The sequence below is a fragment of the Melitaea cinxia genome, chromosome 6 (genome assembly GCF_905220565.1).
Source record: "Melitaea cinxia chromosome 6, ilMelCinx1.1, whole genome shotgun sequence".
Classification (NCBI taxonomy): domain Eukaryota; kingdom Metazoa; phylum Arthropoda; class Insecta; order Lepidoptera; family Nymphalidae; genus Melitaea; species Melitaea cinxia.
The window spans coordinates 10183119-10240257 of NC_059399.1; the positions used below are offsets into that span (position 1 = coordinate 10183119).

The window sequence follows — 57139 nt, forward strand, 5'->3', positions numbered from 1 at the left end:
CATTATAATAATATAAACATAACATTTTACGTAACAAGTGTCCTTTTATATTAAAATACTGCTTTTTACTAAATGCATACGGATGTATACACGGTCCATATACCAAAATAACATTTTTCCAATTTTTGTCTGTCTGTCTGTCTGTATCTTCCGGCTAATCTCTGAAACGGGTGGACCGATTTTGACGGTTCTTTCACTGGGATATACCTTATGCAATAAGGAGTAACTTAGGCTACTTTTATTTTAGAAATTTATTTATTTTATAACTGCAAACGGAACAATGATGATGATGATGAATGTAAATTTAAAATAAAATAATTTTTAACAAAAAAAAAAAAAACGACTTCAAACAGGAAACTAAAAAGTGAAAAATAAATTTACTTAGTACAAAGTAATTCGTATTTTGATTTAGTTAATCAGAAATGATTTTTCATTGACTATAAATTAGTTTGAATACTGTTATTATTCTGTTATTGTTTTATATCAATATTTAATAATATTTTTTGTACTTGTTTTTTGTGTGTGTTGTTTGTATTTGTTATTGTAGTCAGGTTGTTGTAGTATTTACTTGGCACCGACTTCAATATTATAAAATATTACAATACACAAGCACAAACACCCAGATCATGATAAACATCTTATATGGCCAATACAAATGTCTGTCCTGCGCGGAGATTGAACCCACTAACGCCAGCGCAACAGCCAGTGCTGTGACCGCTGCGCTAACGCGTCGACATACTATGAGTAAAGTTCGCTATCAGGTGTACGTAATAACAACCGGGACTGACAGCCTAGCGTGTTCTCTGAGGCTAGGTTGGTTGGGAGAACCACAAGGATTAACAACTAGACCAAAAATAAATATTAGTATAAACATAAATATCTACTCCGAGCGGGAATTGAACCCGCGACCGTCGGTGTTTAGGCGCCGCCGACACGGTACATGCACCATTATATCAAAACGGTCGTCAAACAGCAAAAGGTAACTGCTGTAAATTGTTGAGAAATTCCCTCGAGTGTTTATGGGCTCCATCATCAAACCTGGTCCTGCGACACAGATGACCACACAGCAGGTAATTGCTATAAATCGTTGAAAAGTTCCCTTTATTATCTTTCGTCTCCATCATCACACTGTAATGGCACTTGTAACTCATAAAGGTGCAAAGTTCTCATCGATAGAAACGAATTAAGTTCAAACACCAGGTAATTGCTATAATTTGTTGAAGAATTCCCTCGACTATCTTTCTTCTCCGTCATCAGATCGACTCCAGACCTTTATTAAATAGTAGTGCTTTATAGTACTTAATGAAAACATGATTAAATTTACTAGTCACCCGTACGATTTTTGAAAGTTTTCCTCGATTTCTCTAGGATCCCATCATCAGATCCTAGTTTCCTTATCATAGTACCAAACTAGGGATATCTCCTTTCCAACAAAAAAAGAATTATCAAAATCGGTTCATAAACGAAAAAGTTATCTCCGAACATACATTAAAAAAAATATATATATACGGTCGAATTGAGTAACCTCCTCCTTTTTTTGGAGTCGGTTGAAAAGAAGACAAATTGCGAAGATTACTTATTACTATTGATTATTATATATAAACCAGATGCATAGCGAAGACAATCGGTTGTGAAGTATCAATTTCGTCCAAGCACAGTACACACAAGGAACTCATTTTTTACGTAATTATTACTTGCGCTGAAGCGATACAGCCGTGCTTCCATGAGCGCGTTTCGGCGCGGAATGACGAACGACGATGGTTCACTTGTAAAAAATGTATGAAGAAATTTGAGAACGTTTCTTATTTTTCTCATAAATGGAAATATTATTTATTTTTATATAAAATATCTAGCGCTACGCATAGAGGACTAAATAAGCAACAATTTCTTAGTGTAGTTATTTTTCTTAGTGCAGTGTATTTAGATATAATGGTTCCTATTCAGACCCGTCTTTTTTTAATTTTTTGCGATTTCTGTGATGGTTAAACTGTATTTGTGTGAAAAGTTTGTATGGGGCTATAGAATTTTTATGGTCTCACTCGGAGATGAATATATTATCTTTCATTTGAAACCAAAATATCCTCTCAGGGTGACTCCTAATTAATTAAAATGGTACGTGAAAAACACTGATATTTGTGGAAAAATGTGATAGCGTCCTTAAGAAAATAAATACTGTGTTGAGGCACAATTACCAAACGTTTTTTCTAATATCTTGAAAATCCAAACAGTTGGTAGCCTGTATTTTATCTTTACGATAATTTCTAAGAATCGCATCATAATATATTCAGTAATAAAATAAGCTAGAAATAAAAAATAATAATACAAAGAACATGTATACATAATATAGTTACCTTTTTGATATAGTAACGTTTGTTACTTTTGTTTATTTGTTTTTACCCTTTCAGGTACATGTGTATATCTGATTCAAAATAAATTCAGTAAACAGTACGAAATATTTTGGGTATATATAAGCAGTCTTCAAAATATTACCCAATCATATGCATACTTAAAATAAAATATATCTAAAGGGATGTGTAAAAATTTGGGAATCTACAAACCAATGAAAATGTTGTATAATGCACTTTTCAATTACATTTCTTTTTTATATTACATTGCAATCAGAAAGCATTTATTGCATAAAAAATGTTAATCACTTCCTTTGGTATTTATAATATCTATTACAAAATAAGGCATATATATATCAAGGTGACAGCTGAGATTTCTGTAAGCAAGTTCATATTTTATTTGTATAATTAACTGAATATTCTTTATTTATTAATTAATTTTGTTAATTTTTTTAAAAACTGTTATTATTTGTTTATTTTTGATGATTGATCTACTTGAGATAAAGGCCGTAATAAGCGACTATAGAGAATTAAATCAACCGGCAATACAATAAAAAAGGGAACCTTTCTTATTAACTGGGTAATATAAGAGCACTAACATATTTTTAACGTAGATAGCTCATTCTTAGAATCTCATAACAATCATTAGCTTAAGCTATTTTTTTAATGTCGATCTACACTATAATATCGATCACGGGTACTCCGTCCATCGCGGGACACATTTCAATTACGATATGACAAAAATAATTGCACGATTCTCGCTATCGTTCAACTGTGGCAAGCTACGACATATATTGTCGAAATGCGACCATCAGTAATAACAATTATTTTGTCTCTAAACTATGAATATTTTGCCAAATCGGGAACGAACCGTGACCGTTATTTTAGCGCGAACCAACCCTAACGTACCGTAACGGCACAGTAATAAAACCGATAAATAAATATAAATACTAGTGCGTCGTTTCGAGGGCGGGCGGCGAGGCGGGGGCGGCGGGGGCGGGGGCGGCGGCGTGGCGCGCCAGCACGGCGGCGGGCTCGCGCAGGAAGCACGCGAAGTCGGCGTCGAGGAACAGCTCGTGCAGCATGCGGCGCGCGCACAGCAGGTAGCCGTCGCGCGCCAGCAGCGCGCACACGTCGGAGTACACGCACGCGCTGCGGAACAGCTCGGGCCGGCGCGCCTTCAGCGCCAGCAGCGCGCCGCGGGCCTGCGCACGCGCACACTCAGCGAGCCGCCACGCGGGCCCCGGCGCGTGACGGGCAGTGGCTTTACGACTCTATTATTTAGCTGTACTCTTTTGTGAGCTCAGGTACTTGTCCAGTCGGGCTGCTCCAGATTTTGAGCAGGACATTTCCCACTGTGCCCTACCTCAGTGAGCTCAGTTAGGTTTGGCAGAGAAATTTTCTCATACCGAGAAGGAGCGTTAGAGCTTAAATATTAGAGTTTCTTTTTAAAAAAAAAACCTTAGGGTCCCAAGCGAGACAATTTTTTAAATATCTAACGTACACTTCACTTAGAGGATAGATTCTAAATTTACAAAGCCTTCTGACTTTACCAAATATTTATTAATATGTTTTTTGTTAAGAAAACTGACGTAAAAATGTTTATTTTAAAAATATTTTAATCTGATATTTTTATTTAATTTAAAAGAAGTAACTAGACGATAGAAGAGAATACAAATTTACGACTTGCTCTCAGCTGGCCACCAGTCGTCTGAAGTATTCAATATCTACGTTCAGTACTCGCCCATAAATATAATGCACATCGATCTTTAAAGAGACAATCGGCTAATTAAATTTCGACCTCGTAGCGCGTTATAGTACAAGATCCCAGACAATAGACCTTCCTTATTTTCTGATTAACAAAATATAAACAGCATATCATTAATTTTTTACAATATTCTATTAATATAATACGTAATATAAAATAGCTAATTCATACGATGTTTACGTACATATTACATATATACAGCGTGACTGGTGAATTACTATCAATATTTACAGAGGATACTCGGTACATGATTCTCATTCGAATTATGTAAAAAAAATAGGTACTTAATTTTTGACAATATTCCCACACATTTCAATTGAAATAAATGAAATGTAGACACATTAATTTTCAGCCATAATGGCGGCGCGTGCGGCCTTGGCCTTGTACCGTGCCGCTTGCCGCCGCCCGCCGCAACCCCCGCCAATTCTAATTCCCCCCTAAATTCGATTAGTAGGTCACTAGGTCAGTTGGGCGAGCGCCGCCATAAGGTTTGTACGCTGAAGTACGTCCATCTTTCAATGCGCGCGCGCCTAGTGATCGATCTTACGCGTATACCTAATATGTCTCGTGTGAATGTGACCTGTCATAAGTAATTAGGTATGGCTTATCAATACACAAATGCAGTGTACTTAAAAGTGACCCGTTCGTGTTATATCATGTAAAAGACATTAAGTATGGTTGGTTCATTTATTACGTAAGACGATTTAGGGGGAGAGGCGGTCGATCATGTCTTTAGTCTCGATAGTTCTTAGGTAAAATTACAAAAATGCGCAAAGTGAAAATACCTTGAAAAATCGCGGACAACCGCGCGAGTGCCGACTAGTTGTCATTTGCTTTCGTAAACAACATTCGTTATTTCGTTGATAAATTTTAATATTGTAGTTGAATATGTAGTTTTTTTTTGTTAAGCTTCTGGACTGAAAATCTTATGTCGGTAAAGATCATAATTAAAACCAAAGTTTATTACTACCAAAAAATAAAAATTATTAGTACCTACCTAAAGTACAAATAAAAATAAACATTGAAACAAATCAAACGTGTATTCATTTTTTCGTTTAGATTCTTACGTAATAAATTAATATTTATCAAATTATCAAGGGGAATATTTATCAAGGGGAAGGGGTCGGCCTAATCTTATTTTGGTATTTTTGCCTGTCCTAAGCTAAAATTAAAGTATGAAGGGGGATTGGATCATACTGGTTTATCAAAAGTAGCCTGCTACCCTGTTAACACTTGGCGGTGTTTGGACGTAGGTAAACGACCGCGCGATAACTAAATGTACCTATACCTACACACCTGCTTCGTGACGACTGCGCAGCTAGGGCGTCCAGACGACGCGTAATTAGCGAGATAACTGTTGGTTAACTTTACTTAGAAGTTTATGAATATTTATTTTATATGTAATTTTTTTTCGTCATATATGATCCTCAAATAACACGTCCTCAAATATTGATACTAATTCACCAGTCACCCTGTATATACATACATATTAACAGCTAATTTAACAAAAAACTACTTTATTATATATATTATGTCCTTTAAATAATTGTGTTTGCTCGCAAACGAAAAAAAGACCGACTTCAATTACATCGACGAGTAATACAACGTAGATCGACGAAAAAATAGTCAAGTAACTACGCGTTATCAAAGATTACTCAAAAAGTAGTTATCAGATCTCGATAAAATTTATATAATTTATGTGACCACATGACAAACATCAGCTTTCGATTAAATTAAAAATTATTAAAATCGGTACACCAGGTAAAAAGTTATGCGGATTTTCGAGTTTCCCTCGATTTCTCTGGGATCCCATCATCAGGTCCTGGTTTCCTTATCATGGTACTAAACTAGGGATATCTCCTTTCCAACAAAAAAAGAATTATCAAAATCGGTACATCCAGTAGAAAGTTATGCGGTATAATACAACGTAGGTCGATCAAAAAAGCGTCAAGTAAAAACGCATTATTAGATATAACTCGAAAAGTAGTTGTTAGATCTCAAATAAATTTAAATGGGACCAATTGAAACACACCATCTTTCCATTAAAAAAAAATTTGTCGAAATCGGTCCACACGATCAAGTTCTGATGTAACATACATAAAAAAAATAAAAATAAAAAAAAAACATCGAATTGATAACCTCCTCCTTTTTTGGAAGTCGGTTAAAAATAAGAAAGGTCTGGTAAGGTTCTGGAATCCTACATCATTAAACATGTCATATGAAATACTGACAGTTCAATGTGCATTATTTATGGTGTAACGTATGCGTAACAGTGACTATCTATGAGTAGTCCATTTGGTGCAATTAGCAGTAACCCTGCTCCAACCTCGATACCAATCCCTAATCTCAGTGTAACATGTGTACGCAACACACACAACGTGTTATGTATTTATTAAAAATAGTGTATTTCAATCTGCTGTTAAAACCAAAACACATATATTAAATTTTTGACCTTAGCGAGGAACTACCGTGTGTGTACGTTAAGTATGTCGATAAGACTGACCTGCTTGAGGTGTATGGGGTTGGCCATGAACAGCACGTGCCGCAGCAGCTGCGCCTGCGCGCCGCCCGCCGCGCCCACCTCGCCCCCCACCTCTTCGGTTGCCGGCTCTGAAGAACGACAAGCGCGTTAAGCAAATGACCTAACGAATGAATTGACTAAGGCACAAGTTTCAGTTCTGTTCGCTATTTTTTGAGACTTTTTTTTGTTGTAAATTATCGTGTTCGTTAGTAAGGTGGTGATTTGTCACTAAGTCTCTAAAATTATTATGTACACGTTTATTAAAAAAGGCCTTATTGTAACAAAACAAACGGACTATGAAAGATTATCTATTTGTAAGGTTAACGGAGCATTACCGGCAAAGAACGCCTCCCTGAGCTCATGCGAGGAGGGCGGGCGCGTGCGCACGCAGGCGAGGCAGTGGTCGCGTGCGTGGCGCCACACGCCGTCGTCCGGGCGCTCCGGTCGTTCCGGTCGCTCCGCCCGGCTACTGTCGCCGTCCGGCCGCCGCGCTGCCCCGTCGCTCTTGTCCCTGGACGGCTTCGCCGGGGTTTCCGTCCGAGCTTTCGGTTCGGGCGTATTCGTAACGGGCGCCGTCGTGACCAGCGTCGAGGTACTCGACGTTGCGGTGCGGACGTTCGTGGCTACCCATGAGAGCGGATGTTTTATAAACCTCTTATCAATTATATATATATATATATATATAAATATATATATATATATATATATATATATATATATATATATATATATATATATATATATATATATAATTATAAAAAACCAACACATAGGCAGTCTTTATATAGGAATATATCATAACTTCGTACAAATTTCATAACCTATTTCACATGCTTAAGAGATACTTATTTTAAATATCGTTTAGTTATTAGCTTATTTTTGTTGTTGTTTCTTTAGATCATCATCATCATTACAGCCTATACAGTCCACTGCTGGACATAGGCCTCCACAAGTTTACGCCAAAAATAACGTGAACTCATGTGTTTTGCCCATAGTCACCACGCTGGGCAGGCGGGTTGGTGACCGCAGTACTGGCTTTGTCGCACCGAAGACGCTGCTGCCCGTCTTCGGCCTGTGTATTTCAAAGCCAGCTGTTGGATGGTTATCCCGCCATCGGTCGGCTTCTTAAGTTCCAAGGTGGTTGTGGAACCTTGTTATCCCTTAGTCGCCTCTTACGACACCCACGGGAAGAGAGGGGGTGGCTAAATTCTTTAGTGCCGTAGCCACACAGCACTTTCACAGTTTTTTTAGATAAATTTCATTAAATAATAATTTACTCACTTTTGTAGAAGTTTATGTTATAGTTATCGGGAGTACGTGAACGATCCTCTAGAGATGTACATTCACCTAAATAGGCCTTAAGCCTATTTCCACTCTTGTCTTCACCTCCGTCTGTTCCTTTTTCTTCAATTTCACTGGAGTAAATATAGGTAAGTCTTATATAGATAAAATTTCGTATTGCGATGTATGTTAGCGATATATTCCGAAACTACTGAACCAATTTTTATCTAATTTTGTAAGCATCTGTAATTTGGTCCAACTTGGGAGATAGGGTAGTTTTTATCTCAATTATTGATCTCAATATTTGTTATTGCAAATTAAATGTGTATTATTTATCATTTAGTTATATAAAAATGGCGGTATAGCATTTAAGTTGCACAGATATCCGGTAGATGGCGCCGTATTTCTATTTCAAGATTATGCATGGCGCGTTTAAATATAGGATTTACATTTATTTTCATCCCACATGAATGAATCTATTTTTAAGTTGGATGGTACTACACATTAAGAACTGATTTAATATGTCTTGTAGCAGATGTAATTTCTCCATTTCTATTTGCATGTTTTTAATATATGTATATAATGTACTTAATTTGTTTGATAAAATTTCCTCTATACTATTAAACTATTAAATTTGACGAAAACGACAAATGTGTCGACAAAGTATTAAAACTTTTTTTGTCATTTTGTCGTAGGCTTAATATTTTCTTGTACCTGTGTTCATAAACGGACAAAAATTCTGAGTATTAATGTTACGTCGAAAATAGAAAAAATAGTTACTATAAAATATTAACTGTTCTGTACAACAGGTAGGTACTTTCTTAGTAAATTCAAAGTAGTTTCAATCACTTCTTATAATAAACTACTTGCTAATCAAAATTCTGTCACGATGCGTTCACTAACAAACAAATAGATAAGCCAAACTATTAAAAATCTATTTTTTACTCGGTTATATCTAATTAGTCATGATGATCTATATATAATCAGCTCACCAGGGGAACAGGTCGACGAGATTCTTTGGCAAGCAGATCCCCATGTAACGCAGAGAGCGGGGCGCGGGCGCGGAGCGGGGCGGCGCGCGGGGCGGGGCGGAGCGCTGGCCGCCCTCGCCCGGCGCCAGCGGCCGCCAGTCGTGCTCCAGCAGGCTGGGTGGACGCACGAATTTAAATAAAGTGCTTCACAAAATTAACACGGGAACACGACACTGCTTGAGGCCAGTATTATTTAGATGTACACTTCTGTAAGGTTGCCCAGTTGGGCTGCTCCAGATTTTGAGCAGAATATATCCTGCTGTGCCATACCTCAGTAATTTAAGTAAAAGCATTTCAGTTATAAGTGAGTATTTTACTGTAATTGTATATACTTGCAGTATTTTTATTGCTTTTTTTTCCACGTTCAGATATTGGCGCACAGCATGGCGTCGACTCAGAAACTTTTGCTTAATCACAAGAGGAACGCAAAACTACTTGAGTGAAGTATTATTTGGCTGCGATATTCTGTAAGGTTCTCTTTTCCAGTCGGGTTGCTCCGAAATTTCTAGCAAGATATATTTGCTGTTCCTATTTCAAATTTAGTGAACTTACCTCATTTTCGTCATCCTCTCTCGGAAAGACTTTGCTCTTTCACGGAGTGACGAGAATGGCTTTGCACGTTGATTGGAGTCATAGGGTAACCAACTTAATACTTCGACATCGCTCGCTCCCATTGCATCGCTTTCCGAAACATGATGCGGCCTATAAATATCATCGAACAAAATTTTACATTAAAATCGGTTAAGATTTACAAAAAAAAAAGGTTTATAAACTACCTTCTATGTCTATTTAGAGTCTGCAGGGTAACGTATCCTCTTAGATCCATCTGAGTCGGCGGTGAACTGGCAACATCGGGAGTCGTAAAACCTGACGACGAAAAAAAGAGAATAATCACTATCATCAAAAATATACATATATTTTCGGAAATGTCTTGTCGGTTTCGCTTGAAATGTAACGTTCTCGATGTTCAACGACTACTATAGGTTAGGTGAGGTCGGCGATACGATTAGGTGGCGAATGCTAGCGTGACCCCTCTCGCCCCACCCAGGCGGATGACTGCTAACACGTGGTGGTTTTTAGTCAGTAGGAGTCTGACATAACCCTCTGGCGCCCCCGCGCTAGAGGGTATCCATGATGGATTTTCCCCACGTAAAAAAAAAAAAAAAAAAAATAAGGGCGGCGATACGATGTGATGTGAAGTGCGATGCGCGATGGGCACTCACTGGAGGCGGAGGGGCGGCGGCGCACGTCGGGGCGCGCGCGCGGCGCGGCGGGCGGGCGCGCGCCGTGCAGGCTGGACGAGCTGGGGATGGGGCTCAGGCGGGCCGCGCGCTCGCTGTGGGCACGTGCAGGTTAGGGCCGCGTGCTGTCGGCTCCCGACATATTTAGACCGTATCCAAATTCAAAAACACGCCTGTTGTTTATACATACACTCACACAAATACTGTTTTTTAAGCAGTATTGTCTTCCTGTCGGTGAGTAAGGTGACCAGAGCTCCTGGGGGGATTGGGTCGGCAACGCGCTTGCGATGCTTCTGGTGTTGCAGGCGTCTATAAGCTACGGTAATCGCTTACCATCAGGTGAGCCGTACGCTTGTTTGCCGATCTACTGACATAAAATAAAAAATAAAAAATACATTCATTAAAAAGCTCCTAGTCTAACCTTTCAACGCATTCCTTCAACGAATTCCGGGAAATTATAAAAAGGAGTAAATTCACAGATTACAAAATATACAGTTTTTGTGCCCTCAATCATAATAAAGCGATAGAATGCTAACAATATAATGTAATAACAACAAGCATTTACTAGTATGTAGGGGTCAAGGGAAATTTTATTTTTTATTACGGAAAAAAATAATCGTATTGTAATGAATAGCATCACAAATACGTAATACTTACGGAATCACATATTTTCCGAGAAATGAATCGCAACTGCTCACCCCACTAGTACTAGATTCACTGGTGTGTCTCTCGCGACCCTCGTGAGAATGGTCGAGCGAGTAATTTCTAACATATCTGTTTTCTACATGCAACCTGTAAGGACCGCGTTCGTAATTCGAACAGTCTCTCAAAATATCCACAGTTCGCGATTCGGTGAGCGAACGTTCGTGCGAACTTGAACCCTGCGTTGGTAAAGTATGAGATTTCCTCTTATCGGTTTCACATCGCTCGAGAACATTTATCTTGTAATCAACCACGTCTTGATCTTTATTTTGTTCTATAGAAATCGAACCGACGGTTTTATTTAATTTTGACGTATCAGAATGTTGGCTTTCGGCGGTACTCTGATCGGTGTGATCGGAGTGTTCGCTTAAATCGATGTCGAAAAATCGTCGATCGGGGGACGTCACATAAACATTACCGGTGTCGTTGAGGTCCATCATTTGAGCAATGTTCTCGTCAGGAATAACTGGGAACTGATCGTGTCTAGTATGTCTCACACAGTACCAACCTTTAATTTAAATAGAAAAAGAAAAGTTATCACATACTTAATGCAAAATAATTTTCACTAATTAACAAAAAAAGAGTAATTTTACCTAAGTCAGCCAGTAAGTTAGCGCCATCGTAGGTGCTCCCTATTAGACCGAGAACGTAGAAAGCAGTAGCTCGTACAGAGTACACGGGACTGTACTTGGCGAGTCTCACGATGTGAACTGGAACCGCATCCTCAAGAAACCCGTTACTCAAGTTCATCAACTGCTGCAGGCCTTGCGGACTGATCGCCGTGTTTCCGACCGCCCACAAAGACGCTTTTAAGTCGGCTATTTCTTGCTCAGTCACGCATTTCTTCTTTTGTAAAATCTATCGTGAATGTACGACAAAAAGGTAACTAAAAGTTTTGACAAGATTATACATACATCGCAAAAACACAACACAGAATGCCGATTATATTATTGCTCATTCGAGTTTATACATTAGAATGAATTTTAAGAATTCATAAGCTACAATCACATTATTTGTTTTACTTAATACACTACAAATTAGCTAACTTTTTATTACTTTCAAGAAAAACTAGCTATAAATTATTTCTTAAACCTACATGCACAAAAATAGGACCGACGTTCAAACTTATGGTTTTTTGTCTACAAAGATCTAAAGTATCGAATGTTATTAAGTAAAACTAGTGTTGTGACGTTAAACGATTACCGTAATATTCAAAAATCGTATAACTAACTAAAATAGTTGCTTCAGCCTATCGAAGTCCACTGCTGGGCATAGCTCTCCACAAGTCTGCGCCAAAAATGGCGTAAACTCATGTGTGTTGCCCATAGTCACCACGCTGGACAGGTGAGTAGATGAAAGCATGGCATGCGTAGCTTTGTCGCACCGAAGAAGCACTAACTAGACTACTAAAATAGTAGAACTGTAAAATTCAAACATAAATTGACGATTCGTATCGGTAAAGTAAGTAAACCTACGCCCGCAAGTGTTATTGAGATAATCGTGTTTGCAGGCAAACGAAGAAAACCCGACTTCAATTATATCGACAAGTAATACAACGTAGGTAGACGAAAAAATAGTCAAGTAAATACGCATTATCAAAGATTACTCCAAAATTTGTCATCAGATCGCTATGAAATTTAAATGTGACCACATGATAAATATCGGCTTTCGATTAAATTAAAAATTATTAAAATCGATACACCCAGTAAAAAGTTATGCGGATTATCGAGTTTCCCTTCGATTTCTCTGGGATTCCATTATCAGATCCTGGTTTCCTTATCATAGTACCAAACTAGGGATATCTTTTTTTCAACAAAAAAAGAATTATTAAAATCGGTTCATAAACGACGGAGTTATTCCCGGACATATATATATATATATATATATATATATATATATATATATGTGTGTGTGTATGACCTTGTATATATAAAGGAAAAAAAAAGGAAAAAAAAGCGATTTTTTTAACCAACTGAACCATGTTAAATGGAAACCTGCTATTGGCTATATTTAATAGTTATGAGCTGTAGGTAAGTAAAGTCGCCGGTGTAGCAAGCGCGAGCGAGCCGCGGTACCTTGTAGTGGTGCGGCAGCGCGGCGGCGAGCAGCGCGCGCGCGAAGGGCGCGGGCGCGCAGGCGGCGAGCGCGGCGAGCGCGTGCGGCGGCGGCCGCGCCGAGCGCCGCGCCGCGCGCCCGCGCCGCCCGCCCTCCGCCAGCGTCAGCGTCTCGTGCGCCACCGCCTCCACCAGCCGCACGTACCTGCGCCGGCGGTAAGGTACAGTGCAGCGCTCGCTGACTACTTACTTAGTGGAAACGACCTAAATATCTAATTAAGGAAACAACCTAATTATCTAATTAATTAATATCTTATTGTATTATTAGATTGTAGGATCTACTTTGTTTTTAATTTTCTGTATAGCCTTTTGATAACCCTACTCTTTTTATTTTAAAATCTCCTCTACCCCAAGGTTGTCTGGAAGAAATCGCTTACCTAGCGATAGCCTAGCCTTTGTGCATAATATTGTTTTGCAAATTTTATTTTTTAAAGATGTATGTTATGTTAGCTTGTAATATGCACAATAAAGTATATTTCTTCTTCTCAAAAGTTCGACAAGTCCTCAGTTTCGTACACTACCACGTTTTATTATTTTTTTTTTTTTTTTGTATTTCTTGTAATAGCAAGCGCGCTTGTTTTTATTCGTTGCTGTTCGACGCTAACGACTGAATTTTACTAAGCGTAGGAGCTAGACAGTATTGGACACAACTAGCACTAAGGACTCGCACTCGCAATTGATAAACAGCTGCACTCGCACAAATCAAAGTGTAATGTAGCCATAGATGAAGTAAAAAAAAGTAGATAATGCGCGGCCTTTGTTGTTAGTGAAGCCACAAAACTCGGCTCCTTCAAGTAAACACACGCGCTCACGCACACATATGCATCAAACTACGCTCATTTTCGTTAGTATCTCACGAGGCCTCGTACAGTAACTTTGCCTATAAAATGCCGTTCTTTTATAATTAAATGGTGCAAAACAATACCAAAGTGAACAAAAAGTCTTAAGAAATATCGTTTCACACGTAAATACATACAAAACTTTATATTTCTTGATATTCCAAAATAATATTGAGGTTATTCGGAACTTATAATTTCGATGTCCCGAAATGACGTACCGAGGGAGTGTTACCAGTAATTTTTATTTCCATTAGCCCAAAATGCGGGTAAGTAAATTGTAGGCAATCATAGAAAAATAATTAAGTAGAAAGTGGACATCATTATTGTGTTTTTTTTTTATCGTGTGATTTTATGTTTTATTTAAATTGAAGTCAATATGAATTTTTAACTGGTTTGTGTCTGTTTAAATTTGTGAATTAACTATTCATATTATACTACTAAATATCATGATTTTAGGTTTCCAACGAATATTTTAATAGGAGATAGATAGAATAGGTAGCTGCTGTGTGACTGAGCTGAAATGAACTACAACGACAGCCATCCTCATCTAGTGTGGTTTGTTCAAACCATTTTGATAAAGCTGACATGTACGGTACAAAACGTGGACTTCGCAGAGTACCATCACGTATATACTACTACTTACTACTAGGTATTTTAATGTTGAATTTTTTGTTCTAGGACCTACCGGATGAGTCTTAAATTAGTCGTTAACCAAGATTCAATCTTTGATACACTTAGAAAACATAAACTAAGAGAAAAGTTAAAAAAACAGGAACTTTATTTAAAAAAAAAAAAAATGTAAAAAAATTAAATCATTACAGCAAAGAGTTAGACGTCTTTAAAACAGGAACTTGCCCTTCAGAGGAATCATCAATTACTTAAAAACGCAATTTTCATTGAAACTGATTTATATAATTCATTAAAGCAAAACATGGCTGCAATAGATTTATTTAACAATTTGAAGCAAAAAAGGAGTAAATATATTTAAAACTATAAACAGATTTTTATTTTCGCATACCCATTTTACCTATATTAAATTAATTGTGTTTAATCCCATTAAATTAAATAATTAAAATTTCAGGGACTTTTTTTATAAAGTGTCAACACTTCACTCACTCACACATATTTAAAAAAGTGGCTTCACTTTTTTGTTCTAAGTGCGTTATCTATTCTTTTTACTTGATCTATGAATGTAGCCTTTAGAGCTCGTTCATTAAACACGTCATGTTTTTAGCAACTTTGTAACCCACTAATTGGTTATATGTGGTGAGGTTTTAGACCCCCATACCCAAAGAATACGTGTTTTTTTTGTGCAAAATATATTGAAATTATCAGAATATTCTTTAAATACAGATATAATCTGATTACATTTTGAAAAATTAACCAATGTGATAAAAAGTCAAGTCAAGGTTGTAGGACTTGTAGGCAGTGGTGTTATTTTTTTACAAAGTAAAAGTTTAAACAATCATTAGCGACCTAGTTAATAACAATTCCAAATCGGGTGCAAAAAATGTAAGATCAAAATACATTAATAATATTGTTAGCGAAACATTGAGCCCATGAATAATGAAATGTATGAAAGATAATGCGTTTCTAGATAGATCAAGTTAATCCTTAAATGAAAAGCTAAAGTAATCCTAGGTAAAGTAAAGCTAAACTCAGTGGCGTATTTTAAGAATCAGCGCCCCAGGCCAGTAAAATTTGCCACCTTTCGGATGACCTTTTCTTAAGCCGCCTATTCCGTATAATTTTTATATAATACTTATATATTTTTCTCGCAGAATGTCGCTCCGGGCCGTGACACTTTTGGCCCTAGGATAAATTCATTCATTCCTAAACTAAACCCGTACATAAAAGATAATCTAAATCTAATCCTGAACTATCCATATAATTTTTCCCAGCTTTATGAAAAGCGTTTGAGAGAATTATTTACGTTTGTCTAAATATTTATGTTAATTATATAAATCTCCCGTTTCAACAGCAATATGGTTTTTGTAAAAATTTAAATACATCATCGGCTACAATTGAATCGTTAATAAGGTAAATAATAATGTTTACTGAACGAAAACAGTTTTAGATGTATGCATAGACTTAAAGCTTCAGACACTGATTTACATACAATTTAACGATTTAATTATAATAGGTAATATTGATACATCTAGCTCGGTTTTTAACTTTGTTTTATGTACCAAAATATTATATACTCTGCGGAATACCACCTCAAGGCTAAATTTTAGTGCCTTTTTTATTGATATCAATGCGTATTTACTGGTTATAATTCGGTTTAAAGATGCTATTGGTAATTTATTAAAAAACTTAAAATATTTTATCTCAATTTACTGACTATAATAGAAAAATTCATTTATCATTTTCTATGCAATATTTGAAAAATACTAGTTTTCATTAAATTTATACACAAAAATAGCTTAAACTCAGTAAGCAATTACGTAGTTAATTCGAAAATTCGAAACACAACAAACTGTACCAGATATTTTATATTACCTGTAATTGTATGATTTGTTCCAGAAGTCTACATGTTTCTTGACGAATGAGATTGAGGTCGCATCCGCGGTTTGCGCGGCAGCGGCTACTTCGAGCCCTAACCACAAAATGTACCCGCGATCGCCGACCGTGGAAAAATCCAACGTCGCGGGGTCAGCCGATCTGTCGATACGACAATTATGACCGAGAGAGTCCTTTATGGTCATTAGCTTCTCAAAGTAGATCTGCAATATACATAAAGTATTTTTTCAATCTTGGAAGAAGATATGAGATTAATAAAAATCCAACGTTATGAAAGTAAACAATAACGTTCACTTGTTACCAGTTGAAACAGTATTTTAATCTGATGATGGTTTTAATGAGATCTTAAGCATTTTGAAAATGACAAATTAAGGAAGAGTACTACTTTATGTATCGACATTCAAGTGAATAACACTCAGTACACTCACAAAAAGGATTGTAATGAATTCGAAGTAGGCAACTTGTCCTAATTTATCACTTAATGGCGCTACTCGTATTATATCACGATCTAATGTTTTCAAGTGAAACGATTTACCAATATTTTCTACAGTTGTCAGTTGCCAGCCTTAACATCGTGAAGAAAACTGTAATTTATACCATGCATCGTTGCCTTCAAGTTTAGCTAAGATAAACAATAATTCATTTAATATAGTCCTCCACGTGCGAATTTATTACTATCTTCATACGACAAACAACACGTTATGTGCATTTATTACTAACAGTACATCAATAAATCATTTTATATCGATGCTCAGCGTTAAAACCATGTTCTATATTAATTTCTTCTTTTAAATGTATTTTTATTGAGATACGTTACTTTTTACGGCTGTTAACGTACATAGGCATTGAAAAAAAACGTCATGTAAACATGAGTGACAATAAGTCTGTTTCTGCCATAAGAAATCGAAGTTACACAACGCAAAGTGACGATAAAAAAACATAATAAAGGTGTGTAATATTAATGAGGATAAGTGTAATGATTAGATACATGTTATAAAAATTAGCTTATGTCAGACTTACTGGTACACTGTAGGCTTCTTCTAAAATGGTCAAGGCGCATTTTACAACTGCTTTAGATTCATCTTTGACTTGTCCAACTAACATTTGAAGAATCCAACTATCCATATCTAATCCATTTGTCATATCTGAATCATCTTTATGATCGAACTTCCATTGCTCATGTACATTATTTTTTAATTTAGCTTTTTTTCTAATTAAGTCTCTTGATTTACGCGAGGCCCGTAGAAGTACATTTAGGAATTGTGTGGCGTATAATCTTGACGCCGATATACTGCATGTTAGGGTTTTGGCAAGAATATCTCGTGGACTGGCATCTAATGTATAATCTAAACTCGAAATAACTAATTTAACATAACAGCTATGATGAGTCTTTGTTGACAGCTCGAGAAGACTGCAATGAAAAATAAGTGTAAAAACAACTTTACCATAGAATAGGAATAAAAAAAAAAAACAAAATAATAATTACTTTTCATATAGTTTTGTCTGTTTAAAAAGCCTTAGTCCTGCATGCGTATGACATAGTTGTCCTATAAACAGAAAGTACATTTGACACATAGTATTGCACATATGTTGTGGACTGAACAGACATTCGTGGGCTTTATGACCGGTTTCAATTGCCTCGATTTGTCGACTCACGTCGATAAATAAATCTTCTAGAAGTCTTAGAGAATCTGCCTGAAAATAAATATTGCAAAATGCTTTAAGTAAAATTTATGTTGAAACATTTATTACAAGAAAAGTACTGGACTCACATCATTTTGACGCAGGAGCTTCCTTATTAATTGACAGCCAGCTCGTGTGGCAGATTGTCCGTTACCAGTAGTAGATAGGTCGGTGTGCGAGTACTTATTCGAAGACGGTTTTAAATAATTAATAATCCGACTAGCCCAAGCTTTATGTCCACTATCGTTTAAGTTCAACAAGGGTTTGCTATCGTTTTCCTAAAAATATAAACTTATATTAATTATTATAATAAAATATTCGATTCAAATCGCAATTGCAGAGCACTCTTTAAACGAACAAACTGTTTATCATTATCTGTTTATCATAGTTTGTTTATTAAATTGTACAGGTTTTTTAGATTTACTTGATAAGTTTTTAAACAAATTATAAAATCATCATGCTCCAAACAAATTTGATGGTCAGATCCTTATGAAGGGGTTAGTTGTCGTTCATTGTAAACGAAATCTTCGCAACACATTAGATCGTTCACCGGGCCCGCAACGGGCCCGAGCGCACCTTGAGTATGGTCCGGATGACCTCCCAGTTCCAAGTGTTGCCGTCCTTGTTCTGCATGACGAAGGATGATCGCAGCATGGCGTCGCTGTCACGTTCGAAGAGGTTGAAGAACTTTGCCGACTTCACCTTGCCCACGACGCCGGCGCGCGAGCTAACACTCTTGCTCTTGACGAGCGCGCTCTCGTTGCGCGATCGCACTTCCGCTCGCGATCCCACGCTGTGACGTTTTGGCTCCGCCTCGTCGTCCGACTCTGGGAGCTTCCCGTCGTCGTCGCACTGGTCGGAACAGGTGTTGGCGATGTCGGCGTTGTCCTTCTCCTTGCGACTCTTGGAGTCCTCCCGTCGCGTCAGGAAGGCGCCGCTGCAGTACTGCACGATGTGGTCCAGGAACAGGCTGTTAGTGGCCGGGCGAGCTTCGAGCGTCGAGTGTAGGCGACGCAAAGCGGCCACCGCGGCTAGAGCTTGCGGCTTGCCGGCCGACGCCTGCGATATTAATGACGGTAGAGCGGGGGTCACGCTGCATATTTGAGGAGGCAGGTACAAGTGTATGAGGTGTAGCAGTTGCCCGAGCAGCACGGTCGCTCGCACCGATATGAACGTATCGCTCGTCACTATCACTTCGGCTAACCCGTCGAGGAGTCCGACCTGAAATTAAGTGCTACAGTTAGATTTATTATTTTTCACAAAAATAAATAAATATGTACGGTGCAAGCTAACCTCCAGAAAACACTGCAGTAAAAGTGCGAGATGATTTTCAATTATGTCCGGACCGGTAGCACCTAGGTGGGGTAAAATTGCAGTACCTTCGGCTGCCACGAAACCTTCATTCAGCCGCCAGGAGTCCTGCATACATTTATCAAGCGTTACGAATACAAATATTAACGCAATAAAAATATTAACGCAATAAAAATAAAACACTTATATAATGCTTACTTGAAAATCGGCTGGATCGACGGCATCCAATGCAACGGATATTTCATCGGTCCAGTCGGGTTGTGGTAGACCGACTAATTCATATAGCAAATCCAATATAGCTTTCTATGATAAAACAGAAAACATTTATATATATTAAAAAACAAACAGACAGAAAGACACAGCTTTGAAAGTTATTTTGCATTTATCAGTCGCATAAATAACGAAAATAACCCGCAAATCGGCGATATTTTAGGCTACTACACGCACAAGAGCGGTCGTATCTCGCAATTATATTGAAAGGCAGCAAATTGAACGCGACCCTCTACCTCCCTTGGGGATTGGCGACGTTTGCTGGACTGCCTACCCGAGCGTCCTGGATATCACTCATAAAATGGGTTCCGCTACGATCCAAAAAAAAACCCTCCCCAAAATAACGGATATATAAATTTTTATCAAAGCAAATTTAAATTTTAAGAACGTTAACTTTAAGTACAGTTAGATTACATTTTTATTTTTAATTAAGCATCCTGATCCCTTTCCAGCTTCGCGTGATTAATGCACATACGCATTCAGCCTGTAACATCCTACAATGTGCATAGGTCTCTTTCTCCATGCAGGAGGAGGATTAGAGCTTAATCTAACACGCTGCTCCACTGCGGGTTGGCGGATATGTTACCTACTATGAGTACTTATCGCTATCAGGTATTTATGATAACAACCGGGATTTAACGTGCTCTCCGAGGTATCGAGGTACCCACAACAACTCGAAGTAAGAAACTCAAACCGGAAAGAAATATATGTACAAATACCAATATCCACCGCGAGCACGAATCGAACCCGCAAAACGCCGGTGTTTATTTTATTTTAGGTTGTGTTATTATTATTATTTCTCGCTTGTTTCTTTTTCTTTTATGTTATTTTTATTGTTTTTGGTTGTACAATAAAGTATATTTGTATTGTATTGTGTTTCAGTCAAGTCAGTCGCACCACTAGAGCGGAGCGGTTGCCTGCGTCCCGTTACCAATGGGCGGCGGGTACTCACTCGGACCTCGAGGCGCGGCAGGTGCAGCGCGGCCACGAGCGCGCGCAGGCCGCCGGCGGCGCGCGGGTGGCAGAAGTGCAGCAGGCCCGGCCAGCTGCGCAGCACGCACAGCAGCGCCAGCTGGCTGCACGTGAACCGCATCTCGCGCTCGTCCCTGCGCCGCGACACACGGTTTTTAATTACTTTAAAAAAAAAAGGTAATTATTTGCTTTTTTTTTAATGATAATATGGCCCCCCATACTTTTATTTACCGAATCAAAAAAAAAAAATATATATATATATATATATATATATATATATATATATATATATATATATATATTTTTTTTTTTTTTTTTTTTTTTGGTTTAAATACGGAGACCACAAACAAATTATTTCGTATTTAATTTTTATATTAAGGAACATGTGGCTAGTATAAGGCTAACCACAAATGTCAACCGTCGAAAAAAAGTCCAGTAAAAATTTATTTTAAATTACCCAACCCAGCGGCATATTTATAACCGATTTCAAAAAAGGGAGGAAGTTTTCAATTCGACGATATTTTTTATGCATGTCACCTAATAACGTTTACTGGTTGCACCGATTTTGATGGTTCTTTTTGATATTCGAAAAAGACTTTCATGTGGTTTCATTTAAATTTGATCGAGATCTGACAAGTATTTTTTGAGTTATTCTTAATAATGCGTATTTATTTTAATATTTTTTCGACTGTTACGTTTGCGAGCAAACACAATTATTTTAAACTACGAAGGTGGCAAAAAAAGCGTACAGTACGCCTGATACCAGAAGTATTGACCTTAGCTCCAACTCTGGAGCTCTAACTACCCTACTAGCCACAGGAACACAATACTTCGATGCTACTTCAATTTACCATCATCTTCAATATATAGGATTAAATCCTATATATTCCTAAAGCATAACAAAATATATCATTATGATATAGCCTATAAAACAAATAATGCTGTGAGGACTGTGCCGGACCGTCTTCAAACACCTGAGACTATCTAAGTAAATTCACCTGCTAGTATCTGTTCCGGCTGGTTTATATTGAAAATCACAGTATGGCGAATTTAGACACGTTAAGTCAATTCTAGCTGCACTGCGTGATTTTGGATCGTTAAGGGTATGTAATAAAACGCCACACAATGCTTCTGCCATACGTGGCGTGGCACATTCTGCCAATTGCCTCGTTACTGCAGTTACCCCACCACATGATATGAAAAGATCTGGGTTTAACACACCTGCAAAAACATAACATCAATATTAATTTTTTAATAAAATAAAATAACAAAAAATATATTTCTTAAATTTCTTAAGAAAACAAACGCAGTTTTACTATTTTTATACTTACATATTTCCGCTAAAGTAGCAATTGCAGGTCTCGATAACCTATTGCTGGTTCCATCGCCCGAACTGCCAGCCCGGGCGACGGCTACGAGGCAACGTAGCAAACCAGGATCTATGTACGCGGCACGATGACGTCTTTGGCTTTGGTCATTAGCACCAACTACAGCAATTACCCGTCGAACAACTTTCAATGCTTGTGCACGTTCTTCTTCATTATGAAGCATCAAATCCATAGATCTATGTAAGAAAAATAAATCTAAATAGAGAATTTCGTTATTCAATTAAGACAAACACACTTTTGAATTGTTAATGACATAGTTGATGCGAAGGTACCTTTTACTCTTTAACTTACGTAACTAAAAGTAAAAAGAAAAAACTCACTAATCTATCTAATAAATCCACTAGACACAACCATCACTCAAATTAATAATAAGATTTTGCAATAGTAAACGATAAATCAGTACTACTATCAGATTACTGGGTGTCTTTAGTATTCATGATTAGGTCAACAACGTGTGTTGCTGAAATGAGAATATGGTATCAAATAAAATGCCAGATTCAGTTATTAACGCAGCATTTGAGATATTTAGTCATTAGGCATAGCACTTTTAATCATAATGTGCAACGGAATTTATTTATTTTTATGAATTTATGTTTCATTCAAAATAATAATTGAAAATCAAAAATCATTTAAAGATTAATTTTATTATTACACTAGCAACCCGCCCCGGCTTCGCACGGGTGAAATGCTGATACTAATAATATACTATAGAATGTCTTTCACAGCTTTTATGTCATTTATCATTTCAGCCTAATACAGTCCACTGCTGGACATAGGCCTCCAAAAGTTCGGACGAAAAATGGCGTGAACTCATCAATTTGGCCCATAAAAGTGTCCTGCTAATTTACACTTAGGGTTACCATCTCAGCTATTTCTATATTGCGACATTATCGATCCTCAGATTGTAGGTGATGTTATGACTCCTTTGTTAAGAGTAATTTCATTAGATCCTTCAAAATACATTTATGGTGAAAATAAAATGCACGTTTTCTCTCCACCTCACTACTTACCTGTTACGCGAAGAGAGTTCGATCGCTGGAAATAGTTATAAGATCGAGCACAGGACAAAAAATACTATTCCAGTTTGGAACCGTGTGTATTAATTACTAGTCACCACGCTGGGCAGACGGGTTTGTGACCGCAGGGCTGGTTTTGTCGCACCGAAAACGCTGCTGCCCGTCTTCGGCCTGTGTATTTCAAAGCCAGCTGTTGGATGGTTATCCCGCCATCAGTCGGCTTATTAAGTTCCAAGGTGGTAGCGGAACTGTGTTATGGAAACCGTTATGTCCCTGCATTTTAAATGTTTAACATCTTCGAAAAGAAAGAGAAAAGACATTTTCAAAAGTAATATGCCAGTCGAACTTAAAACTAAAATCATGTCGAGCTGTCTTATACCGTGTCTAACGTATGCCTGCCAAACTTGGAAATACACAGACACAACAAAAAGAAAAATTAGAACTTGTCACCGTGGTCTAGAACGCAGCATGCTCAAGATCAGAAAAATTGACAAGATAAGACACACTGAGATAAGAAGCATAACAAGAGCTACCGATGCAGTAGAACATGCTCTAAAGCAAAAATGGAAATGGGCGGGGCATGTAGCAAGATTGTCAAATGAGCGTTGGACCCTAAGGGTGACACGGTGGAGAGGCCCAAGTGGCAAACGACACAGAGGAAGACCGCTCACTAGATGGACTGATGACATTACAAAAGTAGCGGGCACAGGATGGTTGCAAACGGTTAAGGACAGGGAAAGCTGGAATTCCTTGGAGGAGGCCTTCACCCGCGGAGGGGTTCTTACAAACTAGCATGTAATATATTTTAGCCTTAGGTTTGATTTATAACTTTAAAATTTTTTTCTTGTAAGAAATAATATAAGGCTTTTATTATTATACTGAATGTCACTCCGCCCGCCTAATACATAATAGATACATATATTATTACAATTGAAAATAAACAAAATATTATATTTGAAGTTGGAATTTGTCATTTTTATTTGATTTTTCTTTGTTTTTTCTCATTTTTGCGCCAGTACATTGTAAAATATTTTGTGATATTAAAATGGATGGGTGGGGTGATAATAAAAACTTAATAATAGCTACTTATTATGTACAATGTAACCTCCTCTGTTTGTGACACTAAAAGATCTGGCCGTCCACGTAGTGTTCGTACGAAAAAGGTGATCAAAGCAGTAAGGGAAAGAATTCGAAGAACGCTTCAGCCTGTAATATCCCACTACTGGTCATAGGCTTCTTTCCCCATGTAGGAGAAGGATCTGAGCTTAATCCACCACGCTGCTCCAATGCGGGTTGGTGGATATATTCCTTACTATGAGTAACGATCGCTATCAGGTGTACATGATACAACCGGGACCGACGGCTTAACGTGCTCTCCGAGGCACGGTGGGGAGACCCACAAGGACTGCACAAACACCCAGACCACGACAAACACCTGTATGGCCAGTAAAAATGTTTGTCATGGTGCTGGGATCGAACCTGCAACCGCCAGCGCAACAGGTACAATCCATGGCTGTAACCGTTGCGCCAACGCGGCGTCAATTCGAAGAAAAATTCGAAGAAATCCTGTCCGAAAGCAAAAGATTTTATCTCGGGAGATGAAAATAGCACATAGAACCATGTCGTCTATTTTAAAAGATGACTTGGAGGCTATAAGAGACGCACTAGTCATTTCTTAACTGATAATTTAAAAAAGAATACTGTGGTAAAATCAAAACAACTACTTAAGGAGTACACAAAGGGAGGTCACAGAAAATTTTGTATACAGATAAAAAAAATTTACAATTGCAATATTTTAACAAACAAGATGACCATATTTATACTCAAAGCTCTAAGGAAGCTTTCCAATTAGTAGAGTACAACGTGGGCATTATCTGACTTCAGTCATGGTTTGGTGGGGTGTTAGTTATAAAGGAGTTACTGAGCCATATTTTTGAGAAAAAGGTATCAAAACATCAGTAGTTAAGCCCCTTAACAACACCATGTTCAATAAGCAAGAAGTCCTTTCAGCAAGACTCGGCGCCGGGTCATAAAGCTCGATCCACCCAATCTTGGTAAGAAAGCAATGTTCCGGACTTCACCAGAGCTAAAGACTGGCCGTCATCTAGTCTCGACCTCAATTCCCTGGATTATGATTTATGGTAAGTTTTAGAGATTATAAATTGCCCTAAATTCCATGATAATTTGGAATCCTTAGACTCAAAATTATAATGGCATTTCAACATTTAAAGGCAGTTCTTTAGGAACGATGAGTGTTTTACATACACATCAAAACAATCGTTGTGCGTTTAGTAAAAAAAAATTTCTATATAATCTGTTCCGATGAATGCTGTGACAATGCAAGATCGAAACATAAGTTTCAATTAGAACAATTAGAAATATCTTGCGGAAGAATGTATTTCACGACTGGGTCATGAGGAAATAAGTTTTTCATCAACAAGACTAATTGCAAAAACGACTCGAATTTGCTAAAAAATATGTGGATACGTAAATAAAGACAGCAATTTTTTGAACAGTGTCGTATTTTCGGAAGTAGATTCAATATTTTTGAAGGAAAAACTGTTAACTGAATCCAAATAATTTGATTCTGTGACTGTGAAATACAATGGTGGCTTAGTCATGTTTTGGAATGCTGGAGATGTCGGAAAATTACAGGTCATTAGAGGCAAACTCCTTAGCATTCCATGAATTCACCGTCCGCGTGCCGGGTCCATCTGTGGCAGATGTAGAAACTAAGAGCAATACAGTAAATAGTAGTACGGGATTTAAAGGCCATTTCAAAAAAAAAAAAGCAATTATCAGTGAATGTGGAAAAACTTGGGCATGGAAATGGATTATGTGTTTTAACAGGACCCAAAGCACACGGCTTATAATACTAAAAATTGGCCGTTGTGCAGAGTACCTGGCAAATTGCACTCTCCCCCAATTAACGGACCTGAATCCTATCAAACATTGTGGTATTTAAGAAAATTCAATCAGGGATATACAGGGTTCAAAATACACTGAATTCATCATTATTTTCATGAAAAAATGAGAAGATATTTCATCTGCCGACACGAAAAATCTTATCGATTCGATCCCACAAAGACTACAGGCAGTAATCAATGCGAAAGAATATTCCACAAAATATTAGCCAATTTTATTCAGGAACAATGTCTGTGTATGAATACTTTTTATAGTTTCCCAAATCTTTTTCTTTTCTTATTTTTGGTATTGCAAATCGAAATATTTACATTTATTACATTTTTTTGTGCTGTGTGGCTACGGCACTAAAGAACTTAGACCACCCCCTCTCTTCCCGTGGGGGTCGTAAGAGGCGACTAAGGGATAACAAGGTTCCACAACCACCTTGGAACTTAAGAAGCCGACCGATGGCGGGATAACCATCCAACTGCTGGCTTTGAAATACACAGGCCGAAGACGGGCAGCAGCGTCTTCGGTGCGACAAAGCCAGCCCTGCGGTCACCAACCCGCCTGCCCAGCGTGGTGACTATGGGCAAAACACATGAGTTCACGTTATTTTTGGCGTCAACTTGTGGAGGCCTATGTCCAGCAGTGGACTGTATAGGCTGTAATGATGAAATCGAAATATTTACATTTATTACAGTGCAACCTCGATATAACAAATCGGAGGGGAACAAGGAAATATTCGTTATATCAAGTAATTCGTTGAACTGAGGTTTGTTATGTTGAGGTTAGGTTGGTCTAAAATTCGCTATAAAGAGGTAAAAAAATAGTTTTATTCATCTCAACATTACATACTCTTGTTATAGCGAACAGCTTCTACTAATAAATGATAACTTATTTTTATTAAATTATTGCATGTATTTTCTATTTAAAAACAGTTAGGTAGGTAACGAAATTTTTTTCCTGCATTAATAATCAAAATTAAATGCAAAAAATCTGTAAATGTAAAAAAAATCTGTAAATTAATGATGTTTTGCTTTTCTGCGACCGATAAGGAACACTTTTTTCGTTTCTGAGCCATTTTAACTTAAATCTTTTACAATAGTGACGAGCAGAAGTGTTTACATTACTTTCCATCAAACAACAATGATTGTTTTATGAACAAAAGCGTGTTGAAACATGTTGAGACAAGAATCACATATTATGAGATTAAGAGTCATACATTCGTGGGAACTTAATATAAAAGTTTTGGGTTGACAAAATTCGTTAACCCATTCCCTGCGGCGATAAAAATTACGCTTATTAGCCAGGTGCGGGAAGGTTTTCGTCGCGAACGCCGATGGGCGTCCTCCGCACCTCATTAGGATAATATGTGACGCCGATCGGCGTTTTCAGCATTGTGCAATAAAAATGATCATTTTAGCGCTAAAATCTTAGAAAAAAACTACAAATACGCCAAACGTGTGGTACATTAACGATCGTGTTTGATGTAAAAAATAAATTAACATTAATTAGGATTTTTTTGTGAAGTTTTTGTTGTTTATGAGATGGATTGTGAAATTTTGGAGACTATGGCGATAAATAGTAATTATAATATTTTAATTATATAATTATACTTCACTTTTAAACTACAGTCTAATATATTTTAGTTTCAACTGATAACAACGGCTAAATTATCATTATAAATTAATATCAGAGGTTGCAAACCTTTTAATTACTTTTATAATTTTATTATTATTTATTTACAGACCTTTTTTATAGAGATCTTCGTTAACATGAAAATTAGTATAAAACCAATTTTTGTTGAAATAATTGATCCAATTCGTCGACATTATATAGAACGGACAAGTTTCAACTCGTTAAAATTTTAACTTCGTAAATATTTATAATAATTTATATAAAAATGAGTAGATGAATTCATACATGTTTATTTGTTTCCAAACACGTTAAATTTTGTTGACTAGTGTTGTCAAAGGATAACTAATTAAGTGATTGATACAATAGACTGAGTAATTTATTCTCATTAAAACAGGACTGATTCTATAATTGATCTAATTTATCCTTTATATTGTAAAATAAGCTTTAACTTATCTAAATATGTGTAAGTTAAATTAATAAAGTTCATAATTAGTTAAGTTAATAAATAAAACGTCCAAGGATTTCGGCTTATAGTAAAATCGCGAATAAAGTAAGACTCACGGTCTTCACGAATGTTCGAAGTTTCGAATTGACTCTAAAATCATTTTTATCGTTATTACTTCTTTTGCCAGGTCTCTTTTCATTTCGTTAAAGAATGTCACAATATGAATAACCGTACGCGTTTGGGCGCGTAAGCGGCGGAGGAGAAGCAGTACTTATAACTACCTCTATTACAGAAAAAATAATATTAACTAAATACATTTAGGAAATATTGCAAAAAAAACATAATAGGTATTTATTTAGAATCAAAGGTTGTTAACTCCTGGAAGACGCCGTTAGGCGTCTTACGCACCTAGGATGGAATACGCATGTTTCAAAAAGTTATTTTTCAAACAAATATTCGGAAACGGCGAGCAGTACCTTGTTGTATTTTTTAAAAAATGTGCCTATATTGCAAGTATAATTTTTTGTGACTTGTTTTCGCCAAGATAAAAGGAATTGAAAAAAAACGCCGATGGGCGTCCTTCGCACCTCAATGTCAAATCAAAAAACGCCGATAGGCGTCCGCCGCAGCGAATGGGTTAATTAGAGGTATTTATACTTTTTCTTGATAGTTGAAAATTCGTTATAAAGAGGTTGTTTGCAAAAAATGTTCGCAATGTAAAGGTATATTTTATATTGATTCTTATGGAGAATTCAAGGGGATTACGAAGAATTAGTGAAATCGAGAATGTCGTTATATTGAGGTACGTTATATTAAGGTTGCACTGTATTATTTTTTGTTTCAGGTTAGTCATAAAAAAGATAATCATTTTTTTTAAATTTTGGACTATTCCATAAATACTCCATTTTTATTTTGTTAAAAGCCTCCATGTAGGAATACTTTTTAAACCCACTGTATATAACATAGTAGCCAAAACGATATAAAACAATGTAGTGAAAAATTAAAAAACTCAATTAATAGGCTTAATGGCTTTTTTGCCAGTGAAGCACAGGTGATTTCACCAATGTTATGTTGATAGAAAAGATGCAAAGGAGATTGATTGGTGTGATTGAGATAAAAGCTAAATTGAATAATATTAGAGAAATAATACAAAAAGTACCTCATAACCAGATACGGCAGTTTCAAATTGTTGAAGGTAGCAACATCACTCTCTGTCTTTATTAAATATCGTAAAACTCTTAGAGCTGCAGCTCTTATGACCATTGATTCATCGACAAGACTTATACGGATGCTAAAATAAAAAAATACAAGCACGTATAAACATTATATATAATTAAACTCCATAAGGCATAAGTAAAATTACTTATATATGTATTCATTTTATTGACATTATTAATATTATTAAAATAACTTATTTATTTGAGAAAAAGTAGAATTTAAGCAAAAAGCGAAAGCACTTTTTTTGGTAAAGTTTGAACTTACAATTTAATATACACCTATACTTATACTACTACTTAACAAACATATATGTAATGTGTTCTTACCATGTCATTAATTCGTCAGACGTAAATCCAAGTTTACTCCTGTCTTCCTTATTAAGTAAGGTGACTAATGCATCTAGGTATGACCATCTATAACTGTCAGAACTACTTTTTTGTGTCAGCCTGCCCAGTCTAAACTCTGAAGGGAAACTTTTGTTGGTGGGTGAAGTATCATTGTGGAATGGTTTTTTTAAATACAGACCTTGTATAATTTCTATTATATTTTGTTCAGGTGTTTTATTTTTAGTGTCTAACCTATACGTATTGCCACCATGTTTACCTGCAATGTTATTGATTCTTCATATACATTTACATTCATCATTGTTGTAAATCGCACATCCATATACAATAGGATACACTTTTATTTTATCACAATATGTAGACGTAAGCGAACTCAAAAAAAAACCCTATAAAAAAATATTTACCTTTTCTACGACTCAACCTATTTTCAAAAGTAGCCATTATAACATTTTTTTATAACGAAATACTAATGACTGCGACAGGTAAAGACGTGATGATATTGAAGTAAAAACAATAAAAACATCTATAACATCTAAATTACATTAAAAAGAATCTTGAGTCAAATGAAAAATGCGTTTCTTATTACTGTTATCATGAGACGCATTGTAATTTTGACAATTGAAGTTTTTAAGTCTGTGGTTTTCATGTTGTCATTTTTTTTTTTGCAATCCGATGCGTTCATTATCTGCTTTCATTAATGAATTGGTAACTACAATACTTACTTTACTATTACAACTAGAGAAATCTCGGTTTCTTAAACAAAAAATAAGTTACATCGATAATATAGTCATCACAATATAATAAGCCCGTTTTGACATTTGAGAAAGACCCTAGAATGTAACTTGGAACGAAACTGTTAGAAACAATAAATGAATTATTAATTAAATTAAGTGTTTTATAATAAACATACAGTTTTTTGGCGGGTTGAATAATATGATAGAATATATCAGGAGTATAAGACTATTGCTTTTGCGCTTATTTTATAGTAGTATGCAATTTTTACTTATTACGAAACATCTCAAAAACAGTTATTTGTAAGTATTTTTTTTTTCTAATACTAGTGATATAACTAATTAATTACTGAATTTCACCTGCTTCCTTTGGAATCATGCCGCGGGCGCTACTCACAAAGGGGTGCCAAATGGTGAGCAAAACAAAAAATTGCTGCATAATTTTTATTTTTATTTAGATTTCTGGAAAATATATTTCAAATTTAGTGCCAGTGTGATATAATTAATGTTAATTCGTAAATAAAAAGGAAAAAAGAAACACTAATAGTTTAAACCAAACTGTAATTATATATGAAATGAATAATAAAAACGGCACATCTTTTTACCGGCAGGGCTGACGTACCAAACTGGGGAGAGATTTTATTTTACTTTATTTATATATTAATTTGCGAGTCATCATCATTTCAGCCTATCGCAGTCCACAGCTGGACATAGGCCTCCATAAGTTCGTGCCAAAAATGGCACGGAGTCATGTATTTTGCCCATAGTCACCACGCTGGGCAGGCGGGTTTGTGACCGCAGGACTGACTTTGTTTTACCGAAGACTCTGCTGCCCGTCTTCGGCCTGAGTATTTCAAAACCAGCAGTTGGATGGTTATCCTGCCATCGGTCGGCTTCTTAAGTTCCAAGCTGGTTGTGGAACCTTGTTATCCCTTAGTCGCCTCTTACGACACCCACAGAAAGAGAGGGTGTGGCTATATTCTTAATGCCGTAGCCACACAGCAAAGCAAAAGCAATTTTCATATATATGGGAAAGAAAGATAAAAATGCATTAAACGCAAAAAAATTATAGTATATCTATGTATTTATTACAATGTATTCGATAAATTGTTTGTGTATGGTACAGTCTCTGGTTGAGTGAGAGGGAAGGTTATGAGGGAAAATAAACTCAGTGAAAGTCGATCTAACACTAAGTTTATTAAGATTATTTTGAGTATATATAGGCATAAGCACAGACGTCATTCGTAGCAAACAAATAACAATTTCATTAGAAATCTGCATCAGTCAAATAACAATTTCGTAATAAATAAGCTAAATTAAGGAGGTTATTAGTTTGCAAGACAATCATATTGCTCAATATGCGTTAACCCGTACAATTAGCATAATTGTAATAAGTATTTCATGTTTGTTAAACATGTTTTCAAGATCTGGACGTTAAAGCACAGAAAGGTAACTACTACTTTATAAATTACAAAACATTTGTTACTGTAGAAAAGTACAAATTAGATGTAATGCATAAACATATGGAAACTAAAGAATGTGACGCCACAAGTCGAGCTAGTTTTAAGTGTCCTTCATGCGGCAAAACTTTTACAGATCTAGAGGCAAGCGAAACTTTATTCCAATAAAATATGATGTATATGTAAAGTCATATATTCAGCGGCCCGGGCCATTTTAATGTGCCTCTCGCTACGCCTTGGATAGCTGTGCTGTTACCTATAAATGCAGTAAATCAGAAAATCAATTGATCAGCATCATTTTTTACTTTAATAAATTTTCTATATTGTATGTATAATTGACTATTTCCTTTTCAGCCTGTTTATTTTTAGTATTATGATAAAAATAATAAAATATATTCTCGCACAAAAAGATTTATAACCAATTATAGGTTGTCCCCATTCGTACTTAAACCGGGGTGAGCTGGAACCAATAAGGCCAAAATAGCGAAAAATACATAGGGTTTTAGGGGTATAAGGTTTTATTGTTGGTTTGGTTTACTTCTTGCATCAACATCTTGAAATGTAATATTTTAGGCCTATTGGTTATGTGTTTATGGAAAAGCACATTAAAAGAAAGTAAAAATAAGGCAGTCAAAATAAAACCTTTAATAGATAGTAAATTATTAATAAAAGTGATAGATATATTCTAATCTTAACTTTACCATATCAAGTAAACCCTTACGCGTTCCTATTTATTTGCTATGGCGTACTTATTTAAACGCAAGTATTCCCTATCCATTCTCTTACTGTACCTTTTAATCTCGTATCAAATCAAAATCAGTAAGTTTTTAAATATTTTAAAATTTGTCTTATAAATTGCTTATATTAATGCTTGCCTTTCAAAGAGCAACACAGAGGGAAATAGCCATAGCGTATTTTACCGTTACAAAAGTGTCTGTCATTTGGGGGGGGATCACACACACACACACACTATCTGATTCCCACACAAAAATAATTGTCTGCCACTACGAAACTCACACATACTAAATTAAAAACACACTTACATTTTTCACACACACACACACACACACACACACACAGATAGATACATTCTGTGTCATTACTGTATTATGACATGCCGCAACTACACTGACAAGTCGCTTATAAACGTGGTTGTAACAACTGTCGATACGCATTATCGATAAATTCAAGTACTCGCTTAGGGAAATTAGGTTTTAAAAGTGATACAATGGTAAGGTGTTATTATAAAGATGGACTTTATATATTATGTACTATAATAATTATCATGTCAAAAATAAACTAAATGCTTATATAATCTTAATAACTAGTGACAGTTGTGTCTATTACTGGTTTATAAAATGGATTAGTTTTCTATAAATATGACGAATACATTTTTGTGGGGTTTCTTTTTTTTTTCATTAATAAAGAAATGTTTGTGCCGGTATATTTTTCCATGCTTTTCTGGGCTGAAAGTCTCTTGATTTTGTGTTAGTTTGTATTAAGTCTTTTGCACGAGAATTACGTATCAAAATGATGTTCATATACCTACACCTATGACAGACATGGAAAAAAAAACCTACCGATTCAATATCACTCTCCATTGAATTGCCACTACCACAAATAGCATTGTTTGATTTCTCAAATAGATCTCACTTTAAGTGAATGTTAAGTTCTTTAAACCTATATTTATTAGTTCTTCGTCATCGTATAACATCATCGACAACTACTAGACACTATCAAAGAACTAATCATAAAGTGTGAACGTGTTATCACGGCGACGGCGCTAGCGCAACCGAGGTTTATTCAAATAATGAGTTGATCTTGAGCCGCACGTAAAATTACGGTGATGGCGTTCTCGGATCGTCTGCACTAGTGACGTTCTGTTATAAGTCGGTAATTTATATTTCTTTGTTGATTTCTGTATATAATTTCATTTTAGCTTATTGTATTTTGAATAAAAAAAAATTAGTCTTTAAAGAACTATGAAATTTTAATGAATATTTAGTTGATGGTTTGATAAAAAACAGGATATTTTTTACAAATTACTTACCTACTACTGTATTATACTATATGAAAATATCCAACATTTTTTGTGAGCAAATAAAACATCGATCGATTTATTAGTATGTATTTAATTAAATGAAGTATTCTTATATTGAACTATAACTATACTGAATGAACCTCGCCTTTTCATTTCTCAGTAGTACCTTATCAGTCTAACAATTACAAGTAACATTTTTCAATAATAGGAAGTAGGTTTAAACGATTTCGTCTAATTTTATAATTCATACACCTATTACAATCAAACATTCACAAATCACATGTCTGTAGGTACCTATCACTTCACTGACGGTGCGGCGTCGGAGCATGCATATCATGAGATGATTAAACTCGAGTAACGTAGGTATAACTCGTATTCACACCGTTTGTGTGAAGATAGAATAGAAAAGATTATCGTTTCTCACTGCACAATAAATTTAAATAAAACAATTTAATAAAAGATATAATTACCTTTTCATCAATATTAAATTCTTCGTCTGGCATAAATTCGTCATCGTCATCGCCTTCTAGGATTCGTATTAATTCTTCAGCAGTCGTCATGGTAAATTTCAATTTTAAAAACACGAACGTAAAACTTACTAACTCACTACTTTATCACAAAAATACGCGCAACACTAATGGGAAATTCCATACGGTTGTGACGTCATGAACGGTCGTGTTTATTCGACACAGGCGCTGGCTATGTACTGGCTATACTGGCGTAAAGGACTCAGTCTAGGGATGTGAATTAGCATTTATAGTTGTCCGTAGAAAAATAACTAAATCGCTTATTTCTTACAAAATATAGATTTACACAGAGCAAAAACAACACGTTAACGTTATTAAATAACAATTAAATACTAAATGTACTTTTTTTTATTCAATAACTTGGTATTTAATATAATAGTTTTGTTTATGAATATTCCATATCTTATAAATTCTAACATTATGTCTCATCACTACTGTCGGATAAATATGACACAGGCGTTGGAAGTCAATACACTTTCTCCGGGATAATATTAGTATACTTACCTTAATTGAAATAGTATTTTATTTTGTTTCTTGATATAGTAAATCTGAATTGTAACACTAATTAAAAGGTTGAATAGATAAACTTTCGAGAAAAAAATGTATTTTAGGCTAAAACATCATAATACGTTTGGAAATTAAATATATAGTACACAGGGTTTTCTGTCGGATAAATCCGACTCAGGCGGAATAAGCCCGAAATCGTTTGTCGGATAAATCCGACTCAGGCGGTGAAAGGGTTAATAAATTATTTGTTATTTGATTATTATTTTTTTGTTAAACTAAAATTAAGACTTTTGTAGACATCAAACATATTTTGAGACATACTAAAAACACTAATTCGAGTACGTATGTTTATATTTTTGTTATAACTATTAAACGCCAAAGCATTTCTAAAGTCAAAATGAGATTTTCTGTTATACGGTAAAATCAATCATATCAATTTAAAATTTGAAATTTTAATGAAAATCGTCGTCAAATTTCTTTTCCAATTTCGTCCACTTTATCTTGCAATTCCTATTCACCCCGTTTTATAGCAACTAGGCTTGTAATATTTTTTTAGCAACTGTAAGTTCGATTTGTCAAGTGCGCGTCAAACGTCCCTAGCTTTCTGATAGAGTTGGGCTGAGAATAAAATATTTCGAAATCAAATATTTGTGTTGGACTCTGGTTTTTAATCGACGTTTAGTAGATTCACTGGCTTTGATAAAGTTACGGATTTTGTGCATCACTTAAAGCGTAGAAGTTTATTTTCAAAATGATCGAACCGAACAACATTAATTTGTCATCCTGTCGAATATGTTTGACTATTAAGAGACCTTTGTGTCCATTATTTAAGTACAAACTTTCTGGGAACTATGCAGAAATGTTAACAGCAATAGCAGATGTTAAGGCAAGTATTTGTATATAGTTATAGTCTGTTCGTATTTTTAAATAAACGGCATCGAAGGTAACAAAAAATATCTCACTATAATAATACAAAATTATGATATTTGTTTTCATTTATGTAGTTATTCTAATACAACTTAACGTGTACTACTTTTTTAAGATATTGCTGTTATGATAAATATTAAATAAACTAATTAATTCACTTGCTTTAATAATTTTAAATAAGAAGTTTGTAAAGAACTGTTTGATTTGATATAATGTGTACAAACTCAGTTGTATGTAATATATTATTATTGTGTTTGCTTGCATCAGGTGAGCCGTACGCTTGTTTGCGGACCTGGTTTTATGTATATTTAAAAAATCTCCATGAAATTTAAAATTGACCACATGATAAGCACCACCTTTCGATTAAAAAAATAACCATCTAAATCAGACTACTGAGTAAAAAGATATGACTTACAGCACGTAAAAAAAATACAGTTGAATTGAGAACCTCTTCCTTTTTTAAGTTGGTTAAAAACAAAATGCTTTGATTAAGAATTTGAACAAATTGATCTTTTTTGTATAGGTTTCCTCAAATGATGGTTTACCAGAGAAGATTTGTAACAAATGTTGTACATCATTAGAGAAAGCTTTCCTCCTTAAAAGTGTTGCAGAGAGGTATGATTTATATTTTGATTGTAATTATGTTTGTTGACTAATCTAATTAAATCTTAAGTGTGTGTAGAAATTTATTATATCACTTATTGCAGGTCAGATCGTGAGTTAAGAAAATTAATCGCAAAAGCGAATAAAGATATGCCAACTAAAAAAATTGCATTTGATTCTTTTACTGACATAAAAAGTGAGATTGGGCCCTTAGCTGTGAAACATGAACCGAAATGGGAAATGGAAATAGACTTAATGAATAACCCTAATGACATCGTAAAGGTTGAAACTATTGATGGAAAAGACATAATTATTGCTGACACAGTCATAAGAAAAGTGGAATCAGGAAATGGATATAATTTATCTAATGATAATTCACAGAACTTTAATATTGATGTAAGTTGTAAAATTATTCCTCATTTTGAAGTTACAATTTTTTTTTTTTAATAATCAGATTATAAAATGTTATGGTTGACAATAATAACAACAACTTTATTTTACCCCAAGAATATATAATAATAAGGAAAAAAAAAAACAATTTGGCTAAGATCTAGACTAGGAAAACCGAATTAGAAAAACCAAATTATGGGGTTTTTGGGTGTGGAGGACGGAGGGTGTAGGGGAATCTATACAAGGTAACACTGTCACACCTCAAAACCCCATTGTTATGGAGATTTCCATGGTTAAAGTTTTGAGGTCAGAAGAAGAATTTAAAGCTATTATAATACCTTTGAGCTCATACTGTTTGCATTGTGTGACAAATCGACACTTTTAAACAAAATAACACGCCAGACAATATTCTAATAAAATTAGTAACATTGCGTGCTAGAATATAGGTTTAGAAATTCGAAAAATACCCAAAACCGAATCGGAGCACCCCACTGTCCACGTGGTCTTGGTCTGTCCTACCCCTAGAGTGTTTTTTTATGCCGCGGAGGCGCCATAAAATTTCGCCCGCCAAGCGTTCCTCTAACTATAAAGGTGGTAGATTAATTTGAAAAAACGCGTGTGAAATGTGAAAATAATGTGTGAAAGCTACGAAATTCTTCTTCTAACCTCAAAACTTTAACCATGGATATCTCCATAACCATGGGGTTCTGAGGTGTGACAGTGGTACAAGGGGTAGTGTTCCCCACCCTCCCTCCCTTCCCCCCCACGGTCCCGAAATTCGGTTTTTCCTAATCTAAAGCTTTACCCATTAAAAGTAATAATTATATATTACAACTTTTTCTCAGTAATAAAACAATAATATTTATTATTTACGATTTTATTTTTGTGTTACCCACATATTAGGAATTCTAAACATTTTTGAATATCATATCAAAAATTGACCGCTCCAGCGGGGTTCGAACCCACGTCTCCGACTGACCATGTCGGCCCTCTAGCCAATTACGCTATGGAATGATGTACCCGCTGGATCGAAATTTTTGATATGATAATTTTTATATTCAGTTTAAGCGAACCGTGGCGCCGTCTATAGTGAGCTCTTTACAGAAACCTGTAACTATTCAAAGTTTCATATTACAATATAAAATATACAGGGTTACAGGAAAAGTCGACCTAGATCCGTTAAGGGCGTATAGTACACACCATTTCTGAATGATTTCACTATGGAACCCCCCATCCTAAACTTAACCGTTTTCGAGATATTCGAGTTTTAATTTTTTTTATGAAAATGCCCAATTTTTCGGCTATTGAATTGAATATTTTGAATTTTTTTGACTCTTATGATTATTTTTTTGGTTTTTTACATGAAGAATGAGATGCTTAATGACCTTAATGACTAAAATTGCACGTAGGTTAACTAAATAGGTCGTTGTAGACGATCGAAACTTAAGAAAATAAGTACAAATTAAAAAAATATATTTTTCTTTTCTGGATATCTCAAAAAATTATTATGGCACTTGCTCTGCAGATGTGCTTAAGAACATCTACATTTTATCAGCTATCCAATGAAGTATAACAACCTAGGGTTGTATTTAAACTCATAGAAAAAAATATAGTTGAAAAGGTTCAGGTAGTAGGTCTAACGTAGGTCGGCTATTGTCCTTCAAGTTAATCCGGTGCGTGTGAGCGAGACAACTTAAGATTTATGCAGGTGAGAGTGAGAAAAATAATGTGCAAAAACAAGATCTGAATGGTGATACTTATGAAATTTTCTTAAGAGGTGACTTAGGTGACCTTCTAGATGATCTCCCATTAAAATTACTGCGGGACATGTGGTTTCAACATGATGGCTGCCCTGCTCATTTCAGAAGAAGCGTTAGGGAATGGTTGGACACTAACTATCCTAACAAATAGATTGGACGAGGTGGGCCTTTACCCTGGCCAGCCAGATGTCCCGACCTGACCCCCATGGATTTTTATGTATGTGGGCACATGAAGAGCCTCGTTTACAGTGGGCCCAACCCCATATCGTCAGTGGGAGTTCTCATAAGACGACATAAGAAGAACATTAACCATTGGTGTAGTGAAAAGTGGACTACGTGAAAGAATGAGAAAATGTGTGCGAAATAGAGGTGGACACGTGGAACATGAACTTCAAAAACATTAGGTGAATAAATGTTATTTTGAACTGATTTATTGTTTCATTTAGCTTACTACAATCACCGATGATCTTGTAATGATGATGATGCTGAACTTAAGTCAAATTAATTAAATAAGCGCTATTTATTCTGACTGCCATGTAGCCTTAGAAACTAAGTTTCACCTTTGAGGTTAATAAATAACCTAGAGTGTTATACTTCGTTGGATAGCTGATAAAATGTAGATATTTTTAAGCACATCTGCAGAGCAAGTGCCATAATAATTTTTTGAGATATCCAGAAAAGAAAAATATTTTTTTATAATTTGTATTTATTTTCTTAAGTTTCGATCGTCTACAACGACCTATTTAGTTAACTTACGTGCAAATTTAGTCATTGAGGTCATTAAGCATCTCATTCTTCATGTAAAAAACCAAAAAAAATAATCATAAGAGTCAAAAAAATTCAAAAAATTCAGTTCAATAGCCGAAAAATTGGGCATTTTCATAAAAAAAATTAAAACTCGAATATCTCGAAAACGGTTAACTTTAGGATGGGGGGTTCCATAGTGAAATCATTCAGAAATGGTGTGTACTACACGCCCTTAACGGATCTAGGTCGACTTTTTCTGTAACCCTGTATATATTATTCAAAAATGTTTATAATAATATTTATAGTAAAGGTAAATGGTTTGTAGGCTGAATATTTAGATGATGATATTTACCAAGATGATGATGATGAAGATTATGTGCCAACAACAGAGAAGTGCAAAGCTAAATTCAAAAAGCCAAAGCTGTCAGAAATCAAGGTTTTCAAAGCAAAAAAACAAATTGTAAAAAAAGTGAAAGTCGTAAGACACTTTAAACATGAAACGGAAGAATCCTCCAATAATGGTGATGAAAAGAAGTCTACGACTATTACTTGTTGTAAGACTTTTATTTCTTATAACTTTCAAAAGTTAAATAATAAAAAATAGCAATACATTTTATATTTTTGCTAAACAACATTTAGTTTTATGTTTTTTTATAGACCCAATAATGAAAAATGGTGCAAAGGGCCCTCCGATACTTTTGAAAAGACCAAAAGATGCTACATTGTTAAAAATACATCCTAACTACAGATCTAGGGCGACAGACAGGAAATCTGATGCTAGGATGATGAGACGAGATATTTCTATGAGAAAGGTGAAGAGTGTAAAACCTATGCCAAAAGAGAGAGAAAAACTTGTATGTCCAGTCTGTGGAATACTGACCTACACACTTACTAATCATATAGCAACACATGAAGGTAATTTACTGTTTAATTTATTTTAATTAGCTAATTAATAGCTTTACTACCAAAAAAATATTTCATTGTAATAGATATTTTTCTCTTTTTAATTGAATTATTATCTATACATCTATTCTATATAAATAAATAAAATTGGAGTGTCTGTTTGTAATAAACTAACCACTTTTTACTAAATTCTTGTGTATGTGCATAGTACATATACCAAAATAACATTTTTTATAATTTTGGCTGTCTGTCTGTCTTTCTGTCTGTTTGTTCCGGCTAATCTCTACTACGGCTGGACCGATTTTGACGGGACTTCTCACTGGTAGATAGCGATGTAATAAGGAGTAACTTAGGCGACTTTTATTTTAGATTTTTTATAACTCTGCGAACTAAACAATAACTACTTTGTTAAATTCCACGCAAAAGAAGTTGCAGAAACAGCTAGTAAACATATAATGTTAGAACAATTAACAATGTATAAATAATTGCAAGTTAAAGGAAAAGTACGACTAAGTTGATATAAAAATTTACAATATAAATTAAATCAGTAAAATCATAGTTACAATAATTTGAAATGTTCTTGAATTGAATGTATAGTTTATTCTAATATTCAATATCAATCAATCATTACTATATGTATGTTTAATAATATAATTATTTCTTAGTTTTAGTTTTAATTTTGCAATTAAATTATAGCACATAGTTGGTATTTTGTAATTGTAAACATACTTACAATAATTTAATTTGATTTAATTTTGATTTTTTAGAGAAAAAGAAATATACTTGTAATGAATGCCCGAGATCTTTTGTGCAAAAAAGTAATTTGTTAGTACATCTTAAGCAACATACTGGGATTAAAGATCACATTTGTGAAATTTGCGGTGCTGGATTCTACACACAAAAATCATTAATAAGGTAAAATGCAGTTATGTGATATTGCAGAGATACATTTTTTTTTAAATGGAGGTACTATATAATGAAAAAAAAAACATTAAATTCAAAATATTAATTTTAACTTCAATCATGCAGTAAATTTTTTATTGTTTTTTTTTTTCAGACATAATCTTATTCACAAAGGAGAAAGACCATATCAATGCAATTTATGTTCAAAGAAATTTATTGCGGTGGGTATTGGTATTAATTTATTAGTATATATAATTATAATTTACATTTGGATAAATAACTTTCAATAATGCACATAACATAGACATAGCTGTATCTACCAGTTTACTTTAAGACACAAAAGTAGCATACAAAATAAAAAATAAAAAAACAATAAATTGAGAGAAATGTTTGTATCATATTGCTAGTACTTAAAGAAACATAAATATATACGCGTTACGCTTTAGCCTGTAATAACCCACTGCTGGGCGTAGGCCTCTTTTTCCATCTAAGATAAGGAAGAGCTTAATAATAATAATAATAATTTAATTCAGACATGTCCATATTTTTGTTAGTTACATTTTTTTTTTTTTCTAAACCACAGATTTATAAACAAAAGGCAGATGGAGCGTGTGTAACAAAAAGTATGAAGCCACTTTTTATTCATGTGTGCGTGGCGACTAGAAATGGCACTGTAGGAACACGTGCATCTATGTGTGTATAATGATACCATAAAAAGAAAAAAACTCCCTGTATTTTTTAAAATGTCCTTTTACGACAATAGGTTCTAAAGTTTTATTTGGATACATGAATTTATAACTAAATAAATACTTTAATAATAATAATAATATTAATAAAGGTTTCGTTAAAAATAACGAAAGAAATAGGTAATATGTCAAGATTTATATAACTAGCGGTCCGTCCACACTTTGCTTCGGGTATTAATTTTGTTTTTGTTTAATAAGGTTTAAATGGACTTTACAATGTTTACAACTCTAGATAATAAAACTTTTGGCGATGCGTGTGAAACGTAGTGTGAAGAATCGCGTCCGCCATCGAAAAGGGAGGATCCTCCACCAGACGGAAGTTGTGTCTGGCGGGCTAACGCCCCAACGGTTGTTGTCGGGATCTTGTATATATACTTAATCACTTTGAAAACTTTGATAGCGCGATGTAGCATACGTCAGTTTTCTCTAATTACGTAGTTTGTAGTCGTTCGTATTTCGCGCGGTAGATGTCGCCACATCACTCCCCTCCGAGACCGGAGGTCGATAGTAGGTTAAGTCGTCCATTCATCTTGTGATGCTTGCCGGGCCAGTGGAATGTTCCAGTGAGTCGGAACCAGATGCCGCATAGTTCACGGTGAGTCGGAACTGTCTGCAGTGATGCTGCATATGCTCCAGTGAGTCGGAGTGGTGCAGTACTGCGTAGTGGCTGCTGCTGCGTCGACCAGGAGAGAAGTGCGTCTCTGCTTGCTGACCGGCCGAAGTGCAGTGTGCTGTGCCAAAGTCGCTGAGAAGGCTGTGGGCGATGACCAGGAATGCGCGTCCGCTGCATGCTGGTGGTCAGGATACCCGTAGTAGCCGTAGATGCTGGCTGGCTGAAGTCGTAGATGCTGGATGCTACTCGCTGCTCGAAAGCTTGAGGAAGTGATGATGACGATGAAGGTTGCGTTGATGTTCATGCTCGGGGTCAAGTGATGATGACGTCATGATGACGTGGCTTTTGCGAAGACTGCGCTGACGTTCATGCTCGGGGTCACCAGTTTAGGAGTTTGTGTGAGAAACGTAGTGTGAAGAATCACCTCCGCCATCGAAAAGGGAGGATTCTCCGACCAGACGTGATGTTGTGTCTGGCGGGCTAACGCCCCCAACGGTTGTTGTCGGGATCTTGTATATATACCTAATCACTTTGAAAACTTTGATAGCGCGATGTAGCATACGTCAGTTTTCTCTAATTACGTAGTTTGTAGTCGTTCGTATTTCGCGCGGTAGATGTCGCCACAAACTTTAGTGTTTTTCAGTAGTATCATATTTATTTCATTAGACAAATTAAAAAAAATATACATAATTTAAAATATTTATTAATAATAATAATAATAATCATCATCATCATTTATTCACACACACATACATCGATATACAGACAACTTAAAGACTAGACCAAAAGATTAGATAGTATTTACAAATAATTACATTGGAATTTTTTTTATCAACCTACGACATTTTTCGGTAAAGCATAAGCCATCCTCTTTAAAATGTAATGAACACACAACGCAAAATTTTGAAGCCTGCCAATTATTGTCTTGCCTGCTTTGGCGAATAATAGAAACCCATTCCTCGCGTAGAACAACATCTGTCGGCAATCTGCAAAAATCATTAAATAATAAAACTTGACACTGATTACAATATGTATTCTTTAAATATATCTAGCATCTTCCATTAATTCCACTAATATTATAATCTGGCTATTGCCCACAACTTAACAAAATATACCATATATGTAAATAACTTCATCATTATCATATATATGTATATATATATATATATATATATATAGGAACTAAATTGATAACCATATACATTTTTATTTAAGCTCCTGCATTAGATATTAATGACCGAATCACAGTAAATGGTAATAACAAATAAAAATACATCTAAATTCGGAATAACTATTTAGGCGTGATATTACGTGTGGAAATCGAATACACGTCCGTACATTTAAAAGTCAGTCTCACTAACGCCTAGACCATCAGGTAGTTTCCCCAATTGAAGGGGAAAACATTTCGCCGAACACTGGCAACACAGTTGAATTAATGTCGAGGTTTTGTGTTCCGAGATAACCATATAATTTATTGAGTGAATAAATAATAAAATCAATTAAATAATTTATAATTACCTGTAAAATGAAATTCCATCCTCTTTTTTTATTTTTGGGAACAACTTTCACAATGTTTAATAACACAAGACGGCATTTCTTGACACAAAATAATGAATCACTCGAGACGTTTAAACAATACGACGCTATCTTTAGCACTGGTGCGACTTTGTATTCGCTTTTGATTTTGTATTCGCTTTGGTGGCTTCACACACATGTTCGGTGCGCTCCATCTGCCTTTTGTTTATTAATCTTAGTTCTAAACTATGTAAGTTTCAACAATTATCATCAAATATTATACCAAATAAAAAATCAATAAAAATAACACTAAAATCAATATACTAAAATTCAATCAAACCCAAAATTAAAATGAACACCAAATTCAATACTAAAATTCAATCAATATTACAATAATTAAAATTAAAAATAAAATAAATACTATACTAAAATTCAAAATTGGAATAATTAAAAAAAAAAACAAAATTCAATATTAAAATTCAATCAAAATTAAAATAAAAACTCAAATCAAAATTCAATCAATTAAAAGCTTAAAAAATAATGACTTATTCAAATTAATCCACCAAGCTGCACCACTGCAGGTTGAAATAAAAATGCTACTTGCATACCTATGAACATCGATACAAAGATGCACACAAATGTATCATATTAATACAACTAAATATATTATAATTTGGAAAAACATTTGTAATAATCTCTATTTTTTGGCAATATTTCAGCGTTGCGATCTAAACCGACATCTACGCATTCACGCCGGTTATAAGCCGTTCAAGTGCGCGACTTGCGCAATGTCCTTTAACGCGAAGCACCAGCTGCAGAACCACGAGCGCATGCACACAGGGGAACGGCCTTACTCATGTCAAGTTAGTATTAGTTAAAAAAAAAAAAAAAAAAAAACTATTGAAACTAGCATTCTAAAGGCTGCAGTACTATACTAAATTTATAGGATTAAAAAAAAGCTGGAAAAACCTTATCTCTTATTTGAATAATCTAATCTTTAATACTTGTTTTACTCATCATCATTGGCTTTAGTCCATCTATTGCAAACGATTTAGACAGTGTCAGACAGACACTGTGTCGCCTAGGACACTCGTCAGGAAAACGCAGAGTTGGGTTTGTTGTGTAGAGTTTGGGTTGTTTTACTATTACACAACTTACTCTAGTGCTATTCTATATTTATGGAGGTGTGGAACTAGAAAAATCTGGTTCATGTGTTGTATAGCAGAAGATAACTAAACGACTCCTCACTTTCGAATGTTTACTTGAAAATTTTATCTTTATTTGATGATCGCAAAATATCTCTTAATTTATTAAGTTACCTAGAGATTTGTACATTTTAGAAAAAAAAAAAAACAGAGAAATATTAATTATTCATCTCTCATTCGATTAGCATAATTGATTCAGCTCCTTTAGTATGTAGTTGAATATGTTCTGGTATTAGGAAAAAGTCTGTCTTTACATACACATTACAGTTTTGATTTGTGATATATATGTTAAAGAATCATAGAACACAACACATTCTCAGAGATATAATTATCATTGTTAGTTTTAAAATTAATATTAACAAAATACTCAAGATTATAATTAGTGAAGATTTGGTACAAGAGAGAGTTTTGAGCTTTAGACAAATTGTGCACATAAACCATAACAAATATGATAACGTTAAATGAGATTATTTTCCAGGTATGCAACGTAGCATTTAGTTACAAGGTGAACCTGAATAACCACGTGTTAAAAATACATGGTATTAACTTAAAGTTCAAGTCGATCCACACGGTGACGGATGAAGTCTTAAGACGAGAGATGGGCATACTGAACGAGGCAAGAGAGGCGATCGCGCACATCATGCCGCAGCTGGGAGACGTGCCCACGCCCGCCGCGCACGAGACCGTGCGCCACTCCTCGGACTACAGCGTGTAGACTCACTGGGCTGAACTTGAAGCGTCCACGCAATCGTCTGTGCTGTTCAGTGACTTGACTGTTGTGTTCAGTGATTTGACTGCTACATATGGTGTTGTTAACTTTTCAATAGAGTGAATAAACTATTGCATGTAAGAACATGTTCGTGTGCTTGAGATTATACACTGATCGGTGAACGACGAATTTAAAATGGATTGTGTTAATTTTTTATTTCTCTTTTTGTGTTCTTCCTTATGATATTCAATATTATTATATAAGTATATATTTTTCAAAAGTTGTGTAGTTAATTTTTATGTACTTCAAAGTTAATGAAGTTGATCTACAGCTCAATGTAAAATTCGTTAGTTTCATTAAGAGTCTATTTCACCAGTTGTGGATAACGAACGCTATTTGACTGATGACGATATCCAACGGATATAAGTTTTTGATGTATTATTCTCTTTCACTATAGAATTCCACTGTATTTATGAGATATTTCTATACGCAAGTATAAATTATTAATTGTGGTGAAACAGGTCCTAAAGGCCTATTCTACCTCCTGCTGTTAGAATTTAATCATAACTTATTTGCAGAATAAACTTTATCCACAACTGATGAAACAGGCCCCAAGTTTAAATTATATATACGAGTCACTTGTTACAAAAACTAAAACTATACTGTACATAATATTCTGTTGCAAAATGTTAAGAAGGGTTGCATCAGACCATTTTTTTAAGTTTAACATAAAAAATTACTGTTTAGTTTAATAAGTTTGTGTTGTAAATAATAATGTTTTAAACAGAATAAACTGTTAAAAGAATTCGTTTTTTTTTTCTTGACAAAAATGTTTGTAGTCGCTAGTATTTCAATAATGTTACAAATTATGAGTAGACTTAAATAAAACAATAATTGAATGAAATGTTATAATATATATTCGATACATAGTTGATTGGTTCATCACCCAATGTTTTTTAAAAATTGGTATGAGATATTTTATTTAATATTTTTATTATATTACACATTTTGTCTCTTTTTGCCGTTGATAGTTTTGCATGTCTTTATTACATTTAACTTAAGTCGCTGTCAATGTAGTCTCTAGTACAGGTGCATCCAACTATAACACGCTTCTTTAGTGCAACCCATCTTTTAAAAAGGTCATCGGGTAATTCGTCTTGAGATTCCTCATTAGTATGCTTTTTTCTTTTCAACACAGTTACCTGCAAACACCTTTTTTTTTAAATATATGATTTTATCTATTAATCTTACTTTATACTTAAATTTAAACATAGGTTGTCGTTGGACATTAAAAATTTACACTCGAAGGAAACACTAACTTTATGAATTTAAAATAATTATATTGATTTTAAATTCATTATAAAATTATATTCATTCATTCAATATAAAATATAATAGTATTGGTGAAAATATTAGGTACCTATATAATTATAATTTATTGTAACGATTTAATTCCTTGAAAAACTTAGTGAAAATAATAGAGAACTAGAATTCGGAGACTACACAATCAAACGAAGCACATATATTTTAAAAATATGCTCTGTGGTTTTACTCGCGTTAATTTCAGGAAAAATAGCCTATAGCGTTTCTCGGTAAATGGGATATCCAACACAAAAATAATTTTTTATTCAAAAAAATATTTCATGAGTTAGCGCGTTTCAAGAAGGAAAAAAAATACAAATAAACTTCATTGTTTTAAATAAAATTGTCGTATATTATAGAAAACGTTTGGTTATTTCATATCTATCTATCTGGGCGGTAGGTACTCGGGCGCTGTAAACACGGGCTTATCCTGCGTAAATCCCGATTTCGTGGGAATTTTGGGAAAACAAGTAGCCTATATGGTGCTCCATAATCTCTTCTAACTTCTAGTGAAAGTGTCATAAAATCGGTTTAGCCGTTCCGAAGATTAGCCCGGACAAACAAAAAGACAGACAAAAACCTTGAAATCTTTTGTGTTATAGTATCGTATAAAAAAAATAATTATATGCATTTTGAAAAAACAGTTATTTTGAAATCACAGATAGACACCTCAATTTTATTTATATTTATATAGATAGGTGTATTGATAATTGCTATAAAGACAGAAACAAAAGACTACGTACGTCACTTTTTATCTTGCGACAACCATAGGGAGATGGACAAAGTGTTTCATTGCAGATTCTTGTTTCTATGGTGCGAGGAAAGTAGTCACTACCCAAATGTATTAGTTTTTTCTGTATTTATAAAAAGTCAAAAATTATTGAAAATATAAAAAGAATGTTATTTTTTTTAATTATTATATACTTACACTTTCTTGTTCACAGTTGCAAGGCACATACTTTATATCTCCTTGCTGAAATAGAGCACACAGACTATAGTAAAAATAATAAGTATAACTTAAATTTGTACGTAAAAGAACAACAAATATTTATTTGATAGGTAGATACTCAGTGTTTGGTGAATTTGGTAAAAAAATTTAATCGGCTGACTATAACACACTACTTATTATACCTATAAATAATAAATGAGTCGGATGCAACTTTGTTGTGGGTAAAATCGATTGAATGAAATAATTATAAAATTTATGTAAAATGAATAATATTCTCTTTTATTATTATTAATGTATATTGCTATCTCTTTTTTTAACGTGGGGAAAATCCATCATGGATCTCGCGCGGGGGCGCCAGAGGGTTATATCAGACTCCTACTGACTAAAAAACCACCACGTGTGAGCAGTCGTCCGCCTGGGTGGGGTGAGATGGGGTCGCGCTAGTATTCGCCACCTCGCCCGGGCGGTAGGCCCGGACGAAACCTCCGGGCCCCGGCACAATGTTGGGGGTGGCCTCGCTCACAACAAGGCCACCCCTCAGACATGTGATCATGTCGTCAGGCCGGCCGAAGTCCCTCAGGACTAACAACCAGATCGAAAATAAATATTTGTAGGTATATAAATAAACACAAACATCCACTCCGAATGGGAATCAAACCCGCGACCGTCGGTGTTTAGGCGCCGCCGACATGGCGCACATGAACAATTACACCAAAGCAAATATATGAAATGTGAATAAAACGCTTTTATATTAACTTTGGAACTAAAAGTTATCGGTCAGTGATGCTGAGAGTGGGTTTTTAAAGCCCTTTTAGCTGTTTTTGTAAGATATGGGTAGTTTAAAAGCTGATACTGCCATACACTGATACGAATAGCAAGCGTCAATTTATATTTTGATCTTAGAGTGCATTATTTTAATGAATTTATAATTTCATTCATTTAATAAAACATTTTAATTTTTAAATACTACGATTTTCGTTCTTAAGCGGAAAGGATACCGGCTCTTTCTCCATACAAACGTAGTCGACAACGTTCGTACTGTTTCCTCCTTGGATAATGACACTAGATCAAATGTTTTTGTAATATAATTGTGTTTGCAGGCAAACGAAAAAAAAAACCGACTTCAACTACATCGACGAGTAATACAACGTAGATCGACGAAAAAATAGTCAAGTAACTACGCGTTATCAAAGATTACTCAAACAGTAATTATCAGATCTCTATAAAATTTAAATATGACCATGATAAACATCAGCTTTTGATTAAATTAAAAATTATCAAAATCGGTACACCCAGTAAAAAGTTATGCGGATTTTCGAGAATTTCCCTCGATTTCTCTGGGATCCCTTCATCCTTATCATGATACTAAACTAGGGATATCTCCTTTCCAACAAAAAAAGAATTATCAAAATCGGTACATCCAGTAAAAAGTTATGTGGTATAATACAACGTAGGTCGACGAAAAAAGCGTCAAGTAAAAACGCATTATTAGATATAACTCGAAAAGTAGTTGTTAGATCTCAAATAAATTTAAATGGGACCAATTGACACACACCACCTTTCGATGAAAAAAAATTTGTCGAAATCGGTCCACCCGGTTAAAAGTTCTGATGTAACATACATAAAAAAAATACAGTCGAATTGAGAACATCCTCCTTTTTTGGAAGTCGGTTAATAAAACCTTTAACTGCCATGACCATACCCCTATATGACTTGGTTTTTTCATATTCTGATTATCGTAGGGAGTAGGAGTCATCAAAAACTAGAAATATTGCCTAATTTTTATACATTTACAGAAACTCATTAAAAAAAAAATCCGCAAATAGATATACAAAAAACCGAGGGCATAGCTGATGGTTTTTTTAGTTACATAAAAAAAAATATTGGCATGTTTTGGGGAGGAAATACTCGACTACGAAATGTTATTTTGGTCAATAATTATTTACCTAAAACGATCGTAGATGCAATTGTCCCTTTCTTACACCAATATCCAACTAGAAGTATATAATTATAAAAAACTTACCTCATATCTTTTTACTTTAATATTTCCTCTTTTCCTAGTTCGCGTCTCAACTGAATTGTCTAATAAAATTATATCATTCCTTATCATATTGGCGTGATCTAATACAAATTCCGGCAACCCTTCACGATTAATGTTAGGGTCGAAAGGCTCACTTTCGTAAGGAGTTCTTAATTCGGCTATGTCCATATTACCGTTTAAAGCTCTTTGTAAGACATAGTTTTGCCTCATCTGGGTTCTCTGATTTTCAACCATAAATTCGTCAACATTGGACGTCTTTTTAGAATCGATTATTGGGACAAATGGTTGTATACTGATCAAGGCAGCGGAACATGTTTGAAATACTAGTAATAATAGTCTTATCTGCAAATAAAACGTGCGAATTTTTAAAGTTTCATTTAAAAAAAATTATACACATATATTACACTTTATTTATGAAAAACAACTAAAAAATAACGAAGAAAACTCAATAATTTTTGCCGATCTATGAAATGAGTAAAACCGACCATGATCGTATACACTTTTCCGGCTGCTGTTGAACTAATGATCTTAAATTTCGTTTTCCTGACTTTATATACCATAGTTTGATTGAAAGGTGTGTGAATAGATCCATTAGCGTGGTAGAGCTTGATTAATTGATACCTACCCACATTTTGTAAGGGTATAAGATGATATTGTTTCGCTATTTTGGATTTGATACGCTATTGTTATCTTACTTAATGTGATCAGAGACGAAATGTTTATTAAAATAGTTATTTTTGTTTCTTTTCAATATGTTCTTGTATTTTGAAAACAATACTTTGCTAGAAGAAAATGATACTTACCTACGTAGGTTACGTATCTAGCTAGGTACGCTAGAATGAAACACATTCTTGTCACATAGTAAAGCTAATTTCAGGTAGTAGTGTATTAGCCGACCGTTTTTGTATGGTGCTGACGAAAGGTCAATTAAAGCCGAAGTTCGATTCCCGTTGGAGAGAGTGAATAGTAGTCATAGTAAAATATATCGTCGCTGAATAGGCAAAACTGCTAACGTGCACAAGGGCTGTTTTGAGAAAAAACAATTTTAAGTTTTTTTTTTACTTTAACCTGTCACAACTTTTTTTCTTTTGGGTGAAAGTAAGAACTGTTAAGGAAACATAATCATGATTTAATTTTATCTACGCAATTAATCTATTACACTGTTCGTATTTTAACTATTTACGGAGTTAGTGGTCACTTTAGGATAAATCCTCTGAGTCCTGAAAAAAAACCAGCAAGGGAAATTTACTAACCTCCACGTTAAGTTCACGGTTAGGGAGTCGCCAACTACTAAAGACTCGAGTGTGTTAACATTCTCTTTGGAAAAAAATACTAACATTATTTAAAAAAATATAATAGTCGTAAACGAAAATTACTAAGAGATAAATCTACTACAGAAAGACATATAGCAAAAAGACATTCAGCATCGGATACTAGAGAAATCTCAAAAGCTTTTTACTTTCAAGACATAGTTGCCAATTAAATAATGGGATGATTATACTTTCATCACTTTTTATCTTGTTCCAGCCTAAATATTATTACTAATGTGAGCAACAAAAATGTTTATTATGACATATTAACCCGTATAATAATAATACACCTTATTGTACACCAAAAACAGAAATAATACATATTAAAGAAAGAAAGAAAATATTGACAATATATTCATTAGGTACAAAGGGCGGCCTTATCGCTAAAAAGCGATCTCTTCCAGGCAACCTTAGGGCAAAGGAAATGGTCTATTTTTCTTTCTTTTTTTCTTTTTTTTTTTTTTTTTTTTTTGATATCGCAGGGTAACCCATTTACGGGTGATATCCAGGATGCCCGGGTAGGCATTCCTAGACCGTATGTCGGCTTAGCACTTGGGGGTGCACTACCGACCAAAACCCCTGCGGGAGCCTTCAGCCGCTTTAATTGGAGGGTCCCGGAACTGCAGGCAACAGGATCCCTCCAGCGACAGGCTGGCCTCGGCGAAAAGACCAGACTTCTCCTCCATGGGACTGTCCGGCTCACCTCTGAACAATCCCGACGACGCCATGTCTAGCAGGACCGGGTTCCCATCCCGGCCCGACATCGGCACAGGGGCGTTACTTGAGACGCATTAAGTAGCGCCTCCTACGCACCCCCGTTCGTCGCCTGCGGACGGAGGCCTCGTCGGCGGCCCCCTCTCTCATCCGCTCGTCGTTCTCCTTCTGGGACATTACTGTCTCGCAGAAGGAGACCATCGCCTTCCAGGACTCGTCGTCACCGAGCATCGCGGTGATAACGCTCGGCAGTGACAAGTCCCCTCCGAGGACTGTCGTCAGATCGCGACGTAGCGCCGCCCATCTCGGGCACACCTCGAGGGTGTGCTGGGCAGAGTCCACCGCCGCGCCACAATCGTGACATTCAGTCGTCGGCTCCCTTTGGGCCGTCCGACACAAGTATTCACCAAAGCAGCCGTGCCCGGTGAGAACCTGCGTCAGACGGAAGGTGAGGGGTTTGCGCTTACGGCGCATCCACCGCTCAAGGACCGGGCGCAAGGCAGCCGTTACGCGTGTGCCATACGGCTGCTCCACCAGGTCCTCCCCCCACCTCCGCATTAATGCTTCTTGCCCCATCCGGCGCACCCGTAGGATCCCGTCCAACGTGAGAAAGGAAATGGTCTAGCGTCAGCATAGGTGTACAAGTTACAACAAATTTATTATAAATATTCAAATAATTAAACATATACATACATACATACATACATAAATAGATACATAAATACATACATACATACATACATACATACATACATACATACATACATACATACATACATACATACATACATATATACATATATACCCACATACATGCATACATACATATAAATACATATATGTATACATTATAATTATGAATTACTTGTTTATTGTTGAGTTTGAAGAAAATGCTTCCAAACAGTCTTTTTAAAAAGTGCAGGTGTTTGTACACGTCTGATATTCAAGGGCAAGGTATTCCATAAGCGAGAGGCTTGAACTGTAAAAGATTTGTCATAAAAGGAAGAGGATTGAGAAGGAATTTCAAGAAGAAAATTACTGTCAGAACGAAGACAGCGTTTGTGAGAATCACCAAGGAATTTGAAACGTTCTTTCAGATAGGAAGGGGTAAAGGGATTAAATAAAATGGAGTAAAGTAGGGTAAGGATATGAGTATTCCTGCGAAGGCGAATTGGGAGCCACTTGAGTTTTTTGCGAAATTCTGAAATATGGTCATATTTGCGTAGTCCAAAGATAAATCTTATACATACATTCTGAATGCGCTCAAGCTTATTAAGCTGCTCCTCTGTAATGTCAAGATAGCAAGTATCAGCATAATCAAGAATTGGTAATAGGAGACTATGTGCAAAAGCAATTTTAGTAGGAATGGGCAGTAGATTACGCAATCTACGGAGAGACCCAACCGAAGCGAACAGTCTGCGACTAATTTCACATATTTGAGGACCCCAAGAGACATGTTGGTCAAAGATAACACCTAAATTTCTCACGCTTTCGCTGTATGGAATGGTGAATCCATTAAATGTAACAAGAGATACCTCAGATTTATCAATGCGGCTGAGCAGTCTGGAGCTTCCTATAATAATAGCTTTCGTTTTATTTGGATTTATATTTAGGCCATAAGCTTTACTCCATTTACCAATGGCTAAAAGGTCATTGTTTATACGCGATACACACTGAGATAAGTTATGAACAGTGGAGTGAGAGTATATCTGGAGATCATCTGCATAGAGGTGGTAGAAAGAAGATATTACATTACAGATAGAGTTTATAAATATTGAAAACAAAAGAGGAGAGAACGCCACCTTGCGGGACACCGGTATTGACCATTGACTAATTGGAGTATGAGTCATTCAATTTAACTCGCTGCCGGCGACCCTGTAAGTAACTAAGAAACCAATCAGCAACCTCAGGAGATATGTTAAGAGAACGTAAAATATCACATAGTATATCAAAGTCCACAGTATTAAAGGCGTTACTAAAATCGAGTAACGTTAATACCGTGACCTGTTGGTTTTCCATATTTGATCGTATATCATCAGTTATTTTTACAAGCGCAGTAGTCGTACTGTGACCTGGACGAAAACCGGATTGCATGGGATTCAACAGACGGTGCTTCAAAAGGAAACTGCTGAGCTGTTGATGCACAAGCCGTATAATAAATAAATAACACCAATTTAACATAAATCTTTATTCAATTAAAAAATTTGTTCAAACAAAATTGACATTTTCTCAGATTATAAATAAAACAAAAATCACCTTCCTCCGTAATTTTCCACATTTGTTTATAAAAACGTACTAAATAAAAACATAATGTGGAGTTTCGCTATTGCAACTAACACAAATAACTCCCTCTGGAATCACTGTTCAGTTCAGGCGCTATATTGTTCTTTTATACTAAGCTTAGTTTAAAATAACAATATCACGCCTGTCGTTCAAAACAGTCATCCTAGACGGAGTTACTTAAGTTAGTTACAATTACAAGACTCCATTTTAACAATAATCAGTATACTTATTGTAATTTAAATAAGAGATCAAAACTGAACATTATTAACTTCTAATTCTAATAAATACTAAAGCGCCATGGTTGATGATTCTTGCTGAAAGATTATTTACTTATAAGCTTGAGTATACGTGATTTCAATCAGCAGAAACTACTAAATCACCATATCTTGTGGTTTTTTCTTAAGCTCATTTGACTTAAAGGACCCGTGGTAAAAAAATAGATTCAAGCGAAAGTTATATAAATACCATCGGTTATCAAAAGTATACTTTCGAAAATTACTAACAAACCTGAATAGGGCTTGTTGCAGCGAGCATAATACTAAACCGACAATTATACGAAAATGTGTCGAAGTAAGCCACACATTAGTAAAAAGTCGCAACACATCTTGTGAGATTTTAACCCCATTTTGAGTGCTAAAGCGCCAAAAAAATGCTCTGATCGCCACGAGACCCGGACTAATAGACAGAGAAAAAAAAATGCAGTCGAACCATATATTTAACTCATTTTGACCAAAATGGCGCTTTAGTAGTTTTGCCTATTCAGCGACGATATGTTTTGGGTTCTGTCCTACATAGTAAACTGTCTATGTCATCTCATCTCTCTAAAGTACCTTGAAGATAATGTAAAACTTATACAGTTAAGTAGTAGGTATGGTAATTGGTTTTCAATCTTCACTGAGCTGCTCGGTGGATGGTTTTTCAATTAGGTACTTAAAAGACAAAAGAGAGAGAAGAGGCATTTGCATAAGGTCAGACTAATTCAGTTTTTTAAGAATCGATTTTCAAATAAGGCCCGCCCTATGAAAAAAAAATATGAGGAGTAAAATCTACTGAACGAATGACCTCGTTACGTTTCTCATAACGTTAAAAAACGTCGGCGTTTATCAGAACCCAATAGGGTTCGAGACGACGTTTTCTAATAACACCATTGATCGATCGATATATGCTGTTATTTGGATTCGTTTATTTACTGTGTATTACAACGTGGAATTTAACAAAAAAGTTATTTTTCAGTTCGCAAAGTTATAGAATATGTAAATTTCTGAAATAAAAGTAGCCTAAGTTACTCCTTACTACATCAGCTATCTGTCAGTGAAAGTCCCCTCAAAATCCGTCCAGCTATTTCAGATATTACCCGGAACAAACAGACAGACAGACGAAAATTGTAAAAAATGTTATTTTGGTATATACCAACCGTATACACCCATATGCATTTAGTAAATAGCGGTTATTTTAATATTACAAACAGACATTAGAATTTTATTTATATGTATAGATTTGATATGGTATTTCTCTTCTATATTTATCCAATGACATTGCGAAAGTGTAAACAAGCTATAAAGGAGTGGTTAAGGGATCTAACATATGAGGATGTTGAAAAATTGTTAGTTAGAATATCATAAAAAAGTAAAGTAAATAACTAGATGAGTATATGTATTTGTATGTATGTACACACACACACACACACACACAAGCACGCACGCACTCACAAACACATTCTTGATCACATTCACTCACTTATAAAGCGCAGTTTAATTACTAACAAAATTCTGTTTTTTTTTTTTTTATAAAATCGTGTCATATTGTTGCCGTTTGTATGAAATCGTAGTTAAAGACTTGGGAAGATGCGAGTCATTCCCACAACAAGTATCTACGATAACTTATTGGGAAGACTCAGTGTAACTTATATTGTAAACAGATTTCATGAATAAAGATATTATTATTATTATTAATCTTTTTCTTACTCTATATACGCTACGCTTCAGCCTGTAATATCCGACAACTGGGCATAGGCCTCTTTCTCTATGTAGGAGAAGGATCAGAGCTTAATCCACCACGATACTCCAATGCGGGTTGGTGGATATATTCCTTACTATGAGTAACGATCGCTATCAGGTGTACATGATAACAACCGGGACCGACGGCTTAACGTGCCCTCCAAGGCACGGTGAGGAGACCCACAAGGACTGCACAAACACCCAGATCACGGCAAACACCTGTATGGCCAATACAAATGTTTGTCATGTGTGGGGATCGAGCCCGCAACCGCCAGGTCAACAGGTACAATCCATGGCTGTGACAGTTGCGCCAACGCGGCGCTTTTCTTACTCTAGTAAGCCTTTATTGTGCCTATTTAGACAGTCGATCTGAAGGAGTAAAATCCAGTCGTGCGTCGGAGGTGACACACACTTTTTTATTTGCATTGTATGATATGAGTAGTAGTTGCATAGTATTTAAGTAGTTTAACAAACAGAAACTAAAACTGATAAACTTCGTAAAATTGGAAATATCCTAATATGTCCAGCAATTTTTTGTTTTGCGGACCATTTGGCGCCTTTTGCGAGTAGCGCCCGGGGCATAATACCCTTACCCTTACCCTTACCCGCACTCGCTACGGCACTGAACCTATTTATAAG

The 57139-nt window shown here is 35.4% G+C and overlaps 3 protein-coding genes across 3 annotated transcripts; 1 reads left to right on the top strand and 2 right to left on the bottom strand.

Annotated features, from left to right (window-relative positions):
• Positions 1-3295: 3295 nt before the first annotated feature.
• Positions 3296-30186, bottom strand: LOC123654721 (rapamycin-insensitive companion of mTOR). The gene is made up of 24 exons (XM_045590606.1): positions 29962-30186; positions 29540-29816; positions 29155-29286; positions 21933-22165; positions 21600-21822; positions 20582-20735; positions 19558-19662; positions 19342-19467; positions 18625-19269; positions 18138-18326; positions 17852-18060; positions 17386-17776; positions 16345-16568; positions 12965-13148; positions 11483-11747; positions 10845-11397; positions 10170-10282; positions 9723-9813; positions 9499-9648; positions 8908-9060; positions 7916-8049; positions 6970-7257; positions 6617-6723; positions 3296-3550 (listed from the first exon to the last, which is right to left on the bottom strand). The coding sequence occupies exons 1-24, from the start codon at positions 29996-29998 to the stop codon at positions 3296-3298; spliced, it is 5238 nt and encodes a 1745-aa protein (XP_045446562.1). The 5' UTR covers positions 29999-30186.
• A 5212-nt stretch (positions 30187-35398) lies between these two features.
• Positions 35399-46748, top strand: LOC123654344 (zinc finger protein 2-like). The gene is made up of 9 exons (XM_045590257.1): positions 35399-35709; positions 36274-36365; positions 36458-36749; positions 39576-39804; positions 39908-40165; positions 40921-41068; positions 41211-41277; positions 44650-44793; positions 45614-46748. Exons 1-9 carry the CDS (start codon positions 35575-35577, stop codon positions 45848-45850), a joined length of 1602 nt encoding a protein of 533 aa, XP_045446213.1. The 5' UTR covers positions 35399-35574; the 3' UTR covers positions 45851-46748.
• Positions 46739-50827, bottom strand: LOC123654722 (prothoracicotropic hormone-like). Its single transcript, XM_045590607.1, has 5 exons — positions 50822-50827; positions 50179-50538; positions 48135-48179; positions 47950-48060; positions 46739-47046 (listed from the first exon to the last, which is right to left on the bottom strand). Exons 1-5 carry the CDS (start codon positions 50825-50827, stop codon positions 46897-46899), a joined length of 672 nt encoding a protein of 223 aa, XP_045446563.1. The 3' UTR covers positions 46739-46896.
• Between the last annotated feature and the right edge of the window lie 6312 nt (positions 50828-57139).

Coding starts and splice junctions, on each gene's coding strand:
- LOC123654721 (XM_045590606.1), bottom strand. CDS start 29,998: ATGGCTACTTTTGAAAATAGGTTGAGTCGTAGAAAAG. Junction 21,823..21,932: donor TGCTACTTTAGCGGAAATAT/GTAAGTATAAAA, acceptor ATGTTTTTGCAG/GTGTGTTAAACCCAGATCTT. Junction 18,061..18,137: donor AGCTCCTGCGTCAAAATGAT/GTGAGTCCAGTA, acceptor ATTTATTTTCAG/GCAGATTCTCTAAGACTTCT.
- LOC123654344 (XM_045590257.1), top strand. CDS start 35,575: ATGATCGAACCGAACAACATTAATTTGTCATCCTGTCGAATATGTTTG. Junction 36,750..39,575: donor CACAGAACTTTAATATTGAT/GTAAGTTGTAAA, acceptor AATGGTTTGTAG/GCTGAATATTTAGATGATGA. Junction 41,278..44,649: donor GTTCAAAGAAATTTATTGCG/GTGGGTATTGGT, acceptor GCAATATTTCAG/CGTTGCGATCTAAACCGACA.
- LOC123654722 (XM_045590607.1), bottom strand. Junction 48,061..48,134: donor GCAACTGTGAACAAGAAAGT/GTAAGTATATAA, acceptor TTATAAATACAG/AAAAAACTAATACATTTGGG. Junction 47,047..47,949: donor GTCGCAAGATAAAAAGTGAC/GTACGTAGTCTT, acceptor AGGTGTTTGCAG/GTAACTGTGTTGAAAAGAAA.